Source organism: Pseudophryne corroboree, assembly GCF_028390025.1.
Source record: "Pseudophryne corroboree isolate aPseCor3 chromosome 3 unlocalized genomic scaffold, aPseCor3.hap2 SUPER_3_unloc_3, whole genome shotgun sequence".
Classification (NCBI taxonomy): Eukaryota; Metazoa; Chordata; class Amphibia; order Anura; family Myobatrachidae; genus Pseudophryne; species Pseudophryne corroboree.
In genome coordinates, this window is record NW_026967519.1 from 5,218,442 (window position 1) to 5,290,530 (window position 72,089).

The 72,089-nt window shown below is 46.3% G+C and overlaps 2 pseudogenes; both read left to right on the forward strand.

The window, feature by feature from the left end:
• Positions 1 to 458: 458 nt before the first annotated feature.
• On the forward strand, positions 459 to 577 carry LOC134984023 (5S ribosomal RNA; annotated as a pseudogene).
• A 34,308-nt stretch (positions 578 to 34,885) lies between these two features.
• Positions 34,886 to 35,004, forward strand: LOC134984010 (5S ribosomal RNA; annotated as a pseudogene).
• Positions 35,005 to 72,089: the final 37,085 nt, after the last annotated feature.

Here is a 72,089-nt window from a genome sequence, read left to right on the forward strand (position 1 = left end):
TTTGAAGTTGATAGCAGGGTTGTTTTTGCAATCCTGTATGCATCTACGTCGCAGTACTGCAGAAATATTTCTCTTTCTTTTCTATATGCATTGTAAATATTATTTGCATGTATGCTGCAACATCATGGTAATAGCTTTCCCTAGATCCCATGTGCAATTTGAGACAGCTAATTTACTTAGAGCTGTAACCAGAGTGTGTATTGAAAAGCTTGTTATTTAGAGACATTTGGCTCCTATACACTTGTTTATCAGCACAACTCATCACTCTTTCTATGTGGACTCTCACCAGCAATCCAAAGGATCGATACTAGTGTCTTCGATACAGCGTTATGCAAGAACATACCTCCGCCTAACGCTGGCAGCGGATCCACTCTTTTGTTTTTCCAACTACCTTCTCTATAACACTTCATACTAGGTGAATACTCATCAGTGATCTGGGAGTGGTCGCCACAACATTTACCTACTATCATACCACACTGTAGACGCCTGATACTGTCCGATCTCGGAAGCTAAGCAGTGGTGGGCCTGGTTAGTACATGGATGGGAGACCACCTGGGAATACCAAGTTTAGTAGAAGATATCTGAACCCTATACTCCGTGCCTGACAGCAGAATTACCACTTATCTTGTTTCAATCTTTAACCAATTACATACATTGCACAATAGATTTACAGCATCTTATCAACCTTGTCTATACCAAGATCATCTAGCTGAAATAAGTATCATTAGGTATACCCGATTCTCCCGTGAGTTCACTGTAACTGACAATCCATGGTCTTTACCTCATTTATCCGTCTGTAGGTCCAAGCGGTCTTGGTCAATACAGTATAACCCAAGAGGACAATTTATGCAATTAATAAATAACCAATGGACAACAGACTATAAGCTTTTAATCATTGTGTTGTTTGTTTATTCGGATACACCTAACTTTTACGTAATACCTATTAAAATGTACGTTTTAATCTTTTTTTCAATTCTGACTTTTCTGTCAAACTTCTAAGAGTGCACCCAAAGAAGAGTCTTCTTTCTTTCCTTTTTCTGTGAATAAACATTAAGTTAGTCACACACATTTAAACAGATAAGACTTTGCATGTTTGCAGGGTGAAATCATTTTGTCCAAAAACACAGTTTTATTAAGAACTTAGTTAGGCATAGTATTCCACCAGATACAGGCTCTTCATTTGCTTGTCACATTATTTTGTTATATAAAGGGCTGAGCTTTTATATTTATTGCTGCTCTTTAACTTTTCTTGTATTTTTTTTTATTATTCGTTTTGCAAGATAATATCCACTTAGTGAGCAGATGGGAAGGAAAATTCCTTTCTTCATCAGGGTCCATAGGCTCCACTGGTAATACCATGGGTTATAGGTGGTTTGGAGAGAAACACGCACCAAACAGTTAAGCTTTCAGGTCCCAGGATACACTTGTCCTTCCTCCCCTATACCCCAGCCCCAGGCCATCCAGTTTTCGTTTGGTGCCAGCAGGAGAAAGATGCAAAATTTGACGGAAGCTGCTTAGAGCAAGCAGTGCTTATGGGGATGCCTGCGCTGCTGATCCATCACTCCGGTTGCCTTGACACTGGGAGAGCAGGTTAGGCGATTCTTCACTGCTGGAGAACGGACAGCAGAGACCAGATCGCTTGCGTACTCCGCTAGACCACCAGGGCTATTTTGTTTATATCTGGCATCAGGGACACTTGAAAAGCCAGGTCAGCCCTGGGGTGATGTCAGCATAAGGGATGTGAGCTCTACCTATTAGCCCCTCCACCAGCCTAAGGCATGATTCCTCTCAGAGATTTACATGCTTCTGGGCTGTTCATATCTACCCTCCTTCCCCAGTGACACGCTCAGCAGCAGTTGTTACACAGAGCCTGCCATAGCAAGTCTCAGGAGTGGTTCCAGTCTTCCTGTATAAGAAAAAGCAATATATACAGCGCTTAGGAAACTGGATATCGAAAAAAAAAACAATTGTATTTTATTGTATAGAATTTGTTGCGACACTTAATCTAAAACTTCATAGATGTACATCAAATACATATAAAAATATGTATAAAAGAAATATATATATATATATATATTGTGACAAGAACACTGGGATAGTGTTTGATGGCAGGTATGTTTGTCCCAGGTTCTTGTCTTACATGTTTTAGAAAGTGTTAACTTCTAGAAAAAATGCTTTTGGTTTTGTCAGAACCTTTTCAGTTTGCTGTAAAAGCTGGGTACAGGCTCTAAGAGAGAGATAAGGAGAGTTCTAGACATTGGGCCCAGTTCGGGTCTTTGGCCTCACAGAGGGCTAATCAGGGTTTCAGCTGTGTAAGAGTGTTATAGGGCTGCTAGCCTGATTAGTAGGGGCAGACTGCCTTGGAAGGCTGCAGAATCTGTGTGGAAGAAACACGCTTCTGATACAAGTGAGCCATACAGTATTTACGGGAGAACTCTGTGTTTTTGTTCAGTGACAGGAATATCTTGTGTTTAGTTAGTGCCGGACAGGCAAGGTATTTTCTTTTGGTGTTTTGTTTTATTTTTCTGTTTCAATAAAACTGGCCGGGGTCAGTTGTACCAGAAACTGGACTTGTGTTGTTCCTCAGCTGCTGCGTGCTGCCATATTCCCCAGGAAGAGGCGCCTTGCACCCCTACAGTGTTACAACTTGGTGGAGAATGCGAGCATGCCGTTCTGCGCATAAGTGAAAGCAGCAGCTTTGTCAGGCCTGCAGAAAACGGTGGTTTATGCAGATACAGCCCAGTGTGAAGTTACTGAGACTCACCCCTAAGGGTTTGATATATGTCCTGGGTGAAAGCAGCTACAAAGCCGCCTGAAAAATCTGTCGACATGGAGGATCTGCTTAAAGCCTTGCTGCAAGCTACAGCGGCTCAGCAGGAGGCCAACAGACAGCAGCAGGTGGTAATGGAGGAAAATTGGAGACTACAGCAGGTGGCAATGGAGGAAAATAGGAGACAACAGCAGGTGGCAATGGAGGAAAATTGGAGACTACAGCAGGAGGCCAACAGACAGCAGCAGGTGGCAATGGAGGAAAATAGGAGACAACAGCAGGCAGCTGTTGACGAACTTTACAGGCAACAGCGTCAGGATAGAGAGGCCTTAACAGAAGTGGTGCAGAGCCTTGCAGCCCGGATTGGAGATGTGGCCGTCAGTGCTCCGACCAGCTCTAGTTCTATATGGGCCAGTCACTTCCTGCAGAAAATGACAGGCTGATGATGTGGAGGCCTACCTGACCACGTTTGAAAGGACGGCCGAGCGTGAGAACTGGCCGAAAGCGCAGTGGGCCAGTCTGCTGGCACCTTTTTTGTCAGATGAGCCCCAAAAAGCGTACTTTGATTTAAGCCCTGCTGAGGCTCGGGACTATGATAAACTAAAGACTGAGATCCTGACCCACCTGGGAGTCACGCTGTCAGTACGAGCACAACGGGTGCACCGTTGGGTGTACGCCATGGAGAAGCCTCCGCGCTCCCAGATGCACGACCTTATTCAGCTAACAAAAAAATGGCTACAGCCAGAGACATTAACTGGTCCCCAGATGGTTGAAAGAGTCGTCATGGACCGCTACTTGAGATCTTTGCCCATGGTCCTGCGCAAGTGGGTGAGCCATGGAAACCCGGGTACTGCTGACCAATTAGTGGACATGGTAGAGCGGTATTTGGCAGCAGAGGAACTACTGATGACCACCCAGCCACCCATAGATCCTCGACAGCGCCCTTCGGTAAAGACTGGTAAGACTTCCATGGGAAAACGTTGCTGGGCGGTTAAAAGAACGCAAGGCTGGAGAGACTGTAAACACTGGCCCTGGAGACAAGCCAATGGGGCTAGAACGGTCTATGTTGCCCAAACGGGTTGATAATCGTGTGGTTAAATGTTTTAGATGTGGTATGCCAGGCCATGTTATTGCCAATTGCCCAGTCATGCAAGAACCCATGCAATGTGATGCTGCCTTTGAATGTCGCAGAATGTCTTTCTTTGCTAGGTTAGCCTGTACTGTGGTACCTTCACCTGAGCTGGAAAAACAAATGTGTGATGTGTTCTTAGAGGGTAACCGGGTAGAGGCCTTGCTAGATTCAGGAAGTTTAGTTACCCTCAGGGAATCTGGGTTAGTGAACCCCTCAAAGGTCCAGCAAATACCTATTGGGGTAACTTGCATACATGGCGATACCCAGTATTATGTCACTGCTGAAGTGAATATAGAAACGTGTTGTGGGTCAGCAATGGTTAAAGTAGGACTGGTCCCCACCTTGGTGCATAAGGCCATAATAGGGAGGGATTTTCCTAATTTTTGGAAACTGGGAATCACGTTTGTCAACAGGTGTGAGAAGTGAAGAGCCAGTTGGTAATACCGGTGGTTGTATGGATGAACGTGTGTCTTCGGAACTTTCTGACCCTTTGCCTTTTGCCAGTTTGGCTGGGGAAGTGACAGATGGGGAGTCCAGTGAGGACCCTCTTGCGGGGAACAGAGACATAGTGGTTAGAAACGAAAGCGTGCCTGACCTGGAGGTAAAAAAGGATCCGTTTGCATCTGAACAGTTAAAGGATCCTACCTTGATAAAGGCTAGAGAGAATGTTAAGATTGTTAATGGGGAGCCTGTGGTACCAGGTGACAGGGTTACGTATCCCCACATGGCCATCTGTAATGAGCTCTTGTACCACATTGTCAAAAAGGGTGAGGATGTGGTAGAACAGCTGGTAGTACCCCAGCCTTATCGGAGAACGGTACTAGATTTAGCTCATAGTCACGTTACAGCAGAACATTTAGGGGCAGAAAAAACCACTGAAAGAGTTTTACAAAGGTTCTTTTGGCCAGGGGTTTATAGAGGTGTCTGAATATTGTTCTTCCTGTCCTGAATGCCAGTATCATGCCCCTAGACCCCATTTCAGGAGCCCACTAGTTCCCATGCCTATTATAGAGGTCCCGTTTGACAGAATAGCCATGGACCTCGTGGGGCCCTTGTTAAAGTCCGCTCGGGGCCATCAGTATATCCTGGTAAAAATGGACTATGCCACTCGATATCCTGAGGCTGTCCCTTTACGCACTATTACAACCAAGGCGATAGCTAGGGAGCTGGTGCAGGTTTTTAGTAGAGTGGGAATACCAAAAGAAATTTTGACTGACCAAGGTACTCCATTTATGTCAAAGGTCATGAAAGAATTGTGCAAATTATTTAAGGTCACTCACCTCAGGACGTCCATTTACCATCCCCAAACTGATGGGTTGGTGGAAAGGTTTAATAAAACATTAAAAAGTATGTTAAAAAAGGTGGTTGATAAAGATGGGAAAAATTGGGATTGTTTGTTGCCCTACTTGTTAATGGCCGTCAGAGAAGTTCCTCAGTCCTCTACGGGGTTTTCTCCATTTGATTTGTATGGTAGACATCCCAGAGGGCTGTTGGACGTGGCCAAAGAGACGTGGGAAGGACAGCCCACTCCTTATAGAAGCGTTATTGAACATGTAACACATATGCAGGATAGGATTGCAGCCGTGGTACCTATTGTCAGAGAGCACATGGAACAGGCCCAAAGTGCTCAACAGAGGGTATACAACCGGAGTGCCAAGATACGGGAATTTGCTCCTGGAGATAGAGTTCTTGTTTTGGTACCCACTGTGGAAAGCAAGTTCCTAGCTAAATGGCAGGGTCCATTTGAGATTAGGGAAAAAGTGAATGAGGTTAATTACAAAGTATACCAGCCGGGAAAGAGAAAACCCGAACAAATTTATCATGTTAACTTAATTAAACCCTGGAAAGATAGGTTGTCTCTGTCAGCGGAGCCTTGCCCTTCGGTGTCTTCACCTCGGTTGCTCCCCGCAGTGAAGGTGTCAGAGACATTATCAGCTGGTCAGAAAAATCAGGTTAAAGAATTTCTCATCCAAAATAGGGAAATATTTTCAGAGCTGCCTGGCCGAACGACCATAATAAAACATGACATTGTCACAGAGCCAGGGGTCAGGGTCCATTTAAAGCCATATAGGATTCCGGAAGCTCAGCGAGAAGCTGTTTCTAAAGAAGTTAAAACCATGTTAGAACTTGGAGTCATAGAGGAATCTAACAGTGAGTGGTCCAGTCCCATAGTTCTCATCCCGAAGCCCGACGGTAGTATACGCTTCTGTAATGACTTTCGTAAGTTAAATGAGGTGTCTAAGTTTGACGCATACCCCATGCCCCGTGTGGACGAGCTTATAGAAAGGCTGGGAACAGCTAGGTTTCTCACCACGTTGGACCTGACCAAAGGTTACTGGCAAATACCTTTATCTGATGGCGCAAAAGAAAAAACAGCCTTTTCGGTTCCGGAGGGGCTGTACCAGTACAAGATGTTACCCTTTGGGTTGCATGGGGCTCCAGCAACCTTTCAACGGGCAATGGATAACATTTTGAGGCCCCATAGAAAATATGCAGCTGCCTATTTGGATGATGTAGTAATTCAAAGTACAGACTGGGGGTCCCATTTGGTTAAAGTACAAGCAGTACTGGACTCAATCAGAGAGGCAGGGTTAACTGCTAACCCAAAGAAGTGCTGCCTCGCAATGGAGGAGGTCAAATACTTGGGCTTCACCATAGGCAGAGGTTTGATTAGGCCCCAATTGAATAAAATTGATGCTATTCAAAACTGGCCTCGTCCAGTGAATAAAAAACAGGTAAGGGCTTTTTTGGGAATCACTGGGTACTATAGACGGTTTATTCCCAATTTTGCGACCACGGCGGTGCCGTTGTCAGACCTTACCAAAGGGAAGCAGTCAAATATGGTGAAATGGAACCCTGATGCAGAAAAAGCGTTCCAAGCGTTAAAAGTGGCTTTGTGTTCACAACGGTATTGATAACACCAGATTTTTCAAAAGAATTTGTGGTACAGACAGATGCCTCAGAGGTAGGGATAGGGGCTGTGCTGTCCCAAACCAGAGATGGGGACGAACACTATCATTTATTTGAGTAGGAAACTCAATGAGCATGAAAAAAGGTATGCCATTGTGGAAAAGGAGGCTTTGGCCATTAAGTGGGCACTAGATACCTTGAGATATTACCTCTTGGGTAGACAATTCAGACTAGTGACAGACCATGCCCCTTTAAAATGGATGTATGTAAATAGAGGCAAGAATGCTCGTGTAACTAGATAGTTTCTAGCGTTGCAGGACTTTAAGTTTACTGTCGAACATAGACCGGGAACACAATTGGCCAACGCAGATGCATTGTCTCGCATCTTCTGTTTGGGGGCTACAAGTGTTCCGGCCCCTAGGTCGAAACAGGGGAGGGGGATATGTGACAAGAACACTGGGATAGTGTTTGAGGGCAGGTATGTTTGTCCCAGGTTCTTGTCTTACATGTTTTAGAAAGTGTTAACTTCTAGGAAAAATGCTTTTGCTTTTGTCAGAACCTTTTCAGTTTGCTGGAAAAGCTGGGTACAGGCTCTAAGAGAGAGATAAGGAGAGTTCTAGACATTGGGCCCAGTTCGGGTCTTTGGCCTCACAGAGGGCTAATCAGGGTTTCAGCTGTGTAAGAGTGTTATAGGGCTGCTAGCCTGATTAGTAGGGGCAGACTGCCTTGGAAGGCTGCAGAATCTGTGTGGAAGAAACACGCTTCTGATACAAGTGAGCCATACAGTATTTACGGGAGAACTCTGTTTTTGTTCAGTGACAGTTAGGAATATCTTGTGTTTAGTTAGTGCCGGACAGGCGAGGTATTTTCTTTTGGTGTTTTGTTTTATTTTTCTGTTTCAATAAAACTGGCCGGGGTCAGTTGTACCAGAAACTGGACTTGTGTTGTTCCTCAGCTGCTGCGTGCTGCCATATTCCCCAGGAAGAGGCGCCTTGCACCCCTACAGTGTTACAATATGTAAAAGTTTGGGCAAGCACAGCAATTAGTCTGGTATATTACCATGTAAGAAGTTGAGCAGTCAGTTGGTATATATACTCCAAGGAACTTATGTCACAGTCCTGGGGGCAATTTGCAATGCTGGCAGATGAAAGTCCACAAAATTCTTAGGACAGACCTTTGCTTTGTTCCGAGCAGCAACCCAGTCCTATTTGAAGCTTGGTCTCCTATGTTGTTAGTGGATGTCTGCCGAATCCCCGTTTTAGCTTGTATACAGACTTCTAGGTTTGTTCCAGGTATAAGGTGGTGGAGTCTGTAGTATATAACAAAAAAAACAAATTTCTCTGACGTCCTAGAGGATGCTGGGAACTCCGTAAGGACCATGGGGAATAGCGGCTCCGCAGGAGACTGGGCACAAAAGTAAAGCTTTAGGACTACCTGGTGTGCACTGGCTCCTCCCCCTATGACCCTCCTCCAAGCCTCAGTTAGAATTTTGTGCCCGGCCGAGAAGGGTGCATTCTAGGAGGCTCTCCTGAGTTTCTTAGATAAAGTTTAGTTTTAGGTTTTTTATTTTCAGTGAGACCTGCTGGCAACAGGCTCACTGCATCGAGGGACTAAGGGGAGAAGAAGCGAACCTGCCTGCTTGCAGCCAGCTTGGGCTTCTTGGCTACTGGACACCATTAGCTCCAGAGGGACCGAACACAGGCCCAGCCTCGGAGTCCGGTCCCAGAGCCGCGCCGCCGGCCCCCTTACAGAGCCAGAAGCAAGAAGAGGTCCGGAAAATCGGCGGCAGAAGACATCCAGTCTTCACCAAGGTAGCGCACAGCACTGCAGCTGTGCGCCATTGCTCCTCAGGCACACTTCACACTCCGGTCACTGAGGGTGCAGGGCGCTGGGGGGGGGGGGCGCCCTGAGCAGCAATAAAAACACCTTGGCTGGCGAAAATACATCACACATAACCCCCAGGGCTATATGGATGTATTTTAACCCCTGCCAGACTATAACAAAGAGCGGGAGAAAAGTCAGCCGAGAAGGGGGCGGAGCCTATCTCCTCAGCACACGGGCGCCATTTTCCCTCACAGCTCCGCTGGAAGGACGTCTCCCTGACTCTCCCCTGCAGTCCTGCACTACAGAAAAGGGTAAAACAAGAGAGGGGGGACACTAATTGGCGCAGTTTGATAATATCAGCAGCTATAAGGGAAAAACACATTATATAGTGGTATCCCTGTGTATATATAGCGCTCTGGTGTGTGCTGGCATACTCTCCCTCTGTCTCCCCAAAGGGCTAGTGGGGTCCTGTCCTCTATCAGAGCATTCCCTGTGTGTGTGCGGTGTGTCGGTACGATTGTGTCGACATGTTTGAGGAGGAAAATGATGTGGAGGCGGAGCAATTGCCTATAATAGAGATGTCACCCCCTAGGGAGTCGACACCTGAGTGGATGGGCTTATGGAAGGAATTACGTGACAGTGTCAGCTCTTTACAAAAGACAGTTGACGACATGAGACAGCCGGCTACTCAGCTTGTGCCTGTCCAGGGGTCTCAAAGGCCATCAGGGGCTCTAAAACGCCCGTTACCTCAGGTGGCAGACACAGACGCCGACACGGATACTGACTCCAGTGTCGACGATGAAGAGACGAATGTGACTTCCAGTAGGGCCACGCGTTACATGATTGAGGCAATGAAAAATGTTTTACATATTTCTGATAATACAAGTACCACTAAAAAGGGTATTATGTTTAGTGAGAAAAAACTGCCTGAAGTTTTTCCTGCATCCGAGGAATTAAATGAAGTGTGTGATGAGGCGTGGGTTTCCCCCGATAAAAAACTGATAATTCCTAAAAGGTTATTGGCATCATACCCTTTCCCGCCAGAGGATAGGGCACGTTGGGAAACACCCCCTAGGGTGGATAAAGCGCTCACATGTTTGTCTAAACAGGTGGCACTACCCTCTCCTGAGACGGCCGCCCTAAAGGAACCTGCCGACAGAAAGCAGGAGAATATCCTAAAATGTATATACACTCACACGGGTGTGATACTGCGACCAGCAATCGCCTCAGCCTGGATGTGCAGTGCTGGGGTGGCTTGGTCGGATTCCCTGACTGAAAATATTGATACCCTAGATAGGGACAGTATATTACTGACTATAGAGCATTTAAAAGATGCATTTCTATATATGCGTGATGCACAGAGGGATATCTGCCGACTGGCATCAAGAGTAAGTGTGCTGTCCATTTCTGCCAGAAGAGGGTTATGGACACGACAGTGGTCAGGGGATGCGGATTCCAAAAGGCATATGGAAGTATTGCCTTATAAAGGGGAGGAGTTATTTGGGGTAGGTCTATCAGACCTGGTAGCCACGGCAACTGCTGGGAAATCCACATTTTTACCCCAGGTAGCCTCTCAACATAAGAAGACGCCGTATTATCAGGCGCAGTCCTTTCGGCCCCATAAGGGCAAGCGGGCAAAAGGTTCCTCTTTTCTGCCCCGTGGCAGAGGGAGAGGGAAAAGGCTGCAGCAAACAGCCAGTTCCCAGGAACAGAAGCCCTCTCCCGCCTCTGCCAAGTCCTCAGCATGACGCTGGGGCTTTACTAGCGGACTCAGGCACGGTGGGGGCCCGTCTCAAGAATTTCAGCGCGCAGTGGGCTCACTCGCAAGTGGACCCCTGGATCCTTCAGGTGGTATCTCAAGGGTACAAATTGGAATTCGAGACGTCTCCCCCTCGCCGTTTCCTAAAGTCTGCTTTACCGACGTCTCCCTCCGACAGGGAGGCGGTATTGGAAGCCATTCACAAGCTGTATTCCCAGCAGGTGATAATCAAGGTACCCCTCCTGCAACAGGGAAAGGGGTATTATTCCACACTGTTTGTGGTACCGAAGCCGGACGGCTCGGTGAGACCGATTTTAAATCTAAAATCCTTGAACACTTACATACAGAGGTTCAAATTCAAGATGGAGTCACTCAGAGCAGTGATTGCGAACCTGGAAGAAGGGGATTATATGGTGTCTCTGGACATCAAGGATGCTTATCTCCATGTCCCAATTTACCCTTCTCACCAAGGGTACCTCAGGTTTGTGGTACAGAACTCTCACTATCAGTTTCAGACGCTGCCGTTTGGATTGTCCACGGCACCCCGGGTCTTTACCAAGGTAATGGCCGAAATGATGATACTCCTTCGAAGGAAGGGAGTTTTAGTTATCCCTTACTTGGACGATCTCCTGATAAGGGCAAGATCCAGGGAACAGTTGGAAGTCGGGGTAGCACTATCTCAGGTAGTGTTGCGGCAGCACGGTTGGATTCTCAATATTCCAAAATCGCAGCTGATCCCGACGACACGTCTTCTATTCCTAAGGATGATCCTGGACACAGTCCAGAAAAAGGTGTTTCTCCCGGAGGAGAAAGCCAGGGAGTTATCCGAACTAGTCAGAAACCTCCTAAAACCAGGCCAAGTGTCAGTGCATCAATGCACAAAGGTCCTGTGAAAAATGGTGGCTTCCTACGAAGCAATCCCATTCGGCAGATTCCACGCAAGAACTTTCCAGTGGGATCTGCTAGACAAATGGTCCGGGTCGCATCTTCAGATGCATCAGCGGATAACCTTGTCACCAAAGACAAGGGTGTCTCTCCTGTGGTGGTTGCAGAGTGCTCATCTTCTAGAGGGCCGCAGATTGGTGACCACGGATGCCAGCCTGCGAGGCTGGGGAGCAGTCACACAGGGAAGAAATTTCCAGGGCTTGTGGTCAAGCCTGGAGACATCACTTCACATAAATATCCTGGAGCTAAGAGCCATTTACAATGCTCTAAGCCTAGCAAGACCTCTGCTTCAAGGTCAGCCGGTGTTGATCCAGTCGGACAACATCACGGCGGTCGCCCACGTAAACAGACAGGGCGGCACAAGAAGCAGGAGGGCAATGGCAGAAGCTGCAAGGATTCTTCGCTGGGCGGAAAATCATGTGATAGCACTGTCAGCAGTGTTCATTCCGGGAGTGGACAACTGGGAAGCAGACTTCCTCAGCAGACACGACCTCCACCCGGGAGAGTGGGGACTTCATCCAGAAGTCTTCCACATGATTGTAAACCGTTGGGAAAAACCAACGGTGGACATGATGGCGTCCCGCCTCAACAAAAAACTGGACAGGTATTGCGCCAGGTCAAGGGACCCTCAGGCAATAGCTGTGGACGCTCTGGTAACACCGTGGGTGTACCAGTCAGTGTATGTGTTCCCTCCTCTGCCTCTCATTCCCAAGGTACTGAGAATTATAAGACGGAGAGGAGTAAGAACTATACTCGTGGCTCCGGATTGGCCAAGAAGGACTTGGTACCCGGAACTTCAAGAGATGCTCACAGAGGACCCGTGGCCTCTGCCTCTAAGAAGGGACCTGCTCCAGCAAGGACCCTGTCTGTTCCAAGACTTACCGCGGCTGCGTTTGACGGCATGGCGGTTGAACGCCGGTTCCTGAAGGAAAAAGGCATTCCGGAGGAAGTCATCCCTACCCTGATCAAAGCCAGGAAGGATGTAACCGCAAAGCATTATCACCGCATTTGGCGAAAATATGTTGCGTGGTGCGAGGCCAGGAAGGCCCCAATGGAGGAATTTCAACTGGGTCGATTCCTACATTTCCTGCAAACAGGAGTGTCTATGGGCCTCAAATTGGGATCCATTAAGGTTCAGATTTCGGCCCTGTCGATTTTCTTCCAGAAAGAACTGGCTTCAGTTCCTGAAGTTCAGACGTTTGTCAAGGGGGTGCTGCATATACAGCCTCCTTTTGTGCCTCCAGTGGCACCTTGGGATCTCAATGTAGTTTTGGGGTTCCTCAAATCACATTGTTTTGAACCACTTAAATCTGTGGATTTAAAATATCTCACATGGAAAGTGGCCATGCTGTTGGCCCTGGCTTCGGCCGGGCGCGTGTCAGACTTGGCGGCTTTATCCTGCAAAAGCCCGTATCTGATTTTCCATTCGGACAGGGCGGAATTGAGGACTCGTCCTCAGTTTCTCCCTAAGGTGGTGTCAGCGTTTCACCTGAACCAACCTATTGTGGTGCCTGCGGCTACTAGGGACTTGGAGGACTCCAAGTTGCTAGACGTTGTCAGGGCCCTGAAAATATATGTTTCCAGGACGGCTGGAGTCAGAAAAATCTGACTCGCTGTTTATCTTGTATGCACCCAACAAGCTGGGTGCTCCTGCTTCGAAGCAGACTATTGCTCGTTGGATTTGTAGTACAATTCAGCTTGCACATTCTGTGGCAGGCCTGCCACAGCCAAAATCTGTAAATGCCCATTCTACAAGGAAGGTGGGCTCATCTTGGGCGGCTGCCCGAGGGGTCTCGGCTTTACAACTTTGCCGAGCAGCTACTTGGTCAGGGGCAAACACGTTTGCTATATTCTACAAATTTGATACCCTGGCTGAGGAGGACCTGGAGTTCTCTCATTCGGTGCTGCAGAGTCATCCGCACTCTCCCGCCCGTTTGGGAGCTTTGGTATAATCCCCATGGTCCTTACGGAGTTCCCAGCATCCACTAGGACGTCAGAGAAAATAAGAATTTACTTACCGATAATTCTATTTCTCGTAGTCCGTAGTGGATGCTGGGCGCCCATCCCAAGTGCGGATTGTCTGCAATACTTGTACATAGTTATTGTTAACTAAATCGGGTTATTGTTGTTGTGAGCCATCTTTCCAGAGGCTCCTCTGTTATCATGCTGTTAACTGGGTTCAGATCACAAGTTGTACAGTGTGATTGGTGTGGCTGGTATGAGTCTTACCCGGGATTCAAAAATCCTTCCTTATTGTGTACGCTCGTCCGGGCACAGTATCCTAACTGAGGCTTGGAGGAGGGTCATAGGGGGAGGAGCCAGTGCACACCAGGTAGTCCTAAAGCTTTACTTTTGTGCCCAGTCACCTGCGGAGCCGCTATTCCCCATGGTCCTTACGGAGTTCCCAGCATCCACTACGGACTACGAGAAATAGAATTATCGGTAAGTAAATTCTTATTCTCTGACGTCCTAGTGGATGCTGGGGACTCCGTAAGGACCATGGGGAATAGCGGCTCCGCAGGAGACTGGGCACAAATAGAAAGCTTTAGGACTACCTGGTGTGCACTGGCTCCTCCCCCTATGACCCTCCTCCAAGCCTCAGTTAGATTTTAGTGCCCGGCCGAGCTGGGTGCAATCTAGGGGGCTCTCCTGAGCTTCTTAGAAGAAAGTTAGTTTTAGGTTTTTTATTTTCAGTGAGACCTGCTGGCAACAGGCTCACTGCTACGAGGGACTAAGGGGAGAAGAAGCGAACCTGCCTGCTTGCAGCCAGCTTGGGCTTCTTAGGCTACTGGACACCATTAGCTCCAGAGGGATCGAACACAGGCCCAGCCTCGGAGTCCGGTCCCAGAGCCGCGCCGCCGACCCCCTTACAGAGCCAGAAGCAAGAAGAGGTCCGGAAAATCGGCGGCAGAAGACATCAGTCTTCATCAAGGTAGCGCACAGCACTGCAGCTGTGCGCCATTGCTCCTCATGCACACCTCACACTGCGGTCACTGATGGGTGCAGGGCGCTGGGGGGGGGGGGGCGCCCTGAGCAGCAATATTTACACCTTGGCTGGCAAAAATACATCACATATAACCCCCAGGGCTATATGGATGTACATTAACCCCTGCCAGATTTTTCAAAAAAGCGGGAGAAAAGTCAGCCGAAAAGGGGGCGGAGCTATCTCCCTCAGCACACTGGCGCCATTTTCCCTCACAGCTCCGCTGGAAGGACGTCTCCCTGACTCTCCCCTGCAGTCCTGCACTACAGAAAAGGGTAAAAAAGAGAGGTGGGGCACTATTTAGGCGCAGTATTCAGTATATTAGCAGCTATAGGGGAAAACACTTTATAAAGTGATATCCCTGTATATATATAGCGCACTGGTGTGTGCTGGCATACTCTCCCTCTGTCTCCCCAAAGGGCTAGGTGGGGTCCTATCCTCTTTCAGAGCATTCCCGGTGTGTGTGCTGTGTGTCGGTACGGCTGTGTCGACATGTATGAAGAGGAAAATGATGTGGAGGCGGAGCAATTGCCTGTAGTGGAGATGTCACCCCCTAGGGGGTCGACACCTGAGTGGATGGGCTTATGGAAGGAATTACGTGAAAGTGTCAACTCTACATAAGAAGTTTGATGACATGGGACAGCCGGCTTCTCAGCTTGTGCCTGTCCAGGCGTCTCAAAGGCCATCAGGGGCTCTAAAACGCCCGCTACCTCAGATGGCAGATACAGACGTCGACACGGATACTGACTCCAGTGTCGACGAGGAGGAGACAAATGTAACTTCCAGTAGGGCCACACGTTACATGATTGAGGCAATGAAAAATGTTTTACACATTTCTGATAATACCACAGGTACCACTAAAAAGGGTATTATGTTTGGTGAGAAAAAACTACCTGTAGTTTTTCCTGCATCTAAGGAATTAAATGAAGTGTGTGATGAAGCGTGGATTTCTCCCGATAAAAAACTGATAATTCCTAAGAGGTTATTGGCAGCGTACCCTTTCCCGCCAGAGGATAGGGCACGTTGGGAAACACCCCCTAGGGTGGATAAAGCGCTCACACGCTTGTCCAAACAGGTGGCACTTCCGTCTCCGGATACGGCCGCCCTTAAGGAACCTGCTGACAGAAAGCAGGAGACTATACTAAAGTGTATATACACACACACTGGTGTTATACTGCGACCAGCGATCGCCTCAGCCTGGATGTGCAGTGCTGGGGTGGCTTGGTCAGACTCCCTGACAGAAAATATTGATACCCTGGATAGGGACAGTATATTACTGACTGTAGAGCATTTAAAAGATGCATTTTTATACATGCGTGATGCACAGAGGGATATTTGCCGACTGGCATCAAGAGTAAGTGCTATGTCCATTTCCGCCAGAAGAGGGTTATGGACTCGGCAGTGGTCAGGTGATGCCGATTCAAAAAGGCATATGGAAGTATTGCCTTATAAAGGGAAGGAGTTATTTGGGCTAGGTCTGTCGGACCTGGTTTCCACGGCAACTGCTGGGAAATCCACATTTTTACCCCAGGTTGCCTCTCAGCAAAAGAAGACATCGTATTATCATACACAGTCCTTTCGGCCCCATAAGGGCAAGCGGGCAAAAGGCTCCTCTTTTCTGCCCCGTGGCAAAGGGAGAGGAAAAAAGCTGCAGCAAACAGCCAGTTCCCAGGAACAGAAGTCCTCCCCCGCTTCCGCCAAGTCCTCAGCATGACGTTGGGGCTCTACAGGCGGACTCAGGTACGGTGGGGGACCGTCTCAAGAATTTCAGCGCACAGTGGGCTCGCTCACAAGTAGATCCCTGGATCCTTCAGGTAGTATCTCAGGGGTACAAATTGGAATTCGAGACGTCTCCCCCTCGCCGTTTCCTAAAGTCTGCCTTACCGACGACTCCCTCCGACAGGGAGGCGGTATTAGAAGCTATTCACAAGCTGTATTCCCAGCAGGTGATAACCAAGGTACCCCTCCTGCAACAAGGAAAGGGGTATTATTCCACAATGTTTGTGGTACCGAAGCCGGACGGTTCGGCGAGACCCATTTTAAATCTAAAGTCATTGAACACTTACATAAAGAAGTTCAAATTCAAGATGGAGTCACTGAGAGCGGTTATCTCGAGCCTGGAGGAAGGGGATTATATGGTGTCACTGGACATCAAGGATGCTTACCTGCATGTCCCAATTTACCCTTCTCACCAAGGGTACATCAGGTTTGTGGTACAGAACTGCCACTATCAGTTCCAAACGCTGCCGTTTGGATTGTCCACGGCACCGCGGGTCTTTACCAAGGTAATGGCCGAAATGATGATACTCCTTCGAAGGAAGGGAGTTTTAATTATCCCGTACTTGGACGATCTCCTGATAAGGGCTAGATCCAGGGAACAGTTGGTAGTCGGGGTAGCACTATCTCAAGAAGTGTTAAGACAGCACGGTTGGATTCTCAATATTCCAAAATCGCAGCTAATCCCGACGACATGTCTTCTGTTCATAGGAATGATTCTGGACACAGTCCAGAAAAAGGTATTTCTCCCGGAGGAGAAAGCCAGGGAGTTATCCGATCTAGTCAGAAACCTCCTAAAACCAGGTCAAGTATCGGTGCTTCAATGCACAAGGGTCCTGGGAAAAATGGTGGCTTCTTAGGAAGCAATTCCATTTGGCAGATTCCACGCAAGAACTTTCCAGTGGGACCTGCTGGACAAATGGTCCGGATCGCATCTTCAGATGCATCAGCGGATAACCCTGTCACCAAGGACAAGGGTGTCTCGCCTGTGGTGGTTGCAGAGTGCTCATCTTTTAGAGGGCCGCAGATTCGGCATTCAGGACTGGGTCCTGGTGACCACGGATGCCAGCCTTCGAGGCTGGGGAGCAGTCACACAGGGAAGAAATTTCCAGGGATTGTGGTCAAACCTGGAGACCTCACTTCACATAAATATCCTGGAGCTAAGGGCCATTTACAATGCCCTAAGCCAAGCGAGACCTCTGCTTCAGGACCAGCCGGTGTTGATCCAGTCAGACAACATCACGGCGGTCGCCCACGTAAACAGACAGGGCGGCACAAGAAGCAGGAGGGGGATGGCGGAAACTGCAGGGATTCTCCGATGGGCGGAAAATCATGTGATAGCACTGTCAGCAGTGTTTATTCCGGGAGTGGACAACTGGGAAGCAGACTTCCTCAGCAGACACGACCTCCACCCGGGAGAGTGGGGACTTCACCCGGAAGTCTTCCACATGATTGTAAACCGTTGGGAAAAGCCAAAGGTGGACATGATGGCGTCCCGCCTCAACAAAAAGCTAAAAAGATATTGCGCCAGGTCAAGGGACCCTCAGGCGATAGCTGTGGACGCTCTGGTTACGCCGTGGGTGTACCAGTTGGTCTATGTGTTCCCTCCTCTGCCTCTCATACCCAAGGTACTGAGAATTATAAGACGGAGAGGAGTAAGAACTATACTCGTGGCTCCGGATTGGCCAAGACGGACTTGGTACCCGGAACTTCAAGAGATGCTCACAGAGGACCCGTGGCCTCTACCTCTAAGAAGGGACCTGCTCCAGCAGGGACCCTGTCTGTTCCAAGACTTACCGCGGCTGCGTTTGACGGCATGGCGGTTGAACGCCGGATCCTGAAGGAAAAAGGCATTCCAGAGGAAGTCATCCCTACTTTGATAAAAGCCAGAAAGGATGTAACCGCAAAGCATTATCACCGCATTTGGCGGAAATATGTTGCGTGGTGCGAGGCCAGGAAGGCCCCGACGGAGGAATTTCAACTGGGTCGTTTCCTGCATTTACTGCAAACAGGAGTGTCTATGGGCCTCAATTTGGGATCCATTAAGGTTCAGATTTCGGCCCTGTCGATTTTCTTCCAGAAAGAACTGGCTTCAGTTCCTGAAGTTCAGACGTTTGTCAAGGGAGTGCTGCATATACAGCCTCCTTTTGTGCCTCCAGTGGCACCTTGGGATCTCAATGTAGTTTTGGGGTTCCTCAAATCACATTGGTTTGAACCACTTAATTCTGTGGATTTAAAATATCTCACGTGGAAAGTGGTCATGCTGTTGGCCCTGGCTTCGGCCAGGCGCGTGTCAGAATTGGCGGCTTTATCCTGTAAAAGCCCTTATCTGATTTTTCATGCGGACAGGGCAGAATTGAGGACTCGTCCTCAGTTTCTCCCTAAGGTGGTTTCAGCGTTTCACCTGAACCAACCTATTGTGGTGCCTGCGGCTACTAGGGACTTGGAGGACTCCAAGTTGCTAGACGTTGTCAGGGCCCTGAAAATATATGTTTCCAGGACGGCTAGAGTCAGAAAATCTGACTCACTATTTATCCTGTACGCACCCAACAAGCTGGGTGCTCCTGCTTCTAAGCAGACTATTGCTCGCTGGATTTGTAGTACAATTCAGCTTGCGCATTCTGTGGCAGGACTGCCACAGCCAAAATCTGTAAAAGCCCACTCCACAAGGAAGGTGGGCTCATCTTGGGCGGCTGCCCGAGGGGTCTCGGCTTTACAACTTTGCCGAGCTGCAACTTGGTCAGGGTCAAATACCTTTGTAAAATTTTACAAATTTGACACCCTGGCTGAGGAGGACCTTGAGTTTTCTCATTCGGTACTGCAGAGTCATCCGCACTCTCCCGCCCGTTTGGGAGCTTTGGTATAATCCCCATGGTCCTTACGGAGTCCCCAGCATCCACTAGGACGTCAGAGAAAATAAGAATTTACTCACCGGTAATTCTATTTCTCGTAGTCCGTAGTGGATGCTGGGCGCCCATCCCAAGTGCGGATTGTCTGCAATGCTTGTACATAGTTATGGTTAACTAATCGGGTTCTTGTTGTGAGCCATCTATTCAGAGGCTCTTTTGTTATCATGCTGTTAACTGGGTTTCATATCACAAGTTGTACGGTGTGATTGGTGTTGCTGGTATGAGTCTTACCCGGGATTCAAAATCCTTCCTTATTGTGTCAGCTCTTCCGGGCACAGTATCCTAACTGAGGCTTGGAGGAGGGTCATAGGGGGAGGAGCCAGTGCACACCAGGTAGTCCTAAAGCTTTCTATTTGTGCCCAGTCTCCTGCGGAGCCGCTATTCCCCATGGTCCTTACGGAGTCCCCAGCATCCACTACGGACTACGAGAAATAGAATTACCAGTAAGTAAATTCTTATTATTGCACTTTAGGCGCTCACAGTATAACAATACACTTCCCTTTAATTCTTGAAGCAGTGGGTCTGGAATTTTCTTCCTCTCAGTTTTCACGTTATATGATCATGAAAAAAAACACAGAATATACACCCCGATCCTCGTGTATTATTGTGAGGTATATTGGATATTCACCCTATATAATTCCCCATAAACCAAGGACGTGATAACGGGGAAACCCCCTTCCAAAACACTTACAACAGTGCAGAGGGAAACACACGTATAAAGCTGATCTTTATGGTCATTCATTCAACACCATGTGTGCAAAGAATACCGGGGTTGCCCCCTACTTATAACACTCACGATTTCACTGATATATATTGTGCACGTAAGGTGGGTCTCTTTTTCCTCCTCTCCACGCCTTAATCTATAAAGGCCATGCACTTTTTTTCCCTCCAAAAGAAATATATAGGAGAAGGATGTCGTGGTAAAAATCCTTTTAATAACAAACAGACATCAATAAAAGCAAGGAATGATCATACCCGAGTGGACAAAGGTGACACCTTGACAAAGACCCTGGCACGGGTCGAAACGCGTTGGTGGAGAGGCCTGCACTGGACAATTAGACTTACCCTTGTTGGAACCAAAGGAGATCAGACTATCGGGGCCCCGTTATTTCTGTACAACACCTCATCACCTTTGTCCACTCGGGTATGATCATTCCTTGCTTTTATTGATGTCTGTTTGTTATTAAAAGGATTTTTATCACGACATCCTTCTCCTATATATTTCTTTTGGAGGGAAAAAAAGTGCATGGCCTTTATAGATTAAGGCGTGGAGAGGAGGAAAAAAAGACCCACCTTGCGTGCACAATATATATCAGTGAAATCGTGAGTGTTATAAGAAGGGGGCAACCCCGGGAATTCTTTGCACACATGGGGGTATATTTACTAACATTCGTAATTTTCGGAAAAAGGTCAAAGTTCAATCACGAATGACATCGAAAGTGTAAACTTGCAACTTTTTGAATTGATTACGACTAATTTACTAAGCTGTCGTATTCTGCATTTTCATTTGTTCCGATGTCGATGTCATTCGTGTTTTTTTTACATTTTTTACGGCAGTGATTAGCAAAACACTGCCGACTTTTAAAAAATGAATCTCGGCCGGATCTGTGTGATCCGTGCTGGGGTTCATTTTTTTTTTTTTTTTTTTTTAACTAAACACTGTAAAATCTCTAAAAATAATTGCGTGGGGTCCCCCCTCCTAAGCATAACCAGCCTCGGGCTCTTTGAGCCGATCCTGGTTGCAGAAATATGGGGAAAAAATTGACAGGGGTTCCCCCATATTTAAGCAACCAGCATCGGGCTCTGCGCCTGGTCCTGGTTCCAAAAATACGGGGGACAAAAAGAGTAGGGGTCCCCCGTATTTTTAAAACCAGCACCGGGCTCCACTAGCTGGACAGATAATGCCACAGCCGGGGGTCACTTTTATATAGTGCCCTGCGGCTGTGGCATCAAAAATCCAACTAGTCACCCCTGGCCGGGGTACCCTGGGGAGTGGGGACCCCTTCAATCAAGGGGTCCCCCCCCCAGCCACCCAAGGGCCAGGGGTGAAGCCCGAGGCTGTCCCCCCCATCCAATGGGCTGCGGATGGGGGGCTGATAGCCTTTGTTGAAAATGAAAAGATATTGTTTTTAGTAGCAGTACTACAAGTCCCAGCAAGCCTCCCCCGCATACTGGTACTTGGAGAACCACAAGTACCAGCATGCGGCGGAAAAACGGGCCCGCTGGTACCTGTAGTACTATTACTAAAAAAATACCCAAAAAAACACAAGACACACACACCTTGAAAGTAAAGTTTTATTACATACATCCACACAAACATACATACATACTTACCTATGTCCCCACGCAGGTCGGTCCTCTTCTCCAGTAGAATCCATGGGGTACCTGTTGAATAAATTATACTCACCAGCTCCAGGGTCCCAGGCTCCTCGTAGCATCCCTTTGTAATCCACGTACTTGAATAAAATAAAAAAACGGAGACCCGAGCCACGCACTGAAAGGGGACCCATGTTTTCACATGGGTCCCCTTTCCCCGACTGCCAGAAACCCACTCTGACTTCTGTCTAAGTGGGTTTCTTCAGCCAATCAGGGAGAGCCACGTTGTAGCACTCTCCTGATCGGCTGTGTGCTCCTGTACTGAGTGACAGGCGGCACACGGCAGTGTTACAATGTAGCGCCTATGCGCTCCATTGTAACCAATGGTGGGAACTTTCTGCCCTGCGGTTGACCGAAAGTGACCTCACCGCTGAGCAGAAAGTTCCAATAAAGAGCCCGAGGCTGGTTATGCTTAGGAGGGGGGACCCCACGCAATTTTTTTTGCAAAAATAACCACTTTCCCACCCCTTCCCACTGATATACATGCACGGATCTCATGGATCCGTGCATGCCTATCCAATCACGGATATAAAAAGCAGGTCTGGTTTTTTTTAGCACTTTTTTACGAGTTGTAATTTTTCACGGCAGTGTTTTGTTTTTTTTTTTGCTTTGCACTTCTTAGTAAATGACCGAGATTCATACTTAAACAGCCGCGTTTTGACCGATGGTGTATTCATTCGTATTTTTTTTGTTGGACTTCCAAAAAAATACTAAATGCCCTCATCACTGCCGTGATTTGAGTTTAGTAAATTCCCGAGATGACACTTTGAATAAAAAACGGCATCTCGGTCAAAATCGGGACCTTAGTAAATATACCCCATGGTGTTGAATGAATGACCATAAAGATCTGCTTTATACGTGTGTTTCCGTCTGCACTGTTGTAAGTGTTTTGGAAGGGGTTTTCCCCGTTATCACGTCCTTGGTTTATGGGGAATTATATAGAGTGAATATCCAATATACCTCACAATAATACACGAGGATCGGGGTGTATATTCTGTGGGTTTTTTTTCATGATCATATAACGTGAAAACTGAGAGGAAGAAAATTCCAGACCCACTGCTTCAAGAATTAAAGGGAAGTGTTATACTGTGAGCGCCTAAAGTGCAATATTTGTTTTTTTTGTTATATACTTGTTTTTGGTGGATTTGGTGTGACTCCACATTCAAATATTGTTTAGGCTGCAACACAATAGCGCATAAAGGCACCCCAAACTTCTGCATTTTGGTGGAGTCTGTAGTGCCCAACTTCTCTAAACCAACGCATTTCGCTGTACCAACAGCTTTATCAAGGTATGTTTTCCTGCTGTAGAGGTGCCCTTTTTAAAGGCTGTGCTAATTGCCCATTGTTAGCAGCTGAGGGTGATTTCAACATCATCAAAATAACTTAAAATGAAAACCATATCCAGTTAAAAATGTTGATAAGTGTAGAAGACAATTGCATATATCGATATAAAGTGCTTTTAGTGCATATTTATTACAATGTATAGCGAAAACGAGTATAAAAGAACAACATTTCCTGTCTGTGGATCCGATCACATGAACGCATATTTAGCCAATCGTTGGTGGCCTGTGGTGAGTTTCCTGACCATGTGACTGACTGTTTGTAAATACAGCCAGTCTCATGGTCAGCCTGTATCCCCATGTGTATGTCTAACTCCGTCCGGCGGCCTGATCACGTGCGTCCGATCACGTGATCCCGCCCCGTGACTCGCGCGCGTCGCCGGAAGTATGTCATTCCCTTAGTCTGACGTATAGGTTTTTCAATACATGTATACATTCTGGAGCATATGATAATTTTGTTTTATTATATTTTTGATATTATTTGATTTACTATTAAATTTGGATATAAAGGCTAGTTCTCTTTTGCCTGATTTAGTTTTTTCTTTTGGACGAAGGAGAGTATCTCTCTCTATCTTCTCTACTTCAGAGATGGCTTTATTTAAAATATGCTGTGGATAGTCTCGATCTGTAAAGATATAATGTGTTAAACTGACTGTCACAAGAAAATGAGAAAATATAGGGTATATTACATGTATTGAAAAACCTATACTGTCTAAATATTAGAATGTTTACATTGCCTAATTGTCAGAATGCTTATTGGCCAAATATAGTCATGTGATCCAGACACATTCTGGCAAAAAATACATTTATATAGAAACTGCAATGTCTAAAAAGATATATATTGTCTGATAATCTAATACCTATGTAGAACCTACAGTAGGAAATACGCAAGCATAATCAAATATGCTGGCAAAATGATTCTACAGAGGGATATAGATTTCTGCATTGAACTAAGGGCAATGATGCGGTCTGGAAGGTCCGATCACATGACCGCCCCCGGCATCAGACTAAGGGAATGACATACTTCCGGCGACGCGCGCAAGTCACGGGGCGGGATCACGTGATCGGACGCACGTGATCAGGCCGCCGGACGGAGTTAGACATACACATGGGGATACAGGCTGCCCATGAGACTGGCTGTATTTACAAACAGTCAGTCACATGGTCAGGAAACTCACCACAGGCCACCAACGATTGGCTAAATATTCGTTCCAAATACAGGAAATTACCCTGTGATCATGTGATCGGATCCACAGACTGGAAATGTTGTTCTTTTATACTCGTTTTCGCTATACATTGTAATAAATATGCACTAAAAGCACTTTATATCGATATATACATTTGTCTCCTACACTTATCAACATTTTTAACAGGATATGGTTTTAATTTTAAGTTATTTTGATGATGTTGAAATCACCCTCAGCTGCTAACAATGGGCAATTAGCACAGCCTTTAAAAAGGGCACCTCTACAGCAGGCACACATACCTTGATAAAGCTGTTGGTACAGCGAAACGCGTTTGTTAAGAGAAGTTGGGCACTACAGACTCCACCACCTTATACCTGGAACAAGCCTAGAAGTCCGTATACAAGCTAAAACGGGGATCCGGCAGACATCCACTAACAACATAGGAGACCAAGCTTCAAATAGGATTGGGTTGTTGCTCGGAAGAAAGCAAAGGTCTGTCCTAAGAATTTTGTGGACTTTCATCTGCCAGCATTGCAAATTGCCCCCAGGACTGTGGCATAAGTTCCTTGGAGTATATATACCAACTGACTGCTCAACTTCTTACATGGTAATATACCAGACTAATTGCTGTGCTTGCCCAAACTTTTAAACATATATATTTCTTTTATACATATTTTTTTATGTATTTGATGTACATCTAGGAAGTTTTAGATTAAGTGTCGCAACAAATTCTATACAATAAAATACAATTGTTTTTTTTTTCCATATCCAGCTTCCTAAGCGCTGTATATATTGCTTTTTCTTGTCACTTTCAGGGGCTAACTACCCCTTTCTAACAGCAGCTTTAACGAAAAGCTTCTCACCTTAACAAGCGCCGAACTTATTACCTTGGTAATTCCTTCCTCCACAGTCTTCCTGTATACCTCTTTCGCAGGCCAGGTTATACAGCACTTATCCAATCAGCCTCTAAGGCTTGTGTAGTTGATTCAGTGCCAAATTTTATATGCATTTTATGTGGCTTGTTGCTATTAACTGCTGTTTGTGCTCTCAAATTCATACTGTACTGTTTTGTTTGTCCCTGTATTCTTTTGCCTATAACCTATACCAGGTGTTTAAGCTTTTTTGTACCTCACATTTACTTGTAATTAGTGCGGGGTATCACATTGCATGTTTAGTGATTTAGGGGGTCATGCAGACCTGGTCGCACGCTAGGTTTTTTTGCTGCGATCAGGTCAGAACTGCACATGCGTATGCACCGCAATGCGCAGGCACGTCGCACGGGTACAAAGCGGATTGTTGCTGTGCAATGGGTTTTACGAAGAATCCATTCTCACAGCCGATCGCAAGGAGATTGACAGAAAGAAGGCGTTTGTGGGTGGCAACTGACCGTTTTCTGGGAGTGGTTGGAAAAACGCAGGCGTATCCAAGCGTTTGCAGGGTGGGTGTCTGACGTCAATTCCGGGCCCGCACAGGCTGAAGTGATCGCAGCGGCTGAGTAGGTTCTGGGCTACTCAGAAACTGTAAAAGATCTTTTTGTACCGCTCGGCTGCACATGTGATCACACACTTGCAAAGCTAAAATACACTTCCCTGTAGGCGATGACTATCTGATCGCAGTGCTGCAAAAAACTGCTAGCGAGCAATTAGGTCTGAATCACCCCCTTAGTCATTTACACTCTGTGCATGTTTTTACTGTGTCCTCTAAAGGCAAGGTGGAGGCTACTATACTGATTTCATGCAGATCCTGTTCAGCTGTCTTAGACCTTCAGGATCCTGGATTAGATGGTCTCTGTTTAAGATGTCCCATCACAACAGACTGTCACGCCAGTACCTGTGCAAGAACCACCTTGGGTGGCTTCTTTATCTCAGGTTATGATGCTGTTAGTAGAATGCTTGTCAGCTCCTACTTTGCCTCCACAAATGTATTAAAAATAAAAAACTAAGAAATCACATGTACATAAGTATTCACAGTCTTTGCCATGAAGCTCAAAATTGAGCTCAGGTGCATCCTGTGTCCACTGATCATCCTTAAGATGTTGCTACAGCTTAATTGGAGTCCACCTGTGGTAAATTCAGTTAATTGGACATGATATGGAAAGGCACACACCTGTCTATATAAGGTCCCACACTTGACAGTGCATGTCTGAGCACAAACCAAGCATGAAGTCAAAGGAATTGTCTGTTGACCTCCGAGACAGGATTGTCTCGATGCACAAATCTGGGGAAGGGTACAGAAAACTATCTGCTGCTTTGAAGGTCCCAATGAGCACAGTGGCACTCTGATGGTCACTCTGTCAGAGCTACAACATTCCTCTGTGGAGAGAGGAGAACCTTCCAGAAGGACAACCATCTCTTCAGCAATCCACCACTCAGGCCTGTATGGTAGAGTGGCCAGATGGAGGCCGCTACTTTGTAAAAAGCACATGGCAGCCCGCGTGGAGTTTGCCAATGTGTACCTGAAGGACTCTCAGACCATGAGTAACAAAATTCTCTGGTCTAACAAGACAGAGATTGAACTCTTTGGCGTGAATGCCAGGCGTCATGTTTGGAGGAAACCAGGCCCCACTCATCACCAGGCCAATACCATCCCTATAGTCAAGCATGATGGTGGCAGCATCATGCTGTGGGGATGTTTTTCAGTGGCAGGAACTGGGATACTATTCAGGATAGAGGGAAAGATGAATGCAGCAATGTACAGAGACATCCTGGATGAAAACCTGCTCTGGAGCGCTCTTGACCTCAGACTGGGGCGACGGTTCATCTTTCAGCAGGACAACGACCATAAGCACACAGCCAATATATCAAAGAAGTGGCTTCAGGACAACTCTGAATGTCCTTGAGTGGCCATCCAGAGCTCATACTTGAATCCGATTGAACATGTCTAGAGAAATCAGAAAATGGCTGTGTACCGACACTTTCCATCCAACCTGATGGAGCTTGAGTGGTGCTTCAAAGAGGTATGGGTGAAATTGCCCAAAGATAGGTGTGCCAAGTTTGTGACATCATATTCAAAAAGTCTTGAGGCTGTAATTGCTGCCAAAGGTGCATCAACAAAGTATTGAGCAAAGGCTGTGAATACCTATGTATGGTACATGTGATTTCTTATAAATTTGCAAAAATCACCCAAAAACTTTTTTCACCTTGTCATTATGGGGTATTGTGTGTGGAAGAAGGCTATAACATAACAAAATGTGGAAAAAGTGAGGCGCTGTGAATACTTTCCGCATGCACTGTATAGCTCATCTAGTGAAAAGCTCTACATTGCCCATTCCCTCTCCATCCTCCCTTAAGGATGCAACAGATAGGAAAAGAGATTTCCACAGAACCATTTTTTCTCAGGTAGGTGCTATTACATGCCTAGTCATGGCTACTGCTTGGGCAGCCAAAGCTATTGAAGGCTAGGTGGAGGCACTTGAGGGTAGTGTCCTCTCAGATGCTACCAAGGAACAGCTGTCCTGCATTTCTCATATTAAGGAGGCAGCCCCCTATATTGGGGACACAGCCCTTGATACAAGAATACTTCTAAAGTGTCAGCCACTAGAAGAGTGTTCTTGCTTTGCTCCTAGAGGGCGGACTCGATTCCAAGAAAGCATTGGAGTTGTTACCTTTTACAGGGTATATTCTATTTGACGCTGAGCTGGACAAGATAGTACTAACTGTTGCAGCTTCTAAGACAGCATTTTTCCCATCAGTTGTGCCTCCCAAGGCCAAAACATTGTTCTTTAGATCATTTCATCCGCAGGAAAAGCCTAAGGGACAGTCATTCCCTAAAAAGTCCAGTTCCTGTAAGTCCAATAAGCCTAGATCTAAACAATCCTGGGCTGCCAGATGTCCGGCTTTAAGGCCCAGGGAGGGAGACTTGGCATAAAACTACTATGGATGCCTGGGCACAGGAAGTGGTCTCCCAGTGGTATGCCCTCACCTTTCAGAGATGCAGTTTTTTTTGTACGGGTCTACCAGCAAATCCAATCAAGGTTAGGGCTCTTCAACAGGCTCTTCATTCCCTTCTACAATCAGGAGTCATAATACCTCTCCCCTTACGACAACAAAGGACAGGCTTCTATTCCACGATGTTTCTGGTCCAAAAACCCAATGGGACCTTTCAACCATTCCTCAACCTGAAGTCTCTTAACAGGTTCATAAAGATCCCCAGATTTTGGAAACCCTCTTCTCCATTTTTTTGGCTTTGGAACCTGGGGACTTGATGGTTTTCCTGGACATACAGGATGCATACCTGCACGTTCCTATTTCAACCATCAGTGTTTCCTCAGGTTTGCTGTCAATTAGCAACACTTTCAGTTTAGGGCTTTGCCATTTGAGCTTTCCACGGCCCCTCGGGTCTTTACCAAGATTATGGCAGTTATGGCCGCACATCTCAGGCTTCAGGGGGTTTAAATCCTTCCCTACCTAGATGACCTGCTGATTCTAGAACAATCGCCGGAGACTTTACAGCAACATCTCTGACCATTGCCAGTCTACAGACGCACGGCCGGATTCTGAACTGGAAAAAGCCCTCCCTGTCCTCTCAGGATGTTACATCTAGGAGCCATCCTAAATTCACAGGTACAAAGGATCTTCCTGCCACCAGACAAAATATCAGCCCTTCACACTAGCCTGTGCATCTTTCAATAATGGCGAGTGTCCATCCACTCAGCCTTGCAGGTCTTGGGGTTCATGGTCTCCACCTTCGACATGGTGGAATATGCCCAATTCCACTCCAGGCCTCTTCAACATCTGATTTTGTCACGTTGAAACGGTCAGCACCAGCTCATCAGGACGCAGACCATAGTTCTATCACAGAGGTATGGATTTCCCTGTTATGGTGGCTACACACATCCCATTTGAACAAGGGGCATCCCTTTTGGATCCCAGATTGGGTGCTGCTCACCACGGATGCCAGTGTTCGCGGATGGGGAGCAGTAACTTTTCACCAGTACTTTCAGGAACGATGGACTACACAGGACAGAACAGAATGGACAGAATGCCCATCAACATTCTGGAGATTTGAGCAGTGTACAAATAACTCCTTCTGGCACAGGATATTCTTCACAGCAGACCAGTTCATGTACAGTCCGACAATGCTACTGCGGTAGCTTACATAAATAATCAAGGAGGTACTCGCAGTCGGGCCGTCATGAAGAAGGTAGCCCGCATTCTTACTTGGGCAGAGCGTCACATCCCGGCTATCTCAGTAGTGTTCATCCCAGGAATTTTCAACTGGGAAGCGGACTTTCTAAGCTGTCAGGACATCCCCTTCCGGAGAGTGGGCACTGCATCGGAAATATTTAAACTATATTGGTGGACAAGTGGGGCCTTCCAGATGTGGATCTCATGGCGTCATGCCACATTTACAAAGTATCGAGGTACGAGTCCAGAACCAGAAATACCAGCACAGCTTTCGTGGGTGTTCTAGCAGTACGGTGGAATTTCAATCTGGCCTACGTCTTCTCTTCAGTATCACTACTTCTGAGAGTACTTCGCAAGTTCAAGCATGATGGAGGCACCGTGATCCTCATTGCCCTACATTGGCTGAGACATCCTTGGTCTGCAGACCTTCAGGGTCTCTCAGTAGACAATCCCTTCAGACTGCCTCTATGGCCAGATCTGTTGATTCAGGGACCGTGTTTACACCAAGACCTGGCTATTCTGGCTTTGACGTTGTGGCTCTTGAGCCATTCCGCTTGAGATTGATGGGTTTCTCACGCCAGGTAGTGCAGACCATGCTCAGGGCTCGTAAACCTACCTCGGCTCGGATTTACTACAGAATATGGCACTCATTCTGTAGGTGGGGTGCACCTAGAGGTCACGATCATAAAACCTTTAGGGTGGCAAGAGTCCTGGCCTTTCTGCAAGAAGGATTGGATCTGAGTCTCCGTTTGGCGACCCTTTAAAGTGCACATTTCGGCTTTCTGTATGGTTTGAATGTAAGATTGCTTCTATACCTGATGTCTGGGTTCACTACGATCTGCCGGCGGCCGGCCTCCCGGCGACCAGCATACCGGCGCCGGGAGGCCGGCCGCCAACTTACCGACAGTGTGGCGAGCGCAAATGAGCCCCTTGCGGGCTCGCTGCGCTCGCCACGCTATGGGTGCGGTGGCGCGCTACGCGCACCACACTATTTTATTCTCCCTCCAGGGGGGTCGTGGACCCCCACGAGGAAGAATAAGTGTCGGTATGCCGGCTATCGGGCTCCCGGCGCCGGTATGCTGGTCGCCGGGAGCCCGACCGCCGGCATACTGAAGACCACCCCTGATGTCCAGACCTTTCTTCAGGGAGTTCTCAGGATGCAACATCCTTTTGTTTCTCCGGTGACCCACGTGGGACTTATCTTCACAAACTTCACTGTTTGAACCGATGGAATATGAAGATTTAAAATGGCTCGCGTGGAAGGCTCTTCCTTCTTGCCATTGCATCAGCACGCAGTATGTCTGACCGAGGAGCGGTATCTTGTTGCTCCCCCTTTTTTATTTTTGCCGAGGATAGGGCTGTCGTCAGAATTAGGTCTGGCTGCCTACCTAAAGTTATCTCAAGATTTCATATCAATCAGGAGATTTATTTTACCAGCCTTTCAATCCTCTACCATCACGGTAGGTGTAGCCTTGCTGGATGTTGTTTGTGCACTTCAAGTTTATGTGGATCAAACCAAATCTCTATGAAGATCAGATACTCTATTTGTGCTATATGGTTTTCACGAAAGAGGCTGGCCTGCTAACAAGCAGATGGCTTCAAATTACTATTTCTCAGGAATACACTGAGGCAGTCCTTCCGGTTCCAAATACCATCAAAGCTTGCTCCACTAGATCTGTGGGGCCCTCGTTGGCGGCTATTGTGTGGCACTTGCTGAACAATTGTGCAAAGCAGCCATGTGGTCTTCTGTCAAAACATTCCTCCCTTTTTATTCATCCGATACCTTTGCCTACCAGGATGCTGCCTTTGGGCAACAGGTTCTCCGTACCATTCAGGAATGTCCACACTCTTAGGGTAAACTGCTTTGTGACATCTCCATGGTTATTCCTGTGGAGCCTATGGACTCTGATGAAAAAACAAGTTATGGTAGACTTACCATTGCTAACTGTTTCTTTGAGGTCCATATGCTCCACAGGTCACCCACCCTGACACACCTGGCTTATGGGTATTATTATAAGGTCACTAGTTCATTAGTTCTTCTAGTATGATTGTGTTTCTTGAGTGTTCCGTTCTTCCTTCTCCTTTGTCCTGCTCCTACCTTGGGCTTGTTCACTGAAATTGATGGCCTGTGGCTGGGGAGAAAGGACCAGTGGATCCTGGGACCTGAAAGCTTATCTGTTTGGTGTAATTTTTGGAATTTTATTACCCAAATGGTATAAGAGTGTAGAAGACATTAATGAAGGAAAAGAGGGCTCTAAGTCAAGATTGAATATATACACATATAGGGTTCAGACCGGCACTCTTAACGCCTATAGATTCAATATTGCCCTGGTGCCATCCACAACTGCCGACGCAGACTGATACAAACATGCATAGAGAGGTGGCACTCTCAGGTCTTGAAAAATATATGTTACAAACAGGCGTCTAGCACCTTAATGCAATCACTCAACGTTTCTGTTTTATTTTTCAAAACCTTCAGGACAAATTATTTACGGAGCTTACATTACATTTATAACATCCACCCGTGACAAAGTGTTGGTCCACCATGCTGCACGCCGGGACTGGATGGGGTGGTATTTGATATGCCGGCTGTTGGGTTCCCGGCGCTCAGTATACCGGCGCCGGAATCCAGACAGCCGGCATACCGACAACTTTTCTCCTTCTTGTAAGGTCCACGTCCCCCCTGGAGGGAGAATAAATAGGGTAGTGCGCCACCGTACCCGCAGTGTGGCGAGTGCAGCGCGCCCGCAAGGGGCTCTCTTGCGCTCACCCTGCTGCCGGTATGCTGGGCGCCGGGGTCCCGACCACCGGCATAACATCACCCAATAGCGACACGCGACCCCCTGCATTCCACCATCCCGAACGTTGCCTGGCAAAAGATAAACAAAAATATGCCTACACCATAAACATGGCGCTTAACAAGTGTAATTACATAATGCAAAACCTTATAATAAGGATAAACAGGGTCTCATAGACATTCTTATTCATATATGCAAATATACACAGGGAATCATGACGCCATTTTTCAGACACTTAATACCTCTAATTAGGTGTATAGGAAGTCGGAAACTGGTCACTTATAAACAATACAGGTACCCAGAAGCACACGTGATTCCACAGCATTAGCTAGTCATAATCTAAATACCATATGCACTTCTGCCAAAGTGTATTATGACTTCTAATACTACAATATCATATTATGACATCAAGCGCCACCTCAGTCACAGAAAACTGTTCAAACCAGAATGGTCGTTTAACCCATATGGGGTGACAGTATTTAGTCTGTGTATCCAGCATGATTCATACTGGAGCAACTTTTTTCCACGGTCCCCTCCTCTGATATTTGGCGTCACACAGTCTATAATTTTATACCGGAGCGTGTGCTTATGTAGTTTAAAGTGCATAGCCACGGGTTGTTCTTGAACACTGCCTTCTATTGCCTGCCTGATAGACATATGGTGTGTAACCATCCTCTCCTTAAAAGTCACCAAAGTTTTGCCTATATACATCAGGCCACACGGGCACCGTATACAATAGACAACATATTTCCTGATGCAACTCAAAACATGTTTTATTGTAATCCACGTCCCATTGTAATGATGGATGAAGTCCGGTCCAACTTCCATATAGTTGCAGTCTTGAAATGTCATTCTTCACTAAAAAGGTCCTTGAGATTTTTATTCCTCGTATAACAAGGCATGATCTTTGTATTTCGCAATGATTTGAGATCTGGGTCCCCAGATATAATCGGCCAGAGTCTTTTTGCGCTCTTCATGTGTTCACCACAATTCAGCTGGCATAATGCAGTCAGGCAGGTAACGTTCTCCCAGCATCCACCAAACCCAGACTCACCCATCTGACTGCCATACAGAGAAGCGTGATTCGTCTCTCCACAGACCACGTTTCCACAGTCCAGTGTCGGTGTGTTTTACACCACTCATCCCACGCTTGGCATTGGACTTGGTGATGTGAGGCTTGCATGCAGCTGCTCGGCCATGGAAACCCATTCCATTATTTTCAGAATAGCACAGTTTTTGTACTTACATTAATGCCAGTGGAAGTTCAGAACTCTTCAACTATGGAATCAGCAGAGCGTTGGGGACTTTTATGCACCATGCGCCTGAGCAGTCATTAATTCTGCTCTGTGATTTTACATGGTCTTCCACTACATGGCGGAGTTGCTGTTGTTCCTAAATGCTTCAACTTTCTAGTAATATCACTTACAGTTGACCGTGGAATATCCAGCTGGGGTGAAATTTTACAAACCATTTTATTGTAAAGGGGGCATCCTATCACAGTACCACGTTGGACGTCACTGGGCTCTTCAGAACAACCCATTTTGTATCACAAATGTTTGCAACTGGATACTCATGGCTAGGGGCTTGATTTTATACACCTGTGGCAACGGGTGAAACACCTGAATTCAATAATTAACAGGTGTGGTCAAATACTTTTGTCCATATAGTGTATCTGTGAATATATGCTTCCTCAAATCCTTCTGTCTCTTCATGTAATCACAGAAAGACTCAATGATGTTGAGCTCGGGGCTCTGTGGGGTCCATATCATCACTTCCAGGACTCCTTGTTCTTCTTTATGCTGAATATAGTTCTTAATGACATTGGGGGTCATTCCGAGTTGATCGCTAGCTGAAAATGTTCGCAGCACAGCGTTTAAGCAGAAAATTGGCACTACTGCGCATGCGGCGCAATGCGCACGCCCAAAGTACTTTCACAACTGCCGATGCAGTTTCACACAAGGTCTAGCGTCGCTTTTCAGTCGCACTGGCGGCCGCAGAGTGATTGACAGGAAAGGGGTGTTTCTGGGTGTCAACTCACCGTTTTCAGGGAGTGATCGAGAAAACGCAGGCGTGCCAGGAAAAACGCAAGCGTGTTTGTGACGTCAAATCCGAAAAACTGAATGGTCTGAAGTGATTGCAAGCTAGGAGTAGGTCTGCAGCTACTCAGAAACTGCACAATCTTCTTTTGCTGCCGCACTGCGATGCTTTCGTTCGTACTTCTGCTAAGCTAAGATACACTCCCAATGGGCGGCGGCTTAGCGTTTGCACTGCTGCTAAAAACTGCTAGCGAGCGAACAACTCAGAATGAGGGCCATTGGCTCCACATTTATTCTGCAGCAGATCAATGACCCCAAACATACAGCCAATCAGAGACCTCCCTGATGGTATTGCATGATGGATAAGTACCTGCCTGTATTTCTGAGCATTAACGACACTATTCGTGTTAAGTTGTATGTTAAAATGCCTGGAAACCGCATGACTGTCTACTTTATTAATGTTTCGGATATGTTCCTGGATCCTCATTTTCAGGGCTTGTTTATTCTTTCCCACATATTTTTTTCTGCAGGTGCATTCCAGCAGGTTAGTGACTGATATGGTGTTGCAATTCATGAAGTCCTTGATCCTGTATTCCTTGTTATTATCTGCGTCGCCAAAAGATTAAGAAAAAAGTAGACAGTCATGCGGTTTCCAGGCATTTCAACATACAACAGAACTCGAATCCAGATGACCTAACATTCAAGGTTATTGAACTTGTCAAATTAGAAGAAATAGGGGGTGACCTGGCCAACAAACTCTCAAGACGAGAAATGTACTGGATTTTCCAGTTGTTAACAATGACAGAGTAGGCTTCAATGACAATTATGAGATTGCACCATTCTTGCAAGGTGCGATCTTCATCAAATTAGCCACAATTTATTTAAGCACCCTCATCCCTCTCCCCTTTTTGTATAACTTACACCACCTTTTTAAGCACCATTATTCTAAAACCTCCCATGCAACTATATTTCACTTGCAATTGAAAACTTCCTTGATGTTTCCATGTCATGTGACATTACAGTCAAACCACACTGGGGACACATAATCTCATCTGATCTTGGAAGCTAAGCAGTGTTGGACCTGAATAGTACCAAGAAGGGAGACCACCTGGGAAGATCAGGTACTGTAAAACAACTAATGACTTTGCATAATTAAAAGTAATACCAATTGCAGTAGCACCTTATAATAGTTTGTAAAGCACGGATAATATTGAACAATTCAACTTATATGCACCAACACTATCCAATAAGTATATCACTGCCACCATTAAATAACCACTGCTACAGGTAAATACAGTTGTGCTCATAAGGTTACATACCCTAGCAGAATTTGTGATTTTCTGCCCATTTGTTAGAGAATATGAATGATAACTCACAAACTTTTCTTTTACTCATGGTTAGTGGTTGGGTGAAGCCATTTATTGTCAAACAACTGTGTTTACTCTTTTTAAATCATAATGACAACAGAAACTACCCAAATGACCCTGATCAAAAGTTTACATACCCTGGAGATTTTGGCCTGATAACATGCACACAAGTTGACACAAACGGGTTTGAATGGCTACTAAAGGTAACCATCCTCACCTCTGATTTGTTTGCTTGTAATCGGTGTGTGTGTGTATAAAAGGTCAGTGAGTTTCTGGACTCCTGAAAGACCCTTGCATCTTTCATCCAGTGCTGCACTGACGTGTCTGGATTCTGAGTCATGGGGAAAGTGAAAGAATTGTCAAAGGATCTGTGGGAAAAGGTAATTTCACTGTATAAAACAGGAAAGGGATATAAAAAGATATCCAAGCAATTGAGAATGCCAATAGGCAGTGGTCAAACTCTAATTAAGAAGTGGAAAATGAGGGATTCTGTGGAAACCAAATCACGGTCAGGTAGACCAACAAAAATTTTAGCCACAACTGCCAGGAAAATTGTTCGGGATGCAAAGAAAAATCCACAAATAACTTCATCTGAAATACAGGACTCTCTGAAAAAAAGTGGTGTGGTTGTTTCAAGATGCACAATAAGGAGGCATTTAAAGAAAAATGGGCTGCATGGTAGAGTCACCAGAAGAAAGCCATTACTACGCAAATGCCATAAAGCATCCAGCTTACAATACTCCAAACAGCACAGAGACAAGCCTCAAAACTTCTGAAACAAAGTAATTTGGAGTGATGAGACCAAAATTGAACTTTTTGTCCACAACCATAAATGTTACATTTGGAGAGGAGTCAACAAGGCCTATGATGAAAGGTAGACCATTCCTACTGTGAAACACGGAGGTGGATCGCTGATGTTTTGGGGATGTGTGAGCTACAAAGGCAGTGGAAACTTGGTCAAAATTGATGGCAAGATGAATGCAGCATGTTATCAGAAAATACTGGAGGAAAATTTGCACTCATCGGCCCGGAAGCTGCGCATGGGACGTACTTGGACGTTCCAACATGACAATGATCCAAAACACAAGGCCAAGTCGACCTGTCATTGGCTACAGCAGAATAAAGTGAAGGTTCTGGAGTGGCCATCTCAGTCTCCTGACCTCAATATCATTGAGCAACTTTGGGGAGATCTCAAACGTGCAGTTCATGCAAGACAGCCCAAGAATTTACAGGAACTGGAGGCTTTTTGCCAAGAAGAATGGGCAGCTTTACCATCTGAGACAATAAAGAGCCTCATCCACAACTACCACAAAAGACTTCAAGCTGTCATTGATATTAAAGGGGCAATACACTGTATTAAGAACTGGGGTATGTAAACTTTTGATCAGGGTCATTTGGGTAGTTTCTGTTGTCATTATGATTTAAAAAGAGTAAACACAGTTGTTTGACAATAAATGGCTTCACCCAACCACTAACCATGAGTGAAAGACAAGTTTGTGAGTTATCATTCATATTCTCTGACAAATGGGCAGAAGATCACAAATTCTGCTAGGGTATGTAAACTTATGAGCACAACTGTAAGTATAAAATAACTATTATTCACACTTATATAACCATATGCACTAATTAGCTTTGACAATGGTCACAATAAGAATAAATTGACACTTTAAGTATTTTAATAATCAAAACCACACTTAATAGATCACTTTGAATCTACCTTATTTTAAATCTATTTTACATTTGCTATAATTTATTATATTGCCCTTGAAACACATGAAATATATTCAATTATATATAGGACCTGATGAATATGTATATTGTTACGCAAACTAAAACTAATTTTACAATCATGTCTGTTCGTCTCTGAGCCAATTCCCAGGGTGAAAAAGGAAGAGTTATGGAAAAAATTACCTTCATTAACTCTTTTTCTTCGAGGTCCATGGGAACCACAAGGTTAACCTTATGGCTGGTGGAGACGAGGACTGGCTACAAACAGCAAAGCTTGTGAGCCTTCCAAGATGCACTGATCTACTTTTCTCTCGCCCCTATGCTCAGGCATTTCAGTTTTAGTTAACAAGCCCAAAGCAGGAGCTGGAGAAGGAAGGATGGTACACACAAAATTACACCATCACATAGAAGAGAAGGGAACTGGTGACCGTAAAGGCAACACATTAAAGATAGGTGCATCAGGGTGGGCACCCTGTTAATCCCATGGACCTCAAAGAAAATGAGTTAACAAAGGTAAGTTTTACCATAAGTCTTTTCTTGAGGGTCCATTGTCTCCACAGGGTTAACTTTTGGATATCCCAAAGCAGTTGTAATAGGTAGGGAACTCTCCAAAGCTGAAAGGAGGACATGGCAGCCAAAGCTTGCATCCTGAGAGGCAAATGTATCAAAGGCATAAAACCTAATAAACTTGTGGGCAGAAGACCACATAGGAGCCTTGCACAATTGCTCAGCAGATGCTCCATGGCACTATTGCCATGAAGGACCCACAGAACGAGTAGAATGAACAGAGACTTTACTTGGAACAGAAAGATCAGTCTGTGCATAAGCCTGGTGAGATGGTCATGTGGAGCCAACGTTCGCTTATTGGCAGGCCAGCCCTGCTTGTGGAATTTATAGGAGGATAAATAAGGAATCTGTCATCCTAATGGAACTAGTACGGTCCACGTAGATCCTGAGAGTATGGATCACATCCAGCGAGTCTTCCTCTTGTGAAGACCAGTTTTCTGGAAGGACAGTACCACAATTGGTTCATTGATATGGAATTTAGACACTACCTTAGGTAGGTATCCTTGTTTAGTCTGAAGGACTGCCGGGTCCTGGTGGAGTTTCAACACAAAAAAGGGGAGGGGGTGACAGGAGAGAGTACCTAAGTCAGAGTCTCTTCTGGCTGAAGCTATAGCCAGGAAAGAGTTTTAGCGATGAGCCACTTGAGGTCCACTGTATCCAAGGGTTCAAAGAGTGTCCATTGTAAGGCCTGAAAAACAAAGGACAGATGTGGGATCTGTCCTTTGTTATTCAGGCCTTACAATGGACACTCTTTGAACCCTTACGCACATCCGGCAAGGGAGCCAGTCTCTTCTGGTACCAGACGGCCAGGGCTGAGACATGGACCTAGAGAAGCCAGACAAAGACCCAGGGATAAGCCTGTCTATAAAAAGGCTAAAAGTCTAGGGATCCTGAGAACTTTAGGGTCATAATGACGCTGAGCAGACCACTGAAAAAATGAGTGCCAGATCTGGTGATATCTGCGGGCTGATGCTAGTTTCCGAGCGCGAAGCATAGTTTGAACCACTGCACTGGAGCAGCTTTTCCATTTTAGGAGAGCAACGTCTCAAGAGCCACGCTGTCAAAGACAGATGAGGTAGGGAGCCAGGGCCCCTGAGAGAGCAGGTGTGGATGAAGAGGCAGAGGGAAGGGTTCATCTATGGAGAGATCTTGCAGATCCATGAACCAACGGCACCTGGGCCATGCTAGAGGGACCAATATGAGCATGCCACCATCTTGAACTTCCTTAGTACTTTGGGAAGGAGAGACACTGGAGGGAAGAGAGAGGCCAGAGGAAAGGCCCATGGGACTGTGAGCGCATCCATGAAGCTCGCTTCCGGATCTCGTGTCCTGGCCCCGTATGCTAGAACCCCGTGGTTGTGTCTGGAGGCCATGAGATCGACTTCTGGAAGACCCCTTTTCTCTACCAGACTGAAAGACATCTGGGTGTAGAGAACATTCTCCGATGTGAATATCCTGTCAACTGAGAAAGTCCGCTTCCCAATTGAGGACTCCCGGAATGACTATTGCAGAGATGGCTGGAAGGTGGCGTTGTGCCCAGGCAAGAATCCAAGCTACCTCCTGCATCACTGCCACGCTGTGAGTGCTGTCTTGTCGATTTATATAAGTCACCGCAGTGGCATTGTATGACTGAATGTGAACCGGAGAACCCCGTAACAGATCCTGAGCCATTTGAAGGGCACAGTAAACTGCCCCAAGTTCCAGGACACTGATCGGAAAATCCCTTTATGGTCGAGACCAGCGACCCTGAAAGTAATGACCCATTGGATGTGTGGAGCCACCATGAAAGGGGATACCCGAATACACTGAGGCAGGATCATGGTCTGGGGTTTGATCTGTGTTGGAAGACCATTCCATTATGTGATGACCAGGAGCTGTAGAGGCCTGGAGTGAAACTGGGCATATTCCACCACGTCAAAGACTGATACCATGGAGTTCAGGTTCTGCATTGTGGAATGGATGGAGACCCATGGACTGTGAAGTAGGTTGCGGATGCACAACTGCAATGCTGCAACCTTGTCCAGAAGGAAGATGTATTGTATGCTGGCGTCCAGTAGTATTCCAAGGTGCAGCATTCTCTGAGATGGCTAAGCAAAGATTTGGCCCAGTTGATTAGCCATCCATGGTTCTGCAGGAATGACATAGTAAGCCATAGGTGATGTTCTAGCACCACTGGAGACTGCGCCAGAAGGAAGTTGTCTAAGTAAGGTAGTAACTGAAGTCCCTGCCATCGGAGATGGGCTGCCATCACTGCCATGAGCTTGGTGAATACCCTGGGAGCTGTAGACAGTCAGAAGGGTAGAGCCTGGAATTGGAAATGTTGGCGTAGGACAGCAAATCGAAGATATTGTAGATGACAAGGTGCTATAGGTATATGGAACTATGCATCGTGTATATCCAGGGAGACCATATAATTCCCAGGTCGCATTGCCAGGACAATGAATCAGAGTGTCTCCATACAGAACATGGGGACCTTGAGGTACTTGTTCAGCAACTTCAGATTCAACATGGGATGGTATGACCCATTTGGCTTCTGAACCAAAAAGCGAGTTCAATAGAACCTCTGTCCCTGTTGAGGCCATGGAACAGGGATAATGATCCCCAACTGTAGCAAGGAGTGAATGTCTCCCTTCAGCACCTGAGCTTTGCCAGGGTCTGGTGACGGAGTGGTAGGGAAGTATTGTTTGGGAGGAATGCTTCAGGTAGGAAAGAGCATACCCGAGAGAGACCACTTCTTGGACCCAAGCATCAATTGTGACTTGATGCCATGTGTGGGCGAACTGAAGAAGTCTGCCTCCCACCCTGGGGTCCCCCATGGGGAGGCCCACCCATTCAGGCTGAGGGTTTGTCCTCTGGATTGGTAGTTGGACATCTAGCAGCTCAAGCCTGTTTGGTTTTGAGTTTGGAGGTCTTGACAATGCGAGACACTGGTGTAAAAGTCTGTCCTTTTGGCCTTCCCTTACGTCAAAAAAGGACGAAGTCTAAGGCCTTATTATGCTGAAAGTAGGCAAGCTGTCTTAGAGGTTGCCAGTTTCTCTACAATCTTGTCCAGTTCCGGTCCAAACAGGAGTACGCCTGTGTACAGTAGGGCTTACACGGCCTTTTTGGCATCTATATCCGCCTTTCATGAGTGGAGCCACACAATGTGGCAGGCTGTAATGGAAACAGCCGAAGCTTTAGAGGAAAACAGAACAGTGTCCAAAGCTGCTTATCAATGAAATAGGCTACGTCAGTGATATTAGGAAGCATAGACAGTTGTTCCTTAGTGGGATCAGACGTGAAACAATGTTCCAGGTTATCGTCCCAAGTCTCTATTGCCTTAGCCACACAGGTTGTAGCCATGGCTGGTCTGGCTGTTGTGCCTGTAAGGCAGTACAGAGATTTGAGACACGTATCCAGTTGTCTATCCAGTAGTTCCAGTCAGTATAGGGAGAATGGAACTTTTAATTAAATACGTTCCATGATCATGTAGGTGGATTCTCCCACTTTGCACAATCTGATGTGGATAATGGGTAAAAGGAGCTGAGCTTTTTAGGAACCATACATTTCTTAGTAGGTGTTTTCCATGCCTCGTTCATAGCTTCTAAGAAGTGGTTCGAGTGTGGAAACTCAGCTAGCACTACCTTCTCCCATTTGCACAGAAGATCTTTAGTTGGAGAGGCTGGCTCAGCATCTTCTAGTTGAAGTGAGAATTTGACCGCCCTAATCAATGCAGCCGCATGAAACTTTGGTGGGGTCTTTTCATCCCACAAGGAGGATTCCTCATCCGAAATCTCAGCTTGATCAGCAGTAACTGATGATTCCCCCAAATCAGAGAGGGGAGTAGATTGAAAGGACGGCACAGTATGTTTAGTGGCAGCAGGAGTAGGCAGTGTACCCTGACCCTGCACCATGTTGTGGAATGCAGCAGAGGAAGCAGCCGAACTCTGTATAGGAGTTAGAGAAGGAGTCCATCCATGGAGGAGGGATGGGAGGGGCTGCATTGCCTGATAAACAGGCTGTAATGGCTGTTGGAAACACATAGGGGGAGCCACTGAGGGCTGAAATGTGTGGTAGCAATATGGTCAGCAATTTTTGTCAGCAGCGTAGTGAAGGATGCCCATCGGGCTCCTGCAAAGGGACTGGGGGGGGGGGGCTGAGGTGCTAGAGGCCACGAGACAGGTCGTGCTCTGACCATCCTGTGATAAATCCTGAGTTAAAACCTCCATGTTACAGGTATTACATAATACCAGAGTAGGTGCCCCAGTCTGATTGGTCTTACTTTTGTTAGACATAGCTGCAGGAATGTATACACACAAAATGGCACTATGCAGTATGCAACAGTGACAGTATGTGACAATGGGCTCACACAAATGCAATATACAGTAAAGTGTGGCAAATTCATCCAATACATACCAGTATTCAAGGGTTACTGAGAGAGAGAGAAAAGGGAAAGCAATACAGTACAGTGAAAGAGAGTGAAAACCAAGCCTCAGCACTAGTATAAGTCACATACGATGTAGAATATACAATTTTATCTGCAATGGGCACTGATACTGAACTACAAGGCTCTGTGGAGGAGGCTGGCAGGATGCAGCGCTGAGTATAACCTGCTATGTGGTAGAGGTATACAGGGAGATTCAGCCCACCGCTCCTGGAGACCTGCTGAGCTCAGATATGGCTGGCCAGCATCTCTCTGTGAAAGAGGATGCGGGAGGAGAAGACCAGGGCAGGAAGACCACAGTGGAATGGTGTCCTGGGCTGAGGTGGGGCCACTGGGGAAGCACTGACCTTCTCTAAGCTAAATATCACCAACAAGCATCCCCAGCACTAGCATTCATATCTGTCCTGGTGGTCTAGTGCGGCCGCAGAAACACTGGACGGGAGAACATCAGCGCCGCTGGCCGTCTCCCATGACCGGCGGTAGAATGACCTGTGCTATGTGTGGTCCTGCAAACTAGAACACGCCTTACCTATCCCCCAGTAATCCGGATGCAGTACTGGGTGCCCCTGTGCCTCTGCTAGTGGAAGGGATTGATAGGGATCCCTCCAAAATCACCTACCCAGTCATGATGTCGCGGCCTGGTGGGGGTGTTGGAGCATCAGTGCTGACGTCCCCTGGACTGCAAGGTGCTAATTGTTCAAAGGAAAAATAAAACATTTCAATAACAAACTAAAAAAGTGAAATAAGCTTGGGGAGCAGTGTTCAGCCCATGTTCAGTGTGACCAGCTCCTGCTGGCACCGGAAAAAAAACAAGTGCCTGAGCATGGGGTCGGGGTATGAGGGGTGCATCCTAGGAGGCTCACAAGCTTTGCTGTTCTGTGTCAGTCCTGGTCTCCTCCAGCCATACCCAAGGTTAACCCTGTGGAGACCATGGACCCCAAAGAAGAAAGTTACCAATTTTAAAGTGTCCAAAGTTATGATCTTCTATAAAATGGCCACTGCCTCCGATTATGTCCAATTAAATAGGGAGGAATTGCATCACTGGAAGCGCAATGCACTCCGAATGCATTCCACAGGTAGAGACCTCCGGGAACAAGTAAACTGGACAAGCGCAATAAGGAGCTGGAAGTGGGGCGAAAGTATGTAAACCAGCATTTTTTTTTTATATTTAGAAATGTATATGACGTATATACCTTTCCTCTATACATAGACCCATTTTAGATCTACTTTTGATTGTTCCAACTATTAATTCACCAAGCAGGAAAAGATGTCATAACTAATTTCCAGACCACTGGGGGTATAAATATGAGCCCTGTCCCAGCACACCACCACCCCTTGATGAAGTCCTAAGGATGAAACGCGTTGGGTTTCCCTCACTGACCTCCTGCACTAGGATAAGAACTACCACCTGATTCTTTTATATTCTGCACGTCGTTTTAGAACGCAACCTATTTTCTTTATAGATCTTTTATATATTAGTGTCTTAAATAAAACTAACATTTTATATTGGCAATCTGATTCTTTTATTGATGCCTTTATGCAATATGGAGGGTTGGGGTTGCGTTACCAGTGGCTGGAATCCAGACGATCAGCATCCCGATGCCGGGATCCTGGCCACAGAATGCTGGTGGGGGTGGAGTGCAATGAAGGCTTGCTGCACTCGCAATGCTGCGGTCGCCATAGGTTCTAAACCCACTCTATGGGTGTCGTGGACACCCACGAGTGGGAATAGTCCCTTATAGTCGGCAAGCTAATGGTTCGGGATATAAGTGGAGGTATTGGAGGTCATTCCAAGTTGATCGCTAGCTGCTGTTGTTTGCTGCATAGTGATCAGTTAAAAAAAAAGGCAAATCTGCGCATGCACCGCAATGCGCATGAGCGTTGTATGGGTACAAAGAGCTTTGTGGTTTTGCAGAGGTTCTAGCGACGATTCCAAATCGCACTGCCGAATGCAAGGAGATTGACAGGAAGTGGGAGTTTCTGGGTGGCAACTGACCGTTTTCTGGGAGTATTTGGTGAAACGCAGGCAGGGCCAGGCGTTTGCTGGGCGGGTATCTGACGTCAATTCCGGGACCTCCATCGCAGCAATCATCACACAGACTAAGTAACTACAGGGCTGGTCTTGTTCTGCACAAAATGTGTTTGCAGCCGCTCGGCTGCACAGGCGTTCGCACTCCTGCAAAGCGAAAATACACTCCCCCGTGGGCGGTGACTATGCATTTGCGCGGCTGCTAAAAGTAGCTAGCAAGCAATCAACTCGGAATGAGGGCCATTGTGAGACCCAATAGGGAGTGTCTTATTTGGATTAGCAAAATCATTTTCTAAGCGGAGGTACTTTTCCCACTAGTGGCGCTGTACTATCTTTTTCTCTATATGTGTATACTTGCTAATAACTTATTACTATTGGGATTTAGGGGAACATTGCTTTTACACTGATCTTATTGCTGCATTTGGTATATTTTATATTTACAATAACTATATTGCTATTTCCACTTTCTTCTTCTTCCCAATAACATCCACATCCCAGTTACAGAGCCCAGATGCACCTTATATCTATCTCTTAGTTCCCAGCACTTTAGCTAGAAAACAATTTACATAAAGCTATATCGTCAGGCTCACAATCTGGATAATTGACCTTAAGTATCGTTCCCGGGCATTTTTTGTCTCCACTAGTTCTTTAGGTTATAATTTAACCATGGGTCTTTGGCTACTTTAACTTTAATTAGCCTGAATAGAGTGCTCCTGAAGTGTTGCTTAAGCAATTATTGCCATGCAGTATAGTGTCTGCAGGGATCCTTCCTCTCTATCTCTCTTAGCTGCAGTTGATTAGTTGTTGTTTTTTAACACAATTTTATTGAAGGAATTACAGCGTTGAACAGTGTATTTGGTACAGAAAGCGGAGTTGCAGATAATAAACACATGTAAACTACGGTGTATCAATCAACAATAAAGTGATCCAATTTTTAAAAAGGTAAGGGAGCAAGAAAAAATCTCACAGCGACGATGTGGAAAACCGTCAAAGAGAATAAGGCTAGAAGAAAGAGAAGAAAAGCACAAGCATCGAGGAATAGGTGGTGGTGTGTGACCTCCATGTACACACAATCCACTAAAATTTAAGTCAGGAAGTCAAATGGAGATTGGAGCGTTTTGAGAAGCCTGCCAGGGGGCCTAGATTGTAGCAATAGATTTGGAGGAGTGACACATTATGGCAGTCATATACTCCATATTATAGACATACCAGATACAGGATAGGATTGCTGAGATATGGGAGGGTGAGGGATTTTAGCAATCAGCAGCTATTTGACAGGTCATTGCTGAAACGATGTGCCGGAACAACTTATTTTGATGCCGTGTGAGGATCGGGAGGGTCAATGGAAGTAGTTGTGCTATAATGGGATAGTTTCACATAGATGTGAGAGCAGGGCGATAATCTCCCACCATATACAGGGAAGTTTCACACAGGACCACCAGCTGTGCATAAAGGTGCCCTCATCAGTACAACCCCTCCAGCACCTATCCGAAGTATCAGAAGACATTGCTTTTAGTCTGGAAGGTACATAATACTAGCGATATAACAATTTAAATATATTTTCCTTAATTTTTACAGATTGAACTAGAAGCAGTTTTGTCCCAGATCTCTGCCCAGTTTTCATCACCTAAAGACTGTCCTAGATCCCGTTCCCATGCCAATTCATAAGGATTTTGGGCAGTGCTCAATTCCTCACTTAATGAAGCATAAATTTGGAAATCAGACCCCTAGAAGATTGTTTCCAACAGATATATTTAAAAGCAGATAAATGTCTGTTAGTAAGAGTTAATTGTAGAATTTGGAGAAAACTGTAGATGAGATCACAATTCCTTCAAAGATATCTGAAACTGAGGAAAGTTTGTATAGGTGGTAAACTCATTCAGATAATATTTATTTCTCAATAGCCAAGTGGTAAATGAAGATTTACATAAACCTGGATTCTGAAACAACGGAATAAGGGGAGACGGGCATGGGGCCAGGTTGAAGCATTTATTTACAAAATCCCAGACTGCTAACAAATAGGATACTAATGGATGGGAAAGAACCATCCGAGGGTGATGGATCCTGGGGAACCATAGCAAGCAAGACAATGTAGCTAGTCCTAGCTCTTCAGCCTCTATAGCAGTGGTTCCTAAACTTTTTTGAATCACGGCGCCCTAGAGTATCATGATTTTTTTCAAGGCACCCCTAATCCAAGTTTCCTATTGAGAAGTTTATAAAGAATATTAAATTAAGTATATTGTGTTTATGTCATCCTTAGGTTCAATTGTGTAGTGAGGGACAAGATTTGCTTCTGTTCGTCCACATATTTTATGATTGGCAGCCACCAGCACTGCTTTTGCCTATTACATTGACCACAAATAATTATAATTGGTCCCACACCACCAACCCAGGACACCCCTGCAAGTTTCCTGTGGCACCCCTGGGTGCCATGGCACAGTATGAGAACCATTGCTCTATAGTCACCCAGACCTTCCTTGCTCTCTCAGGGTTACACCACTGGACACAGTGGGAAAGCTGTGTAGCGTAATAATATTTTCTGAAGTCAGGGACACCAAGATCCTCCTCTAAAGGGACATAGTAATAATTTAAGTCTAATCCACAGTCATGTGTGGTGCCATATGAAATGGGAAGTTAGGCATTGGAGGAGTTTAAAAACATGGGGAGGAATATATAATCGGCAGGGTTTGGAACAAATACAGGTGATGACAAAGGACATTCATCTTGTCTGAGTGTATCCGACCTATCCAAGAAATATACCAATTACACCACTCAAGCAATTCAGATTTAATGCCATTGTCACGGGCTGGTCTGATTGTGTTCCTGGTAATGACCTGGGTGAGCCAGTGGATGGCGCAGGGAGGCAGAGGTTAGGTGGCTTGAGATATGGACAAGTCATATGATGGAGAACTCTGGAAGATTACACAGTGAGCACAGAGAATTGGCGAGACCTGAAGCAGAGGCATGGAGTCTAACTCTTTAGGGGTTTTCGCCAGTGACCCCCGCCAGGGGATATGGTTTTCGCTGTGCCTGACGGGCAGGTCGCAGCCCTCTGTTCAGGTTCCTCTGTGGAGGCTGTGAGACACTCGGGTATACAGGGATGCATATTACCGGATAATGCTGAAGTGTTTAACCATCGATAGTGAGTCAGATGGTGACATGAAAAGGTAAGTATATTGGAGATGGTGAACTCAGGAGTACTTGGGTAGCTGAGGATATCAGGAGCTTGTGGGGGGAATCCTGGACTGGGCACGGCCGACTGTTAACACACTGAGATGAAGATAGTGGAAGTCTCTGGTGGCAGGTAAGTAACCAGGTACAGCAGGACACAGGTAAACGGATCTCTGGAACAAGCCTGGAGCCTTTAGAGTGATGCTGGAGGACTTGCAGGAGAACTCTGGGAAGCCTGCTTATATCCCCCCAGAAGGATGCTGATTGGTTGCTTCTGGCAGCAGCATGCACAGAACCAGGAAGTAATTACCTGGATCATGTGACTCTGCCAGAGTCAGTGGAAATCATGCTAGTAACCACAGAAAGCACCAGCGGCTGATCTGCGGCACAGAATACACCAGCGTGCCGGTAAGTGGCGTGTGCGAGCAGTGTGTGAACCGTGGTTCCTGACAGCCATCCAGGACTCGAGAAAAGTTTTCCTGGAACAATTGATGATGTTAAGAAAACACAGAGGTACTTAGCACCTTATTCAGGTTTGTTAGCAAACCCAAACAGCTAGCAACTGGGCAAAACCATGTGCACTGCAGGTGTGGCAGATATAACATTTGCAGAAAGATTTAGATTTGGGTGGGGTGTCTCCAAACTGAAATCTAAATTGCACAGTAGAAATTAAGCAGCCGGTATTTACCCTGCACAGAAACAATATAACCCACCCAAATCTAACTCTCTGCACATGTTAGATCTGCCCCACCTGCAGTGCAACATGGTTTTGCCCAATTGCTAACTTTTTTGGTTTGTTAGTTGGTTTGCTAACAAACCTGAATAAAGAGTCTAAGATTCTAAGGTATGTCTAAAGGTGGGTACACACTGGAAGATACATCTATGGACGGATCGGGCAGTGTGTTGAGCATACGCACACAGCGACGCGCCAATATATCGGTAGATATATTGGCCGTCGGCTGTGCTGCGGGGCCGACGCGATACGTCTGTGAACAACGGAGTTCACAGACGTATCAGCCGTACACACTGGTCGACGTACCTGCGATATATCGGCCGTTCAAGAGAACGTCCGATATATCGGCCAGTGTATATGGGCCTTAAGGTCAGCTGGAACATAAAAGCGCAGGACTTCCATTTTATCAACATTCATTTTATAGCCGGAGTGTTGAGAATAAAGACGTATCTTTGGGTTGGGTCGGTGAAGGAGATTAGATCGTCAGCGTACAATGCAATTTTGTGCTCTGAAAGACCCGTTTGCACCCCCAAAACAGCTGTATTACAATGGATCTTTGCCGCCAGAGGCTCCATAACAAGCACAAATATTTAGAGTGAGAGAGGACAACCCTGTCTGGTACCATTAGTAATCCCAAAGCTAGCAGAAGTAACACCATTAACAGATATCTCTACACTTCATTAATTTTATAGTCTCTCTGTGTGCTACTCACAGGGGAGTGTCGCTTTGTTACGGTGCCTTGGCACATGCACAGTCTTCCGATAACTGCTCAGTGGTATGACCATCAGCACTGTGTTCCAATGGAAATCAGGCAGAGTGTACACAGGCTGGTACCAAGCCATACTTACCTACTTTTGAAAAAGCAGTTCAGGGAGAGTGTGAAAGTAACACCTATCAGCGCGGGCGTGTACTGCTACATCTGAGAGGCGTGTCATGAAAATGACTTACATCCAAATGTAAATGAGCCCCAGAGTTAGTAAGATTTACTTGTTGAAGACACAGATATTTTTCAGGGTTTGTTCGTGTATTGTGTTTTACAAGAGGTTCCATATACTGTAAGTGGCCACAAGAAACCTTATTTAAAACGCATGTAGCCATAAGGATCATGGTGCCTTATAACCAATGCAGGGAAATGGCTCTGATGAGCCCATTTGAATGTATTTCTGGTTTCTCTTTTTCCCCAAGAATGTAACAGCTGTATAATGGGGATAATGTGCAATCAGGGAGATTGTTGGTCTATTCAGGGAGTGAGGGAGATTGCTGCTATTTCAGGGAGTCTCCTGCAGAATGAGGGCAGGTAGGCAACTATGCACCAAGCTCTCCGGGTCCAGTACTGAAGTCTTTATTTTCTCTTTTTCACATTAAAAACTGTTTAAACACCAACCGGCCCTGCACAGAATATATAAAGGCCAACAGCTTATGAACTATACACACATTACCCTCATAGAACAGTTCCACCTAACCAGCGGTTACAGAAATATAGTTATTAGGAGGAATAATTACTTTCCTTAGAAATTATCAGCTGATCGCTTGTCACTCTGTATAACCACATCATTTAGAATGATCAGCCGATCGCTTGTGAATCTGTGTAACAACATCATTTAGAATGATCAGCTGATCGCTTGTGAATCTGTATAACCACATCACTTAGATAGACGTTCCCCCAGTGTGTAAGAGACAGACTCCTGATTCCCTAACATAGGACCTTATTCAGGTTGGAATGCAGATTTAGCTAAAAAAGCAGAATCTGCAACCGTGTCTTTCGCATGCTGAGGACTGCCCAGCGGCGGCACTTTACATCACGGTCGCAACATTTGTGGATGCCACCTTGCCTTTGCAGTCTGGCTGCGAAAGAAAGGCGCACCGCAGCCATGTCTTTAATTTGAGCGGCTGCGTGTGGCCACCGCGATCACTCATAGTGTGATCACATAGTTCAGGGATACGATCACACTATGAATGTGAATGCATGCGTTGTGCGGATGTAGTGCATGAGCAGTGCACCGAAAATCACTCGACTGCGATCCAACCTGAATCCCTGCACAATAGCCGGACATTTCATGTAACAATAGTTATATGGAGAATGATGACTGCCTTAGTTACACGGATGCCCAGGGGATATTACTGATTAGTGTGGTACGGGGGTGATGCTCACATATTACTGTATGAGTAGGTAACTAGTCTTGGTTATAAATACAGCAATTATGTACAGTATATAGATAACTGAGTTGGGTGATTGTATTACAGTAACCCTGACATTCTGTTACTGTAACACAAGTAACACAAACAGGGTATTACTAGAAATAAGACACAATAGAGGCGCACAGCTGATCAGTATTTATCACCTTTGTTATTTCTCACACACTCAATTCCATCATGGTTTTAATTACTTTGCTTGTTATATACACATTTTATCATTTTAATTGTACAAATAAAAGGTATATTTTACTACTTGGTCACACTATAGTGCATCATGTATAGACTCATCTTTATCCCTTTGTGTTATCAGTGTCTAGTCTGCGGAAGTTCCCCCTATCTGGCCATACATGAATGGTATTTACCCATCTGTTATAAATATACATAGAGGGGTTGGTACAAAACGGAGTTACTTCCTGGAGTACCTGGCCTTTCCCTCTCCTCTCCGATGTTGGGGAGAAGGCTCAGGGTCCATATTGCTGAATCCATGTGGTGTAGAGTTTGGGAAGTCAGAAGACAAATGCAGCTCCATTCCCAGTGTGCTGCACCATGAAGTGAGCGCATGCACAGAACCACATCTGTCGCAGCACAGTGCCTTTCATACAGGAAGTGCAAATGACCATGTCTGCAGTGCAGCATTCAACTAGTAGTTGCCAGGGAACCACCCCCAGGACCAGCAACAGGAGGGGGGGTCAAAGGGGAGACCTGTAATGGACTCCATAGTTTGGATGGCCCACGAGGACCAGGTGCATGAAAATATAGGAATTTATTACCTACCGGTAATTCCTAATCTCGTAGTCCGTAGGGGATACTGGGATGGATTAGTACCATGGGGTATAGATCGGGTCCATTGGAGTCTGGCACTTTAAGAAATGTTGTGTGCTGGCTCCTCCCCTCTATGACCCTCCACCAGACTCAGTCTAGCAAAACTGTGCATGAGCAAACGGACATACTTTGAGAGAAGGAAAACATATAACAACTGCGGTGAGGTAACGAACCAACACACAACAGGAAAGGATAGTCGCGCCAACCCGAACAAAGGAAAGCCACGCTAACCAAACCAAAAGGATAGCAACGCTAACTCAAACAGTAATAGGGACAGTAACAGCATGTTATGAACCACAGGTAGTGGTTCATTCCTATTTTATGTTTATTGTTCTCTTGCAGGCCAGGATTTCCCATTGCTCTGGTTTAGAAGATTATTGTTTGCTGTCAGTGGTGAGTTTGTGCAATTGCAGCCTGTTTCCATGTGGTTGGCCTCACCTGTCTGATAATTGCATCTTGTCAGTTTGGAGTCATGCAACAGGACAGCTGCACAACATAATTAATCAGGCCTCTCTGTTATATGCTGGCTGAGTGCAATTCACAGACGCTGGTGATATTTCTAGGTTTCCAGTCTTCCAGAGTGCTTGTGTTCTGAGCTTGTTCCTGCCAGTTCCTGAGCTCCTGTCTAGCAGTGTCTGTCTAGCTGCTTCCTGAGTGTCGGTTCCTGTATCTATTCCAGTGTCTTATCCCGTGTCCTGCCGTGAAGCGTTCCTGTCCAGAAGTCCTGTGGCTTTGCCTGTGCCTGGTCGAGTTTCTGGCTTCTTGGTGTCCACCGGTCTGTCGTTTGGGATTCTGCCTGTCCTCCAGTTCTGAGAGTCTGTGTCGGCAGCATTGGGGGTTCCTGTCCGTTTGCCAGTATTTGTACCGGTTCCGTGAGTAGCGGCTTTGCCGCGTCCGTCAGCCTAGGCCGCTGTATTCCTTGGTTATATCTGTCACTGGTGTTTTGCAGAGGGTTCTGCTTATGCTGTCACCGCCGGTACACAAAAGTATTGTGTCGACGTGTGGACAGCATTTCCTTTGTCTCTCTTTAAGACCTGAGGGGGCATCAGAGTTGGGCAGACCTAATACGCCCTTCAAACGCGGCTGCCATGGGCCCAAGAAACCATAGTCATGCAAGCATGAATTGATAACACGGGTAAAACAACGGAGGTAGGGTGCCAGGGGCTATTCCCGTTCCATTTCCCACACCACACCTTATTTCAGCCTCACGTTCTGGTGCTCAGGACTCACTACGCAACATCTCCCTTGTTCTGAGCACCAGGAACCTAACACAGCAGACCCAACCAAGAACTTACAACCAGGTAAGCAGGAAACACGAAGCTCCCAGAACGGGTGGGAGAGTGCTGAGACCCCTGCAAAACCGCCTGACCAAACTGAAGGTCATCAACGGCCAAGGTATCGAACATATAGAACTTAACAAACATTTTCGAACCAGACCAAGTAGCTGCACGGCACAACTGTGAGGCCGAGACGCCACGGGCAGCCGCCCAAGAAGAACCCACCGACCTAGTGGAGTGGGCCTGAATAGAACCCGGCAGTAGCAATGCCGTAGAAGAGTAGGCCTGTTGAATAGGCAACCTGAGCCATCGAGCGATGGATTGCTTAGAAGCAGAACACCCAATCCTGATAGCGTCATAAAGGACAAAAAGCAAATCAGACTTCCTGTGACAAACTGCCCTCTTGACGTAAATCCTCAAAGCCCGAACAATGTCTAAGGACTTTGGAGCAACCTTTGTGTCAGACAGTACAGGAACCACTATCGGATGATTGTGAAAAGCCGAAACCATTTTAGGCAAAAACTGTGGGCGAGTCCTGAGCTCCGCCCTATCCTCATGAAATACCAAATAAAGGCTCTTACAGGATAAGGTCCCCAATTCTGATACGCGTCTTGTCGAGGACAAAGCCAGCAACATGACAGTCGTCCAAGTGAGATATTTAAATTCCACCCTGTGTAAGGGTTGAAACCAGTCCGATTGGAGAAAGGTCAGGACCACGTTGAGATCCCACGGCTCCGTGAGAGGGACAAAAGGTGGTTGCATGCGAAGGACACCCTTCAGGAATGTCTGAACTTCTGGAATTACAGTCATCTGCTTCTGGAAGAAAATAGAGAGGGCCGAAATCTAAACCTTGAGGGAGCCCAACCGTAGGCCCATATCCAGGCCTGCTTGCAGGAAGAGCAGAAAATGGGCAAGTTTAAAAAACCACAGTAGAATATTTTCTACCCTCACACCACAAAACATATTTCTTCCAGATCCGGTGGTAATGCCTAGACATGACCACCTTCAGGCTTGGACCATAGTCGTGATAACCCTGCAGTGAAGCCCCTTCCTGAATAGAATGTCCTTCTCAATCTCCAGGCCGTCAAACATAGCTGCAGTAAGTCTGCATAGACGAACGGGCCTTGTTGAAGTAGATCCTTGAGGAGTGGTAGAGGCCAGGGCTCCTCTAGAGACATGGTCAGGAGGTCCGCATATCAGGCCCGGCGAGGTCAATCCGGGGCAATCAGAATTGCCTGAACGTTTTCCCTTTTGAGTCTTTTTAGAACTCTGGGAATGAGAGGAGTTGGACGAAACAGGTACACGAACTGGTAAATCCACGGTGCCGTCAGAGCGTTCACCTCTGCAGCCAGTGGATGCCTCATTCTGGAACAGTAACGACGTAGCTTCTTGTTGAGATGAGAAGCCATCGGGTCTATCTGTGGACAGCACCACCAGTGAACTAGTCGCAGAAACACCTGAGGGTGAAGGCCCCATTCCCCCGGATGGAGGTCGTGCCTGATGAGAAAGTCTGCTTCCCAGTTGTCCACACCCAGAATGAATATGGCTGAGATGGCCCTTGCGTTGGCTTCCGCCAAGAGGAGTATCCATGACACTTCTCACATGGCGGCCCTGCTTTTTCTTCCTTCCTGTCGGTTTATGTACGCCATTGCCGTGGCGTTGTGCAACTGTACCTGAATGGCCTGATTTCGGAGAAGATAGAAGGCTTGCAGAAAAGCATTGTAAATTGCCTTGAGTTCCAGAATATTTATCGGAAGTGAGGATTCCTGACTCGACCACTTTCCCTGGAACTTAGAAACATAGAAACATAGAATTTGTCGGCAGATAAGAACCACTTGGCCCATCTAGTCTGCCCCTTTTTTTTTTTTTATATATTATTTTTTTTTATCACTAACCTTATTTGATCCTTATTTCTTTGTAAGGATATCCTTATGTCTATCCCATGCATGTTTAAATTGCTCTACTGTCTTAGCCTCTACCACCTCTGATGGGAGGCTATTCCACTTGTCCACTACCCTTTCTGTGAAATAATTTTTCCGCAAATTTCCCCTGAACCTCCCCCCCTCCAGTCTCAGTGCATGTCCTCGTGTCCTATTGCTTCTCTTCATTTGGAGAATGTTTCCCTCCTGGACTTTGTTAAAACCCTTCATATATTTGAAAGTTTCTATCATGTCGCCCCTTTCTCTTCTCTGCTCCAAACTATACATATTGAGATTTCTTAGTCTTTCTGGGTATGTTTTGTGATGTAGGCCATGCACCATTTTAGTTGCCCTCCTTTGTACAGTTTCTAATGTATTAATATCCTTTTGAAGATATGGCCTCCAGAACTGAATACAGTATTCTAGATGAGGCCGTACCAATGACCTATACAGTGGCATTATTACTTCTTTCTTTCTGCTGCTGATTCCTCTCCCAATGCAGCCAAGCATCTGACTAGCCTTCCTCATTGCCTTGTTACATTGCTTACCTGCCTTTAAGTCATCTGAAATAGTGACTCCTAGATCCCTTTCCTCCTCAGTAGTTTCCAGTATAGTGCCATTAATACTGTATTTAGCTTTAGGATTTTTGAGACCCAAGTGCATGATTTTGCATTTTTTGGCATTAAACTGTAATTGCCAGACTCTTGACCATTCCTCTAGTCTACCTAGATCCTCAATCATTTGTTTTACCCCACCTGGTGTGTCTACCCTGTTGCATACCTTTGTGTCATCTGCAAAAAGGCATACTTTCCCTTTAATCCCATTTGCAATGTCACCAATAAAGATATTGAAAAGCACTGGTCCAAGTACAGATCCCTGGGGTACTCCACTGGTAACATTTCCCTCCTGTGAATGCACTCCATTTACCACAACTCTCTGTTTTCTATCCTTCAACCAAGATCTTATCCATTCAATAATCCTAATATCCAATCCCAAACTTTCAAGTTTATTTAGCAGTCTGCGATGTGGAACTGTGTCAAAAGCCTTACTAAAGTCAAGATAAGCTATATCCATGGCTCCACCTTTATCCATCACTTTAGTCACACAATCAAAAAAGTCAATAAGATTTGTTTGACATGATCTTCCCCCAGTGAATCCATGCTGTTTGGGATCCAGTAAATTGCCGGATTTGAGATGATCTACAACTCTTTCTTTTAAGAGTGTTTCCATCAATTTCCCTACTACTGATGTAAGACTCACTGGTCTGTAGTTGTTTGCCTCTTCCTTGCTTCCACTTTTGTGCAGTGGGACTACGTTTGCTCTTTTCCAGTCCCCTGGAATTTCTCCTGTAGCTAATGACTGGTTGAATAATTCTGTCAATGGTGCTACCAGCACCTCTTTAAGTTCTTTTAGTATCCTTGGATGTATCCCATCTGGCCCCATAGATTTGTCCACTTTCAGCTTTGAGAGTTCTGTTAGGACCTTCTCCTCTGTAAATGTACTTGTTTCATTTTCCTGAATATCCCTGCAACTTAACTGTGGCCCCTTCCCCTCTCTTTCAGTAGTAAATACTGAGCAAAAATAATCATTAAGATGATCTGCTATTAAATTGTCTCCCTCAACAAGATTCCCAGTGTCCGTCTTTAGTTTTATAATTCCGCCTTTTGTTTTTCTTTTTTCGCTTATATACCTAAAAAAAGTTTTGCCTCCTTTACCCACTGACTGGGCCATTTTCTCCTCAGCTTGTGCCTTTGCACATCTGATTACCTTCTTTGTCTCCTTCTGTCTAACAAGATATATCTTTTTGTCTTCATTATTTTGTGTCTGCTTATATTTCCTAAAAGCCATCTTTTTTGCTCTCACAATATTTGCTACTTCTTTTGCAAACCACACTGGCTTCCTTTTCCTTGTGTTTTTCCTAACAGTTTTGATACAAAGGTCTGTTGCCTTCAATATTGCACATTTGAATGTTTTCCACCTCTCCTGCACTGTTTCCAAGTTCCTCCACTCTGCCAAAGAATCGCTTACACATTTTCCCATCCCTACAAAATCAGCCTTCCTAAAATCCAACACCTTTGTTTTTGTATGGGACGAGTCAGTCTCTGTCTTAATGCTGAACCATACTGCTTGATGATCACTGGATCCGAGGTTTTCACCCACTTTTACGTCTGATAATCTGTCTCCATTTGTAAGTATTAAGTCTAATATTGCGTCTTTCCGAGTGGGCTCCCTCACCAATTGGTGGAGGGATGCTCCCTGAAGGGAATTTAAAATGTTCCTACTTCTAGTGGAACTAGCAACAGACACCTCCCAGTTTACATCAGGAAGATTAAAGTCTCCCATGATTATTACCTCTCCTTTTAATGCCATTTTAGTTATGTCCTGCAATAGGTTCTTGTCAAGTTCCTCTTCCTGACCTGGTGGCCTGTATATCACGCCAATACGAATAATCAACTTTTCCCCTGTTTCTATGGTCACCCAAAGGGCCTCAGTTTTTTCTTCAATACTTTGTATTAATGTAGTATTTATGGCATTTTTTACATACATTGCTACCCCTCCCCCGATTTTTCCAATTCTGTCCTTCCTAAACAAAGTATATCCCGGTATAGCTATGTCCCAGTCATGATTTTCATTGTACCATGACTCTGTAATTGCCACAATGTCTAGATCATCCCTTGTCATTATTGCAGTTAGTTCTGGGATTTTATTTCCTAAGCTCCTAGCATTTGCACACATAGCTTTTAGAGTTTTGTTTGTGCTTTTTCTGTTCCTAGCTATGTTCTTCTCTCTGCCTATTTTTATTTGGTTTTGTTCTGAATTATCTTCTGTTGCTGTGGATATGCTTCCTATTCCCTTTGCCTGCAGAAACAATACCTCTGTGTTGGGGGAGCAGATTTCTTTATTCCTATTTGGTTCACTGCCCCCCTTTGTTAGTTTAAATAGCTCTTGATGAAGCATCCAAACTGTTCAGTTAGTATTTTCGTTCCCGTTGAAGATGGGTGCAGGCCGTCACTTTTGTATAAGCTCCTATCTTGCCAGATGGTGTGACTATGGCCTATAAATCCAAATCTCTCCTCATTGCACCATGTCCTTAGCCAAACATTGAAGTTTCTGATGCAATGAGTTCTGTCTTCCCCTCTGTGTACTGGCAATACTTCTGAAAAAGATACAGTGGTTGCCACCTGCTTCAGAGCAGTCCCTAACTTCCTAAATTCATCTTTTACAGCAATGAGTTCTGCATTTGCCAGGTCATTTGTCCCTAGGTGGACAATGACATCCACCTCCCCATCTTTTCTTGCTGCCTTCACAATTCTTAGCATGCGCTCTTTATCCCTTGGAGCTGTGGCTCCAGGTAAGCACCTTACTTGTTTCTCTACTTCATTTGCATTTCCCAGATGTATTCCTCTAATAATGGAATCTCCCAAAAGAAGTGCAGTCCTTTTTGGAGATTCAATTTTCCTGTTCCATTTCCTGTTCCTATGGTTGGTAGATGTCCCCATATCCTCCTGTTCTGTAGTGCCTCTATTAGTTGTATCTTCCAGCCCTGCAAGAGTAGCATACGAGTTTTGCAGTGTCACCGCTTGCGGGAGGTGTCTGTGTCCCTCTGGAAACCTCTGCCCTTGAGAGCCCACAGTAGTCCAGGCAGAATGTCTTCTGGTGGCTCTCTGAGGCAGTGGAGGCTTCAAAGACACAGACATCTTACAAATCTCAGCATGCAGTTTTGCTATCTCCTCCTTCAGCAGAGAAAATTGCTCACAGATTGGACAGCAGCTGAGTCTCCACGCTGCCTCTTTCCAAACAAATGCTTTACATCCATTGCACTGCACAAGGCCAAACATTGTATCAGATGTGAATGGTATTTCAAATTTGTGTGTTACTTGGTGTATTTTAAAACTCACCTGTTGCTGTATTCTAACTCACCTGCTGCTGTTACAAACTCACTTAATAAGCCAAGCCTCACTTTATAATGCACGCCTCTCACTGATCCCCTTGGGTCACTGCCCCCCAACCTCAGAGGCTGGCATCCGTTGTCAGTAGAGTCCACGATTGGGTACTGAAACTCCAACCCTCCACCAGGTGAAAGACTTGTAGCCACCATAACAGGGAGATCTCTGCTTTTGGTGACAGAGCAATACTCAGGTGCATGTGAGACCCTGACTACTTGTCCAGCAGGTCCAGCTGTAACGGTTGGGCATGGAATCTACCGTACTGGATAGCCTCGTAGGAGGCCACCATCTTGCCCAGTAGGCGAATGCAAAGATTAATGAAATATTCCGGGGTCTGAGCACCGAGTGGACCATAGCTTGACGCCATGATCTTTGTGAACACCTTTGGAGTTGTGGAGAGACCAAAGGGTAAGGCCTGAAACTGGAAGTGGTGGTCCAGTATAGCGAACCGGAGATGAGCCTGATGAAACCAAATCGGGATGTGCAGCTATGCATCCTTGATATCCAGGGATACCAGGAATTCCCCTTCTTCCAGGCCAGAGACCACTGCCCTTAGGGATTCCATCTTGAACTTGAACACCCGAAGATACGGGACAGAGATTTGAGGTTCAAGATCGGCCGTACGGAACCGTTCGGTTTCGTTGCCACAAAGAGAATTGAATAAAATCCCCTGTTGTGCAACAGAGGAGGTACCGGAACAATAACCTTTGTTTGTAGTAGTTTTTGACTGGCGTCCTGCAAGGTAACCTTTACTACTGGTGTAGCTGGTAAGCTTGAATTGACGAATCCGAGAGGATGGAGTGCTTGAAATTCCAACCAGTAACCCTGGGATATGAGGTCCCTCACCCAAGGTTCCCGGAAGGATTTTGCACACACATGGGCGAAGTGTTGAAGTCTAGCACCCACTTGAAAATCCCCCTGCAGCTGGGGCCAACCGTCACACGGAGGGCTTAGTGGATGAGGAACTGGAGGCCTGGTCCAGAGATCCAGCAGCCGCTTGTTTACGGGACTTACCTCTATTTCCTCTAGCTGCATTGGAGGCCCCTCTGGCTCTGCCTCTAAATCTGTCCACGCGAAAGGGCTGCAGAGGGCCCAGGATAGTGACGTCTAGCCGTAGGCGCAGCAGACAACAACTAGGTAGACTTACCCGCTGTTGCTTGTGAGATCCACTTGTTCAGTTCTTCCCCAAACAGGGCATCCCCTGTAAATGGAAGATTGTCCACACCTTTCTTGGAATCAGCATCTGCTGACCATTGTCATAGCCACCGAGCTCGGCGAGCTGAGACTGCCATCGCTGTGGCACAGGCATTAATGAGGCCTATTTCTTTGATTGCCTTGCTCATGAAATTTGCAGCATCCTGGATATGATTCAGTAGAGTCAGGATCTCATCCTGAGGTAGTGTCAAACCCCTCTACTATATTATCAGACCATTTGACCATGGCCCTTGTAATCCAACCACAAGCAATGGTGAGCCTCTGCGCTATGCCCACTGCGGTATAAATCGATTTGAGTGTAGTCTCAATCTTAAGGTCAGCTGGGTCCTTGAGAGAGAGCCCCAGGTACAGGCAGCACAACCTTACATGACAGCCTGGACACTGAGGTATCAACACACGGGGGGAATTCTCCCATACCTTCCTATCCTCAGGTGGGAAAGAGAAAGAATTAAGCAACTGTTTAGGGATTTGAAATTTTGTCAGGACTGACCCACGCTTCTTTAAAGAGTGAGTTTAATTCCTTGGAGACAGGGAAGGTGGCAGAAGATTTTGGTTTTACGTTAAAAAACAATTCTTCCTCAGGTTCTGTCTCCTCATTCAGTATGTTGAGGACTTCATTAATAGAATAAAATTAGGGCCTCCACACCCTGAGACAGAGTATTGTCCCCTTCCATGTCCACCTCCCCTTCATCCAGACCTGGCATGTCATCATCAGAGTCAGATTGGAGTACATGTGGGAGCATGCGTTTATGAGAGACCATCAGGGGGGCTGAGGAGCCTGCCTGTGGTCAGCAGCCCTGACTAAAAAATCATCCACAGATTTCTTAAGGGTCTGCCTTTCTTGTCTGGCAGTAGCCAATTCTGTATTAATATTAGTAATCATTCCTTTAAATAATTCTAACCACTCTGGCTCCTGAACGCTACTACCCTGTGAAGGTAGAGAACACTGAGTACATAGGAGAGATCCCCCCGGTGAAGGGGAAAACTTTGTGTTGCATGAGGGTCACACAGCCTTTTTGCCAGACATTCTAATTCAGCAAAAATACACATATTATTAGTGAAAAACACAGTTCAGTGAAATAACACAGGTCAGTGAAATCACACAGAAAACCCCAGACAGTCTGAAAGGAGTGACACGGAGAGGAATGCGACCAGCACACAATACCACAGTCAAAGCAGTACTCCACTGGGAATAAGTCACAGCCTTAGTAAGGCAGATTGTGGTTATATGCTCCCCCCCTTTCTATAAAACCTGTGCAGGAGCAGCGCTTGCATGCAGCCTGGAGGTCAGCAGCAGCAGGAAATGGCGCCTTTTGAGACGCTGGTCCTGCTGTCCAGAAAGCCCTGCGCCCGTAATGGCGCGCGGTCCCTCAGAAGATTATACTGGCTTCATGTGTGATTTTTCATTGTAAAAATAAGAATTTACTCACCGATAATTCTATTTCTCGTAGTCCGTAGTGGATGCTGGGAACTCCGTAAGGACCATGGGGAATAGCGGCTCCGCAGGAGACTGGGCACAAAGTAAAAGCTTTAGGACTACCTGGTGTGCACTGGCTCCTCCCCCTATGACTCTCCTCCAAGCCTCAGTTAGGATACTGTGCCCGGACGAGCGTACATAATAAGGAAGGATTTTGAATCCCGGGTAAGACTCATACCAGCCACACCAATCACACCATACAACTTGTGATCTGAAACCAGTTAACAGTATGATAACAGAGGAGCCTCTAGAAAAGATGGCTCCCGACAACAATAACCCGATTTAGTTAACAATAACTATGTACAAGTAATGCAGATAATCCGCACTCGGGATGGGCGCCCAGCATCCACTACGGACTACGAGAAATAGAATTATCGGTGAGTAAATTCTTATTTTCTCTGACGTCCTAGTGGATGCTGGGAACCCCGTAAGGACCATGGGGATTATACCAAAGCTCCCAAACGGGCGGGAGAGTGCGGATGACTCTGCAGCACCGAATGAGAGAACTCCAGGTCCTCCTCAGCCAGGGTATCAAATTTGTAGAATTTTGCAAACGTGTTTGCCCCTGACCAAGTAGCTGCTCGGCAAAGTTGTAAAGCCGAGACCCCTCGGGCAGCCGCCCAAGATGAGCCCACCTTCCTTGTGGAATGGGCATTTACAGATTTTGGCTGTGGCAGGCCTGCCACAGTATGTGCAAGCTGAATTGTACTAAAAATCCAACGAGCAATAGTCTGCTTAGAAGCAGGAGCACCCAGCTTATTGGGTGCATACAGGATAAACAGCGAGTCAGATTTTCTGACTCCAGCCGTCCTGGAAATATATATTTTTAGGGCCCTGACAACATCTAGCAGCTTGGAGTCCTCCAAGTCCCTAGTAGCCGCAGGCACCACAATAGGTTGGTTCAGGTGAAACGCTGACACCACCTTAGGGAGAAACTGAGGACGAGTCCTCAGTTCTGCCCTGTCCGAATGGAAAATCAGATAGGGGCTTTTGCAACACAAAGCCGCCAATTCTGACACGCGCCTGGCCGAAGCCAGGGCCAACAGCATGGTCACTTTCCATGTGAGATATTTTAAATCCACCGATTTAAGCGGTTCAAACCAATGTGATTTTAGGAATCCCAAAACCACATTGAGATCCCAAGGTGCCACTGGAGGCACAAAAGGAGGCTGTATATGCAGCACTCCCTTGACAAACGCCTGGACTTCAGGAACTGAAGCCAGTTCTTTCTGGAAGAAAATCGACAGGGCCGAAATTTGAACCTTAATGGACCCCAATTTGAGGCCCATAGACACTCCTGTTTGCAGGAAATGTAGGAATCGACCCAGTTGAAATTCCTCCGTTGGGGCCTTCCTGGCCTCGCACCACGCAACATATTTTCGCCAAATGCGGTGATAATGTTGTACAGTTACATCCTTCCTGGCTTTGATCAGGGTAGGGATGACTTCCTCCGGAATGCCTTTTTCCTTTAGGATCCGGCGTTCAACCGCCATGCCGTCAAACGCAGCCGCGGTAAGTCTTGAAACAGACAGGGTCCTTGCTGGAGCAGGTCCCTTCTTAGAGGCAGAGGCCACGGGTCCTCTGTGAGCATCTCTCGAAGTTCCGGGTACCAAGTCCTTCTTGGCCAATCCGGAGCCACAAGTATAGTTCTTTCTCCTCTCCGCCTTATAATCCTCAGTACCTTGGGTATGAGAGGCAGAGGAGGGAACACATACACTGACTGGTATACCCACGGTGTTACCAGAGCGTCCACAGCTATTGCCTGAGGGTCCCTTGACCTGGCGCAATACCTGTCCAGTTTTTTGTTGAGGCGGGACGCCATCATGTCCACCTTTGGTTTTTCCCAACGGATCACAATCATGTGGAAGACTTCTGGATGAAGTCCCCACTCCCCCGGGTGGAGATCGTGCCTGCTGAGGAAGTCTGCTTCCCAGTTGTCCACTCCCGGAATGAACACTGCTGACAGAGCTATCACATGATTTTCCGCCCAGCGAAGAATCCTTGCAGCTTCTGCCATTGCCCTCCTGCTTCTTGTACCGCCCTGTCTGTTTACGTGGGCGACTGCCGTGATGTTGTCTGACTGGATCAACACCGGCTGACCCTAAAGCAGAGGTCTTGCTTGGCTTAGGGCATTGTAAATGGCCCTTAGCTCTAGTATATTTATGTGAAGTGATGTCTCCAGGCTTGACCACAAGCCCTGGAAATTTCTTCCCTGTGTGACTGCTCCCCAGCCTCTCAGGCTGGCATCCGTGGTCACCAGGACCCAGTCCTGAATTCTGAATCTGCGGCCCTCTAGAAGATGAGCACTCTGCAACCACCACAGGAGAGACACCCTTGTCCTTGGGGACAGGGTTATCCGCTGATGCATCTGAAGATGCGATCCGGACCATTTGTCCAGCAGATCCCACTGGAATGTTCTTGCGTGGAATCTGCCGAATGGAATCGCTTCGTAGGAAGCCACCATTTTTCCCAGGACCCTTGTGCATTGATGCACAGAGACTCGGCCTGGTTTCAGGAGGTTTCTGACTAGCTCGGATAACTCCCTGGCTTTCTCCTCCGGGAGAAACACCTTCTTCTGGACTGTGTCCAGAATCATCCCTAGAAACAGCAGACGTGTCGTCGGAATCAGCTGCGATTTTGAAATATTTAGAATCCACCCGTGCTGCCGCAGCACTACTTGAGATAGTGCTACTCCGACTACTAACTGTTCGCTGGATCTTGCCCTTATCAGGAGATCGTCCAAGTAAGGGATAATTAAAACGCCTTTTCTTCGAAGAAGTATCATCATTTCGGCCATTACCTTAGTAAAGACCCGGGGTGCCGTGGACAATCCAAACGGCAGCGTCTGAAACTGATAGTGACAGTTCTGTACCACAAACCTGAGGTACCCTTGATGAGAAGGGTAAATTGGGACATGGAGGTAAGCATCCTTGATGTCCAAAGACACCATATAGTCCCCTTCTTCCAGGTTCGCAATCACTGCCCTGAGTGATTCCATTTTGAATTTGAACCTCCGTATGTAAGTGTTCAAAGATTTTAGATTTAAAATAGGTCTCACCGAGCCGTCCGGCTTCGGTACCACAAACAGCGTTGAATAATACCCCTTGCCCTGTTGTAGGAGGGGTACCTTGATTATCACCTGCTGAGCATACAGCTTGTGAATGGCCTCCAATACCGCCTCCCTGTCGGAGGGAGACGTTGGTAAAGCAGACTTTAGGAACCGGCGAGGGGGAGATGTCTCGAATTCCAATTTGTACCCCTGAGATACCACCTGCAGGATCCAGGGGTCTACTTGCGAGTGAGCCCACTGCGCGCTGAAATTCTTGAGACGTGCCCCCACCGTGCCCGAGTCCGCCTGTAAAGCCCCAGCGTCATGCTGAGGACTTGGCAGAAGCGGGAGAGGGCTTCTGTTCCTGGGAACTGGCTGTCTGCTGCAGCCTCTTTCCCCTTCCTCTGCCACGGGGCAGAAATGAGGAGCCTTTCGCCCGCTTGCCCTTATGGGGACGAAAGGACTGCGCCTGGTAATACGGCGTCTTCTTATGTTGAGAGGCGAACTGGGGTAAAAATGTGGATTTCCCAGCCGTTGCCGTGGCCACCAGGTCTGATAGACCGACCCCAAATAACTCCTCCCCTTTATAAGGCAATACTTCCATATGCCGTTTGGAATCCGCATCACCTGACCACTGTCGCGTCCATAACCCTCTTCTGGCAGAAATGGACAGCGCACTTACTCTTGATGCCAGTCGGCAAATATCCCTCTGTGCATCACGCATATATAGAAATGCATCTTTTAAATGCTCTATAGTCAGTAATATACTATCCCTATCCAGGGTATCAATATTTTCAGTCAGGGAATCCGACCAAGCCACCCCACCACTGCACATCCAGGCTGAGGCGATTGCTTGTCGCAGTATAACACCAGTATGTGTGTAAATACATTTTAGGATATTCTCCTGCTTTCTATCAGCAGGCTCCTTTAGGGCGGCCGTCTCAGGAGAGGGTAGAGCCACCTGTTTTGATAAGCGTGTGAGCGTTTTATCCACCCTAGGGGGTGTTTCCCAGCGCGCCCTAACCTCTGGCGGGAAAGGATATAAAGCCAATAACTTTTTAGAAATTATCAGTTTTTTATCGGGGGAAACCCACGCTTCATCACACACCTCATTTAATTCCTCAGATTCAGGAAAAACTACAGGTAGTTTTTTCTCACCGAACATAATACCCCTTTTGGTGGTACTCGTATTATCAGAAATGTGTAAAACATTTTTCATTGCCTCAATCATGTAACGTGTGGCCCTACTGGAAGTCACGTTTGTCTCTTCACCGTCGACACTGGAGTCAGTATCCGTGTCGGCGTCTGTATCTGCCATCTGAGGTAATGGGCGCTTTAGAGCCCCTGACGGCCTATGAGACGCCTGGACAGGCACAAGCTGAGTAGCCGGCTGTCTCATGTCATCAACTGTCTTTTGTAAAGAGCTGACACTGTCACGTAATTCCTTCCATAAGCTCATCCACTCAGGTGTCGACTCCCTAGGGGGTGACATCACTATTACAGGCAATTGCTCCGCCTCCACATCATTTTCCTCCTCATACATGTCGACACAAACGTACCGACACACAGCACACACACAGGGAATGCTCTAATAGAGGACAGGACCCCACTAGCCCTTTGGGGAGACAGAGGGAGAGTATGCCAGCACACACCAGAGCGCTATATATATACCGGGATAACCTTATATAAGTGTTTCTCCCCTTATAGCTGCTGTATTGTTAATACTGCGCCTAATTAGTGCCCCCCCAGTTTTTTTTTACCCTTTTCTGTAGTGCAGGACTGCAGGGGAGAGCCAGGGAGACGTCCTTCCAGCGGAGCTGTGAGGGAAAATGGCGCCAGTGTGCTGAGGAGATAGGCTCCGCCCCCTTCTCGGCTGCCTTTTCTCACGCTTTCTGTGGAATCTGGCAGGGGTTAAAATTCATCCATATAGCCCTGGGGGCTATATGTGATGTATTTTCGCCAGCCAAGGTGTTTCTATTGCTGCTCAGGGCGCCCCCCCTAGTGCCCTGCACCCTCAGTGACCGAAGTGTGAAGTGTGCTGAGGAGCAATGGCGCACAGCTGCAGTGCTGTGCGCTACCTTGGTGAAGACAGGATGTCTTCTGCCGCCGAATTTCCGGACCTCTTCTTGCTTCTGGCTCTGTAAGGGGGATGGCGGCGCGGCTCTGGGACCGGACTCCGAGGCTGGGCCTGTGTTCGGTCCCTCTGGAGCTAATGGTGTCCAGTAGCCTAAGAAGCCCAATCCGGCTGCAAGCAGGCGAGTTCGCTTCTTCTCCCCTTAGTCCCTGATGCAGTGAGCCTGTTGCCAGCAGGTCTCACTGAAAATAAAAAACCTAAAGCTAAACATTTTCTAAGAACTCAGGAGAGCTCCTAGAATGCAACCTTCTCGGCCGGGCACAAAAATCTAACTGAGGCTTGGAGGAGGGTCATAGGGGGAGGAGCCAGTGCACACCAGGTAGTCCTAAAGCTTTTACTTTGTGCCCAGTCTCCTGCGGAGCCGCTATTCCCCATGGTCCTTACGGAGTTCCCAGCATCCACTAGGACGTCAGAGAAATGGGGTTAAGACCCCTTTTACCTCAGCGCCAGTGTGGGTGTTTCAGCGGGCACTGCACCCAGGTGCCAGCCTTGCCTTTATGCCGCCATTGTCACCAGGGACCCCAATGTTAGAACTCACCGCACCGCATCTTCGGCATCTGTTAGAGGTGGCAGCATGCTGCCGGCGTGTGCGCACACCCTGGGGACATGAGAAACAGCATCTCAGGAGCTAATGCCCTGTCAGCGGGGATACGAACCATTAACTCTATAGGCACATGACGCAGGCAGACTGGTGCCAGCCAGTGCTGCCTGAAATAATAAACTAACATACATTTCTAAAGAAAACTCTCTGGAGCTCCAGAGAATGCCCACGGCTCATTGGGCACATTTTTCTAAACTGAGACTGGTGGAAGGGCATAGAGGGGAGTAGCCAGCACACACTGTACATTTCTTAAAGTACCAGGCTTCAATGGACACAATCTATACCCCATGGTACTAATCCATCCCAGTATCCAATAGGACGTTAAAAAATCAGTGCCAATAACAATTCAGGCTTCAGATGGCTGGAGAGGACCCGGAGCTTGGCCACCTGAAGACAGGTCCTGGGTTGTAGTGTCCTGCTGGGGTCCTTTTGCCGGGTGGAGGTGTTCTCTAAACACAAGGTGGAGGCTCCAGACACCAGAAACAGCTGCACACCAGGAACCAGAAGTTACCGCGGTACGCTCCAAGGAGGCAAGGAAGCACACAACGGCATGGGGTAATGTGGATACAGCACCCGCGGATTATACAGCGGGGACAGGCAAGGTGGATACAGTGGTAGGACATACAGCACTGCATACCGGACCGTGAATGCAGGTAATAGAAGGGGCTGTTACAAGCTGCTGGCATCCTCACCAGTTACTGCCATTGTAAAAACTCAAAAGCAATCATTCCCAGCTCCAAAGATTTCTGTTGCCGGCCCTGGCCACCCCTAACCTCCACAACTTGTTGCTCCAAGAGGCACCAGGTTGAATCTGCAAAGGTAAGACCAGGAGTCTTCTAACTGATCTGACTGTAGTCTGAACACTGATGGAGAACATGTAATAACTGAAGAAGCTGGATATGGTCTTACCGGGATATTCCGAGTGGATGGCAACGTAGGAGACAGAACTCCAATCCAGCTGGGCAAGTGCTGGAGGTAGTATGGGATGCTGCAGCTGATGAACAAAGAACTGACAGCAATATACAGCAGATGATTCCCAAGCAGAACTAGAAATTACATATATAAAACTGAGGACAGAACTTGCAGGTGGGATACAGAAACAGATGCAATAGCAATCAGGCACAGAAGACCAGACTTGGAGAACAGACACGTGGTTGGGACTTGATGATCCAGCTCAGATCGGAGTGAGCAGCGGTACAAAGTAGGGCAGTCTCAGATGTGGCCCATAGCTGCCTAATTAGGCAATCATCCCAGCAGAATCAGAGACAGAGATCTAGTCTGGATGGAAGTTATCATAAGGTAGAGCAGCACCACTGGTAGGAAGTGGTAATGCAACTGTGACAAAGATTACATGACTATCCCATAGCAAAGGCTGTCATGGAGGACTGGAGAAATTGTATTTCCACTGCTTCATAATGACTAGGGTTACCACCTCATCCCTTTAATTCCAGGCACATATTAATTACTCAGGTTCTGTGGCTGCCTGACTTCAAGACCTGGTTTTAATCAGCCACAGAACCTGTGTAATTAATATGTGTCCGGAATTAAAGGAATGAGGTGGTAACCCTAAAAATGACCCCTAGTGATATAGTAACATATTAAAAAGACAAATCTACCAAGATAATGTATTAGTGTCCTCTACAAAGTGTCAAAGTCGAAAAATATCGTAATCCACAATGCCTTGTACTAACCCCATGCACATGCCCGCTGCGCGTGCACCCAGTCTGCCGTGCGTGCACATGTCCGCAACTTGCATAATATCGCTCCGGCGATTACGCGCATGATATGCGTATTTACGGTAGAGTTTGTGAGCTTGTAGCGGGCGACTTGTTCATAACATGTTTAACCAAAATAGTGTGTATTATAGGTAATATTCCCCTTAACAATGTCAGCGAGTATGTTTAGTGTAAATGGTTCGTGGACAGAGGGATTCCTCTTTGCATGATACAAAGGGTCAGATAAAGGTTGAACGGTGGTGTTTAGTATCCAGCTGGAGAGTATTTTAATAGTAACATTTTGGTGTTGGTTAGGAAGAGATCGCTCGCTCCTGCGTATAGTTGTGTGTAAAAGAAGTTTATAGACATTTACTGTATTTGCTGTTCATTATCCATGCGGCGGGAATCCTGAGATACCTCCCACCTGAGCAGTTGGAGAAAGACACATCCCACCTGTTCGAACCCACCTATGACCTTTTGTTATAATGCAGAGACACATTCCTGTGACCAATGAACAATGAGATTTTAGGGACCATTGTATTGTTACTGTATGTTGTGTATATAAGGACCCCCATAGCTGGACCAGCACTCACTTCTCTCTGCAAGGTTTTCGTCGTTGAAGGCTGAGAGTTGGTTTCCAGGACTGTGCTTGCGATTCATTCCCACGTGTGTAAGTTCTCTGTGGCCATTTTGTTATCCTTCTATGTTTGCCAACTATTCTCTTTCTGTTTGCTTGTATTTGCGATCGTTCGCTATTGTTCATTTTATGTCTAGATATTCTGTTTAGATATTAATGTTAGGTCTGTAGTCTATAAGCTTTATCTGTTTTCCCCTTTTCATACTAAAGATTCTTCTATGAAGGTGTTGGAACCTTACCAGGTCTTGTGTATTACACCATTTATTATAAAGGGTCTCTCTTAGCGTATTAACCGCTAATACCGTATTCACATAGTTAAAGGTTTAAGCATTACATCATTGTGGTATTATATTGCCAAGGTTTACAGTATAAGCATACCCTTACAGAGTTCATTTAAAAGGTTTAAAGGTTATTGACTGTGTGTACGCTTGCTGTGTGTATTCCGTACACTCAGCGCAGCGTGTGTATGTTACGTGCGTACCACGTGCAAAGTTTTTGTACGCAAATAGCGTACAAAGTGCGTAGCACGTGCACGTGGTCTGGCGGCCATTAACGGCTTCACGGTAATAGGACATAGCTTAATGTTTTTAATATAGATTTGACTTTATCAATTGGGAGCTCGTCCGGTCCTCCTCATATCCGCAGCTATGCGGAACCAGACTTTATCTATCAGCAAAGGGTGGGAAGGTAGTATCCCCGTGTTAACCCGTTTGGTGGTCGGGGATACGGTAGTGCTGATTAGATAAGCGTCTGCTTCGCTTGGTTTGAAGGAATGCTGGTGGGACCTGAAACCGGAAGGTAAGAACGTTACGCTATTGTCTTTAAAACTGTTTTAATTTCTGTTTGGTACACATTGCGCACGCAACACACGCGCACACACCTGTGTTTTCATTTGCGTACTTTCACATATCTACCTTTCTGTTTGCCCTTTATCATTGATTACGTACTGAGAAACATTTGTTGCTATTTTAGTTAAAAGTAAGATGAATACTTAAAGGGAGTAATTGTAAAACACGCACACAGCCTGGCCTAGTTAAAGGTTGATACAGTGGAATCTGTGTGGTGTTTGGTAAGCGATTATAGTTAAATATCGTTTGCATTTATAGAAGCGTGTTATTTGTGTTACTGCGGACATATCTGGCCTGTGTACACGTGTCTCTGACCGATTGCGAGACAGCGTGCGCAACGCAAAGGCCATCACACATGGCGTGTTTACGCAACGTGCGTACGGATACGCCCACTAAATACAAATCACACTATAGCATTGTTTTAGTAGGCGATACGGAAGCAACGCGATAAATAGCACAAATTGATTTCAGTTTCCAAAATTTAAGTTTAAAAGATCCTTCTCTGGTTTCAACTCCTCTGGGATTAGCCTGTGTTACCTGAATGAAAGAAATTTTCTGTACAGAAAAATCAAAGAGTATATGAAGTGAAAGAGCGTGTGTATGCAAAAGTTTCTTCTTTTTGGGGTGAACCTTGGAAATCGAGTCTCGTAGGTGTGTACACCCGTGAAGTGATATCACGTGGTGGCGTGGGAGGCATCTCACGTTAAATAGTATATTCCGCGCCCAGCCGGGTTGGCGACGTAAAAGAGAGCAAGTAGTGTTATAGCAGACTAGGAGGTCCGCTAAAGTAAGTAAAGGTAAGACCCTGACTTAAGAAAGGTCAGAGGTAGTGAAGGCGCAGCCCCGGGGGTTGGCGCAGTACCCATATAGGCCCGTTTTGATAAGCTCCGGCTGAAGGTTTCGCAGCCTAAACAACCGATTCCGTTGGTCGTACATCGTATAAATAATAGTTATTTATACGCAGTGTGACTGTACCGCATGTAATTGTGTGCATTAGTTTGTTACCTTGATACCCAATTACGCAGTTTGCATACGCTTTGTGGGATCATAAACGCTATTTGTACATTCTAACGTGATTTCTGTAGGTTTTTTTTTATTTTAAGGGAGGTTTGCTGGTCACTCAGGAATTCTCCAACAACCGATACTTACTGGGGAGGGTAACCTACTACCACACGCCCCAGTAAATAAAGGTTACACAGGGGCCCTAGGTTGGGTACGACAGTGCTGAAGCAGTGTTTGGACGTATTGGCCAACGTGGGCGAGAGTGGGTGAAGGCACTCGTTGAACTTTCACCGACGCCTTACCTCGGGCAATTTGGTTTTTTGTGGGCATTCGCTGAGAGGGCAATACCTGCAAATAATGGGGGCCAGTTGCTCAAGTAAGGGACAATCAACCAAGGTTCAGGTTGATTTAGTACCACGACCAGCTGGGTCGGCGAGGTACATAATGTGTGAAAAATATGGATCACACACAGAGGTTTTATGCAATGAGTGGGCACGAATGACTGTGAACGACGGGGAGAAGTTCCCACGAGTAGGCAGTTTTAGTCCTGAGGTGTTGCAAAATTTAAGGAGAAGGATATGTCTAATTAAATCCGGGAGGAAAGATGCACACCAACAATATATGCGCAGTGAAATCAACTGAGCAGCCCTGCTACTTCACCAAGCGGGACAAACACATAAATCCCAGAGAATTCAAAATAGGGAGAATAAAGTGCAGCGTGCATTGGCGCTCATGCCATAAGATGAACCCCTTATATTAATGAGGGATAGACTGAACCATGAGTTTAAAACAAATAAAGTGCATTTATTCCATGGACAGACTGATATACATAAATAGACAATAAACAATAAAAAAATCCAAGGATAGGACCTGGAGGCAGTGTCTGATGTAAAGTGACTGTGCAATGAATGAACAAACAATCTCTCACCATAGAATGGCCCTGCGGTGGGCTAGCTTAGAGTAAGCAATTTGTGGTCCAGAGCTGAATTTGCCCGGCACCACCACACAGGGCTTAAATCAGCAAGTTGATTGTTCCAGAGATGTCACTGCTCCAAGGTCCAAAAACGATCCTCTATCCAAGTAACAACGCGTTTCGGTCGGTAAACTCCGACCTTTTTCAAGTTTTGGATAGATGTACTGAGTCCAAACAGCTATTTATACCCATGTACAAAATTAACATCACTAACACCTGTGTTGAAAGGCGTAGCACACTTTCCCGGCGAGTATTGCCGGAAGTGAAGCGCTTTGCGTTCCAGCGCCGGCAGGAAGTCCCGCCGCTTGCGTTCCATTGCTTTGCCGGAATCATTATTTCAGCCGCGATGTTCTTCAGTAAGCTTTATCTTTTAATACACTCCTCACGT